This window comes from Bidens hawaiensis, unplaced genomic scaffold (genome assembly GCF_021521415.1).
Source record: "Bidens hawaiensis isolate Kalapana, Puna unplaced genomic scaffold, B.hawaiensis_p1.1 tig00021248_1, whole genome shotgun sequence".
NCBI lineage: Eukaryota > Viridiplantae > Streptophyta > Magnoliopsida > Asterales > Asteraceae > Bidens > Bidens hawaiensis.
Window position 1 is genome coordinate 49,420 of NW_027493291.1, and position 72,089 is coordinate 121,508.

Sequence of the window (72,089 nt, forward strand, 5' to 3'; positions counted from 1 at the left end):
GCAGATTGCGCAACAAAAACTAATGTAATGGTTCTATCAACTCATTAAACCAAATTATGTAAGACCAACTGGGTTATCTTTTAAACTCATAATACTAAGTTCCAGAAGTGGAACACCAACCCGTTTGGGTTTGTCATTAGGGAGTTATGGTGTCCGAAAAATGGACCAGAATATAACTCCCCGAATCAGCTTTGACATATGTTTTTGTAAAATCATAAAAGGTATACAACACTCATAGAAAAATTATAAAATTTACATTTCTGGAAACTAGACTCAGAATAATATATCCTAAAATCAACAATCAATCAATAATCATTGTTTAACAGCGAGTTACTGACCAATCAATAAATGAGAACGAATTTGTCAGCCAACTGTTCTCAACAAAACTCAAACCCTAACATGTTTATGACATCACTAGGGTTCTAATTAATCATGCTAAAAACCCCCGTTAGAAAATATAAATCCAACAATGATAAAAAGTAAAGATTCAAAAACGTCACTTGCAACTTGTATCAAGATTGTTTAAATTAAAACGAATACTAATCAATTGAATCCAAGACCTAATTGCTTACATTCAAACCCTCGAACACCCAAATTTCTCAAAATTAAAGTATAAATCACCTACCTAACCAAGATGAACTTCAATCGATGTTAATGAGTGATGAAAGTATTAGCAGCAGTTGATGGATTAAGGTTCAGATTGGTTACTGAACGGTGGATGTCTGGTTGGTCATACAAAAGAATTAGAATGTGGCTATTAATTATCAATAGTCACACTTTTGTTTTAATGTAGCTGTTAGCTTTTAGCCATACATAAAAATTTATAAGTGGCTATAAAATACTGCTTTATGGTCACATAAACCCGTAAGTGTGACCATATGTATAAGCTTTTAGCCACATATGAAACAATTAAAGTGTGGCCATTAACTACTAACGGTCACACGTTTTGTTTGCTGTCACCGTTAACTTTTAGCCACACATAAAACTTATAAGTGGCTAACAAACAATACTCTATGGTTACATATACCCGTAAGTGTGGCCATATGTATTAGTTTTTAACCACACGTTATCAAACTACTGTGATCGTAGATCATATTTGGCCATAATTTACTAAGTGTGGCTAGTAAAAGTCACATTTTTTTATGAAAGTATGGCTAACGGTTTCGAACAACTGTGTTTTTTGTCACACGAATTGAAAAAGTGTGGCTAAAGGTTCCAGCAGGTGTGATTTTTTGTCACAAAAATCTAATTTATGTGGCTAAAGGTTCTAACATGTGTGTTTTTAGTTTTAACAGGTGCGTCTTTAGTCACACGAATAACAAATGTGTGAGGAAAGCGACCTTTAGCCACACATTTAGACCGATGTGTGGCAAACCGCCCAGAGCATGTGTGTGGCCAAAAGCCAATATTCACGTAGTGTATATATATTACGTTCCGTTTCTTAAACTTTTTAATTCGCTAACACTTTTGTTTACAAAATAAAATGTACCAATAGCACCAATATTTCCGTGATCTTTATAATATCCAAACATAACATTAATCTCGTAATGTTTTAAGTTAATAATTTAATAATAAAATCGTTAAAATTCGTTAATGTATAAAAATATATTATAATATCCAACTCCATAATAAAATATACATTGAACACTTCTAATCCCCGACAACCCGATCTATTTACTTTGTAAGTCGTTAGTAATAATTAATTTTGTACTTTTAATTCTAGTCCGTGACGTTCAATTGCTTCGGTTTCATTTACGAAGTTTCGGTTTTATTTCAACTTTGTCATCAACTTCAAGTTGAGTTTCTCACACCCCCTTTTACCTTTTTAACTATTTTGGGGGTAGCATATATATCCTATCAACAATTCAATTTCTTTTTTTGTTATTTACAAACTACAATTCGTTACATGGACTTGTGTGTTTACTTGTTAATTGCTCAAATATTACGTGCATGGATTTCTTCGATAAGTATAATCATACGCCCCCTTTGCACTCAGGATCGTGTTTCGAGTGGAAAAGGACTCCGATCTAAGTACGTTGGTGCACAATCTCAACTGGAAAAGACCTTCATTTATTCTTTACACTCAGGACATTTGATTCGAGTGTAAAGATTATTTACTTGCTTTTCACAAGTTTTCATGGAATTGTATGGTTTTTATGTAGTATTTAAACTGCGTGAACTCACAACTACTAAGTTAGTTGACATTATTTTATATATATGTTACAGGTACAATATTAGTGGATGACACAGATGAAGACACTAGACCTAGGATATTTTAAATAAGAGTTGCACGTTTATTTCATTGTAATTTCCTTATTTGAAACAACTTGTGTACTTGATGCCTTTGAAATAAATTAATGATAACAAAAATTGCCACTTAATAGTGTCACATGTGTTTTGAACAATTTGTACGTCACACCCGGCGTATTCTGCTTTAGCCGGGGTGTTACAGACCACCACCACCACCACCATTCTCCGGCCACCATCGACGGTTATGTTGTTAATGGTTTGAAGCCGGTTATTTATAATAAACGAGATGTTATGGATGCTGACGGTGAAGAAGTCGTCGAGCTAGCTTCCGTTGGTTCAGATTGCCGAAAGTTACTGAGAATCGGTAGTTCCCATGCCAGTTATGATGACGAATGCGTTGAAACCACAGATTTGAATCCTAACGGTTATGATTATGATTTGAATCTCTGGTCGATTTCCGGTCAGGGGTGTCGACGGTCCGGTAGTTACTTTTTGATGTAGTTACACTCGTTTTAGGTATTGATACTTTTGGATACTGTAGATTTTGGATACTGTAGATAACATATAAACATAAAACCCTAATAATATGCTAATACACAATTTTCAAATTGGTTTATTTATATCAAAAGAAAAAAAGAAAAAAAATTTGGAGATAAGCTATGTGGTTATTACAAGCAAGTACTAAAAAATGATTAAATTAGATGTAAATTAACCTTCATCGATGACTGATGAATCCATGTTTGGAGAGAAAAGGTGCTAAAGGAAGTGATTCGTTAATGGTAAAGTGTGGATGAAATCTTTGTGTGTGTGTGCGCCGGGAATGAAGCACATGGAGGCAAAGCATAATTTTTCCCTAATCAAATTCATTTATTCCTGGTTGTAACTTAAAATCCTATTTGAGGCCCCAAAATAGATTCAACACCATCCTCTAGAAGAATATTAAGATTATATCTAAGAGAAGTAAAAAACCATTTTTTTTCACTCTATGTTTGCAAGTAAAGTAGATCAAAACACTCTCAACTTACACAAACACTGATATTCAAAAAAAAATTTGCCAAGTGTTTAATGGTTCATAAGTCTTCTTTATATGTTTACGGTTTTGAGTCTTGAGAAAGCTAAGGAAAACAAGAGATGGTTAAAGATCAAACCAAACATTATAGAGATCCAAGCATGCACGCCAATGACTTCCATGTTAAGTACAAACGATTATCGAAAATGAATGAACAACCAACCTTTGGCTTGGACAAGAGGAGAGATGGGACAAGATTCGTACGTGATTGATCAAAAGAATGTGTAAAACCTTCTAAAAGACATATTAATGTAAAAACATCATTTATTACAGGGGATTATTCTATAGAATAGTAACCAAGTTTTATAATTGTTTCAATCAATTCACTCATAAATATATTTTGTTTCAATCAGGTCAATAAAGTTTTCATTATGTTTCAATCTTAGATATTTTACCTGTATAATAGGTTATCAAGGTTTTTTTTTAAAAAAATAGTTTGAAATTGCAAAATATTTTTTAAAAATTTTAAAAAAATTAGTAAAAATTTGAAGAAAAAAGAAAGTAGTAAGAAATCACCCTTTTTTAAGTTACAACTTTTATTAGAAACCACCATTTTTTGAAAAAAAAATCAAAAAGATACTTAGGTGATATTAAAATATTTAATAGTAGAATTATTAATTGCTTCCATAAAAAAATAGGAACATATTAATTCTATTGTAATTTTTTTGCAATTTTTCAGATATATTTTTAAAATTTTTCAGATTTTTTTTACAATTTAAATATTATTTTACTCAATATTTACTAATTTTTTCAATTTTTTTTAAAATATTATGTAATGTCAACTATCTAAGAATAAAAGAAAACCTAGATAACCTACTATCCAAGTAAAATACCTAGAATTATAACACAAAGTATAATTTAGTGACCTGATTGAAATAAAATATTTTCTGAATGACCTGATTAGAATAATTTCAAAAATTTGTTACTATTTTATAGATGGTTGTAACTTGCTTAATTGTACCTGGCTTCTCCATCATAATGTCAAACACTAAACCAGCATAGTACAAATCTATCACTCACTTCTTTTGTGTACTAAGTCAAAAATATCCCCAACTCTAACAGTCTTTAATAGTAAAATTAACGACAGGGGGGAGTCTGAGCCCACCGAGAAACTACGAAGGTTCAATACGCGCAATTTCGGAATAGGACCTGCAAGGATCTCCCGACAATAAAGCACATTGGAGGGAAAGCATAAAATTTTCCTTTGATTAGATATTAATACAGAAAAAGACATGGCCCATATCTACGAAATGGCTTCACAGAGGTGGAGTTTGATTTAACAAGGGTATTAGTGTCTTTTCACATAAGCACCAACGTTGTGATTTGATAGTGGACCCAAAATGAAATAAAAGTGCCATCACAGGGCCCGTATCTACGAAATGGCTTCACAGAGTTACAACCTGCGTTTTATGTTCCACAACTGAGACCATATTTACTATTATTTCTAACTTAAAAGATATAAAAGTTTAACATGTTTTAAGCTTCCTTATTTCAAAATGACGTTAAAAGCCATTGTATGTTTATAAAAGATATATAAAAACACATATATCTCTTATATGCCTGATTTTTCCTTTTATCCATTTTAAATTTAAATTATAGTATTCTTTTTATAGCTTAATAGCGTTTATAAACGTTCGGTAATGTGTTTTTTACATTTGCCTAATTACGTCTGTATACGTTCGGTTAAGTGCGTCCTGTTAGGTTCGTTTATGTCCGCTCAATAAGGTCCATGTATTAAGACATTATTTTGATATAGTTATGGTTTGATTTGTTTTTTATTTTTATTTTTTTGTGTATTTCATGTGGTGTAATTCCGGAGTTGTGGGTGAACTTGTCTGAATTTATGATTATTATTCTTGAATTAATAAGTAATTATTATGTCCGTTTATCCTTTAGTGTCGTTTCTGTTTGTTTGTCCATTATGGCCGTTTATGTTCGTGTTCTCATTAATGTTCACTAGTGTCCGTCATTGTTCGTTTGTTCATTATTGTGTGTGTATTCGTTTGTTCATTAGTATTTGTTGTTCGTTTCTTCATTAGCGTCGGTTTACAATATTAGCGAACGGTCATGAACGAACATAAATAAACTCAATTTTTTAATGAAGAAACAAGGACACAAATTATCGTATAGTGTCTCGATTCGGTTCGTTTGTTGTCTTGCAATTACTTTTATACAAATATTTTATCTATCTATGATGACAAATTAAAACCCTCAAACGTACAAAATGCCAAAATACAAACAAACAAGACCGACCCCATGAGTGAAAACAGTCCCACTTGATCTCTCCATTTCATATGATAAGCTTTCTTTCAATCTAACCACTGTACGTCACCTGATCTACCTATCTAGGGTCTTCACTTTAAAACTCCAATTCACCTTCCGAATCCCCAAATTCCATGGGCAACTGCTGCAGATCTCCGGCCGCCGTTGCCAGAGAAGACGTCAAGTCATCCAACGGCCACGATCACACCAACCGCAACACAAAGAAAGCACCTGTTACTGTTCTAGTTGACAAATCAAAGGAAAACATTGAAGACAAGTACGCATTAGATAGAGAGCTTGGCCGTGGAGAGTTCGGTGTAACGTATTTGTGTATAGATCGGACTTCTCGGGAGCTGCTGGCGTGTAAATCCATATCCAAACGGAAGCTTCGGACCGCCGTGGATGTCGATGATGTGAGGAGGGAGGTTGAGATTATGAAACATTTGCCGGATAATGCCAGTATTGTCACGTTGAGGGAGGCCTGTGAGGACGAGAATGCTGTGCATTTGGTGATGGAGTTGTGTGAGGGTGGGGAGCTTTTTGATCGGATTGTGGCACGCGGGCATTATACGGAGCGGGCGGCTGCGGCCGTCACGAGGACGATTGTTGAGGTCGTGCAGCTGTGTCATAAGCATGGTGTCATCCATCGGGATTTGAAACCTGAGAATTTTTTGTTTGCGAATAAGAAGGAGAATTCGCCGCTTAAGGCTATTGATTTTGGCTTGTCTATCTTCTTTAAGCCAGGTGAGGTTTTGTATTAGGTTTATAATCTGTGGATTCAGGGTTTGGAGTAACTATAGTTAATGTAAAATTGTACCTAGTTGCATTATGGTAACAAATTTTAGTTTTAGGAAATTAAGTATTGCAGCTTACAAAAAAGGGATTCTTGAGTGCTGTTAAATATGCTAACTTAGATTTGATCCATCCATAAATAACCGGTTGTTGGGTGTTTTGCTAACTTGTGATTAAATGTTTCTCTTTAGGTTGACCTATGTTCAGCTTTAAGTCACCTGTAAGTTTTAGGATTATGAATGCATAAAAGCGGTAAACTAATTATATATTATTCTCTGTCATGTAAGTATTTTCGTTCATTACACATTTTGGATAGCAAACAATCTGTGTGTAAGAATTTAAGCTGAAAGCACAACCTACTCCATAGTTACAGATTTATAGTTTAGACAAAGATACCCGTGCCTAATAGACGCATCAAATGAAATCATTGTTAAAACATTATTTTGATTTACAAAGTTATGCATTTACCACGTAATAGTAATATAGTATTGGCTAATGATTACATGAATACAGATCTATTGCTTGTATGGATTTTTTAATAATGAACTTGTTCAATATAGGTGAGAAGTTTTCAGAAATCGTTGGAAGCCCATATTACATGGCTCCAGAGGTGCTTAAGCGTAATTATGGACCTGAGATTGATATATGGAGTGCAGGAGTAATTCTTTATATTCTGTTATGTGGTGTTCCTCCATTTTGGGCAGGTTATTTATGTTTATTAACTGTTAGCGTTTTATGTATACGGAGTTATTGAAGTACAGGATAAAATTCTATATGCTTATTTTGGATTTTGCTATTCAGAATCAGAGCAAGGGGTCGCACAAGCCATTCTTCGTGGGATAATAGATTTCAAGCGTGAACCGTGGCCTGGTGTTTCTGAAGGTGCCAAGAGTCTTGTTCGTCAAATGTTGGAGCCTGATCCAAAGCTTCGGCTCACGGCTAAACAAGTGCTTGGTATGTTTATGGTTAAACTGTAATCAAGAGCTTGTTTCATGAAATGGAAACTTTAATGCATGTTGATGGAATAATAAGAACTTTATTCTTCAATTTGAAGACTTGATTCTACATTAACATTTGTATAACTTATGATTCTTTGTGCCTACAGAACATCCGTGGATCCTAAATGCTAAAAAGGCTCCAAATGTTCCCCTTGGTGATGTTGTCAAATCGAGGCTAAAACAGTTCTCGTTGATGAACCGATTCAAGAGAAAAGCTCTTAGGGTTTGTTACTTTATTTTCTTTATTTATTTACATAACAAAATGCAGTTTATTAACCTTTGTGATTATTTTTCTTTGTCAAGGTTATTGCTGATTTCTTATCCAATGAGGAAGTTGAAGACATCAAAGAAATGTTCAAAAAGATTGACACCGATGATGATGGCACAGTTACAGTTGAAGAGTTGAAAACCGGATTACAAAAGTTAAATGCACAGCTTGCAGAATCTGAAATACAGTCTTTTATTGAAGCTGTAAGTTTAACCGACCTGTTTCATATGTAAGATTGTCAATGCAGTATTTGAATATTATTTGTTGGTTACAGGTGGATACAAATGGAAAAGGCACTCTAGATTATGGTGAATTTGTTGCTATTTCACTTCACCTGAGGAAAATAGCGAATGATGAGCATCTACACAAGGCTTTTTCATACTTTGATAAAGATGGTGACGGTTACATCGAGTCTGATGAGCTTCGTGATACGCTAATGGAAGATTGTGATGATATTTCTGCAGATATTGCAAATGACATCTTCCAAGAAGTCGATACAGATAAGGTGAAGATGCGTAACTTATGATCAGATTCAATACTTAACTTATCATCTATGTTTATAGAAAAAGGGTAGATAATCAGTTAATGGGTCAGCCTGGGCCAGTCTGACCCGTTTTATTTTGGGGCTCATTTGGAACAAAATGGGCCCAAATTCAATACCGATAAGGTGATGCCTAATGTCTTAGGTTAGAATCATATTGAATAACTAAGTTATTTTCATAATACGTAGAAAAAGGGTAAATCCGTGTTAGCAGGTCCGCGTGACCCAACATGACCCAACTTGACCCTGTTTATTTTAGCTCATTTCGTCCCATTTGGATATTAAAAAAGGTCCAAATCCGATACAGATAAGGTGATGCCTAACTTAAGTTGTAAGTATACAATACTTGATCTTTTTCAAAGCTCAAAGAAAAAGCACAGTTAGTGGGCCAGTCTGACCAAATATATATTAGCCCATCTTGGCCCATTTGGGCAGCCAAAAAGGTTCAAATTCAATGCAGATAAAGTCTTGTTTAAAAAAGCGTTAGGCGAGGCAAGGCATTTTGGTTCAAAAAGCCGAAGCATGAAGCGCTAGGCGTGAAGCGAGAGCTTCACGTATGTGAGGCGCTCAATTAAAAAAATACTAAAAATTAATTATACATGACATATTTTACTTGCTAATCAATCATAAAAATAAAATATATTTGTAAAACCGAATATGAATACTTAATGCATAGTTTAAACATTATAAAACATACTTAAAAGTTGCAAAACACTTACATTCTTAGAAGACAAGCCAATTAAAAATAAAAATTCCATTCCTTATAAAACATTATAAAACATACTTATTTTTTTTTGAAAGTTTATAGAAATAGTGAAAAAAGTGTTAACAGATCAGCTGAACCTAATCTGACACGGGTAATTTTAGCACATTTTGACTTGTTTTGATAACAAAAACGGTCCACACACACACAGTTTTGTCCAAGCGGACCAAATTATAACCATATCCAAAATAATACAGGATGGGAAAATCAGCTACGAGGAGTTTGCTGCCATGATGAAAACAGGAACCGATTGGAGAAAAGCTTCGCGGCATTATTCAAGAGGAAGATTCAACAGTCTCAGTGTGAAGCTGATGAAAGACGGTTCTCTAAACCTTGGAAGCACTGTGACAGAGTCAATTAGTTGACATTACAAGGATTTATAAGAGGTGAGTTCTTCTTTTTCTATGTTACCTCTCCCAATATGTTGTAAATGTGACAGAACCCTTATGTGTCGTATGGTTCTTGCGCCTTTTTGTTTTTACCATTTTAATTGTTTTAGAGAACTTGTATTGGTTTATTGTATGAAATATGGTAGTGTTTTTACCTTTTAGTGCATTTTTCAGAAAAATACAACTTTATCTTGTAGTGTAGTTGACTTGTCATTCAAATATGTTTTGTAAAAAAGTTACAAACTTGTGATATGTTCAGTTTGTGGGAAAGTATGTTAAAGTTTTATGTTAAATTGAAGGCCTTTAACAAGCAACTAGGAAATTGTTTGTGGTAGGGTAATGGGTAAAAAAAGGTAACCTTTTAGTTTGCTCAAAACCGGCCGTGTATTTTGAATCCTAACACACCGTCTTACCATAATGTCGCCACCCTTTTAGAAAATTAAGGTGGATTTTGTTTGCAGAATTCAACATTTCAACAGAATTGGAATTTGAATTTTGTTTCTCAATGTGTTAGGTTTGAAGAAATGTGAATTACATTTTAACTGCGTGTGCTTGACAAATGAACTGAATTTGAAATTAATTCACTTGAAGATTCAACATCCTTTCTAAATTGTGAAGGAATTCGGTTAAAGGAATTGGTATCTCCGACCACCCGCGCGTTGCCATATTTGCCACACCTGTCGCCTCTCCATCCCACTTACTCCCCTCCACCTCCACCTCCACCACCACCACCACCGTCATCACCCTGCCCTTGCCCGCTCCCCGACCGCCATCGCCAAAGCCCTTTGCCGTACACGACTACCATTGCCCACACACCACCACTGCCAACCTCTGTAAGTAGTTGTGATAATAAATTCCATTCCCTTTATAATTGTTTCACTCAAATGCATTAGATGCTCAAAGTATCTTAATAAATACCAATTTTTAAATTTTGAATTTTTTTTGGCAAAGTTTTAATTCAAAATTATTTTCAGTTCATTTAAAAACTTTACACGAACTAAAAGCACCCTAAGATTTATGGCATGTTATAAGTGTTTGATTTATGGAAACAAGCGTACGAACCCTGTATTATATGGTTGTATGAATTTTGATGTTTAAGATAAAACGATGGTGGAGCGGTGGAAAAGTGTTCACGCTACCTATTAAAGTGGCATCTCTTATCTCCACTTTCTTTTAACTTTACGAAGTTCCATGAATCTTAGGGGGTGTTTGGGATTGCTTCTTTAAAATGTTTTTTGCTTTTTAGAGATGCATCCCTCTAAAACATTTAAAAGCCCCAATTTGATGCTTAAACAGCAAAGCCTCGATTAAAGATTTGGATTTGTAATATTCAAAATGTTGTGAATAAATTACTTATTGATACTTAGTTTGGGGAATAGATTTGGTAATGCTACTTACATATTGAGTTTACTACTTTGTGGACTGTATTATGTTGAAAAAGTTGATCACGTGATGGAAAATATATACTAATTATACAAAATTCATATGATAGTAATTAATATTTACTAAAATGAATAATATTATACGAGCTACTTATATTCAATATGTGTAATGTTATCGGTAATAAATGATGTTTTTACATTAATATGTATTTTAGAAGGTTTAACAAATTCTTTTTATCAGTCACATACGAATCTTGTCTCCTCTCTCCTCTTGTTCAAGCCAAAGGTTGATTGTTCATTCATTTTCGAGCTTTTAATCGTCTCTTGGTTTCCTTAGCTCTCTCAATACTCAAAAGTCAAAAACCGTAAACATATAAAGAAGAATTATGGACCATTAAGCATTTAGCAAAAATGTTCTTGAATAGAAGTTTTTGTTTAAGTTGAAAGTCTTTTGATCTACTTTACTTGCAAACATTGAGTGATGAAAAAAAAAGTTTTTTTTTTGTTTACTTCACTTAAATAATCTAGGAATTCTTGTAGAGTATGGTGTTGAATCTATTTTGGGGTCTCAAATAGGATTTCAATGTTGACCCCTGAATGGTGATAAACATGTTTTAATAAAACTTTGTGTTATAATTTCAGGTAAGAAATCTGACGAAACACGAAAACCTCCTAGGCCTAATGACTTAGTCCTTGGTGAAGATTAAGTATCTCCTACGAGAGGTTTAGGTATTATCCGGTGCGAGCAAGCAGAACCACCTGTAAAACAGACACGGTGAGCTCGTTACGATAAGGAGATTTGGGGGGGGGGGGGGGGGGCTTCTCGTAACCACCATCCGACGTGAGAATCAATATGTGTGTACGAATATAAGTGAACAATACACTCCGCGGGATGCTAGAGAGTATTCTTGTATTCGAGTTGTAATCCTTTACCGTTTGGAGGTAGTGAGGTATTTATAGCCGAACGAGGGGAGATAGAAGGTATGAGCACCTGCCATGTCGGGAATTCCACCAATAAGGATGCTTGTACGTGCGTTAGGGGAGTTGGTGAGCGGTATGGCCCACCAACATTGACGTTTTGTACCATACTTGTGGATATCTTTGGCACACTCTTTCCCTTGGTGCCATGGAATGTTTAGCACTTGACGACGTATTATCCAACGCCATGATGTGTATCTGGCGCTTGGATGTTCAGCCGGCCGCATGCATGTAATTGACCAATCAGGTGGGTTTGGGACCCTATCTGTAAATTTATATCCTACATTAATAAGGAAAACATGTAAATTCAAACAATTTAAAATAAAAGTATTTTATACCAGTTGATGAGACAAAGGGTGGTGCTAAAGAAGATCTCTCTAACCACAACCTGAGTGTCACACCCCAACCTACGACGGAAATGCCGGGACGTGAACTGATTGTTACAGTTCTCAAGGCACTATCATGCAATATTAAAGGTGGCAATATCTATTAGATTTAATTAAATTATCATTTACATCAAAATTAACCAAAGTACATAAATTAAATTTAATCAAATATTCTAATTCTTGTATCTTCTTCTCTAGCATGCAACCTAAGTTTTCTTCAAATACAAGCTTGAGAATCACATCACACGATAACTTGCATTTGAGTTAAAAATACAATAGGTTTTGTCAACACAATGTTGAGTGAGTATAACACCGGATTTGAGACACTATATAATAATAAGTAAAAGTGTAAACTGTTCCTGTGAGATATACAGATAAGCCATAGCACATAACAATCAAACAACTATTAAGAAAGCAAACCATAAAGAAAGGGTTCAACCAATCCATATAAATGGACATTGGCTACCAAGCAAGGACTAAACCGCACCATAAAAATGGACATCGGTTGCCGAAGTAAGCAATGCACAAATAAGCTAGTAAGCAAATAGCAAGTTAGGCAAACTGATAAACATATAAGGATAAACAGTTGCGGTTGAGTAATATATAATATAAAAATATCTATGAACGCATATGTCCCAAAAACGGTTAAAATAAGTAAAAGTGGGGAGTGAAATACTTGTCACACCCCAACCTACGGCGGAAATGCCGGGACGCACTGATTGCTCACAGTTTTTCAAAGGTAACTATCATTCAACATTATTTAATGACAAAATCTATTTAATTCGATTTAATAATTCAAATAATCCAATTACAAAGTACAACTTATTAAACAAACAACAATTACAAATTAAATTCATGATTGTATCGTTCCTAACTTAAATTCTTCACTAAGTCTTCACCAACATGCATTAAATTTCTACGATAACCTGCATATGCGTTTAAAATAGAATTTTGTCAACAACACATGTTGAGTGACCAACACACCAGTTTAGTTGTACATATAATATATATAACAAGATACGTAGCTGCAACAAGTCATATGAGAATAACAAATTAACCAAATGAGCAAGTATAACTGAGATGTCGAGAAGCACAAGGCTATAACGACTGACGTATGATCATACTAGACTGAGATTATGTTGGACCTCTCCGAATGCGGAAGCATACAAAGCAAATAAGCACATAAACAAGTAAAGTATAAATTGTTAACACATAAGACAATAGTTGCAGTTTTGAGTATAAGTATATATGAGAAATATAAGTTTTACGCATATGTCCCCAAAACGTGAGAAAACGAGTAAAAAGAGGGGAATGTGGTACTCACCTGATCGGATAAACTGTTTATAAATGAGGATGATGAGAAAAGTAAACCCTTCGGAATATACCGTCAAGGATTCCTAGTTAACTAATATTAATAAGAATTAATTATAAATGATATAACATACTTTATTGAATTAAGATTCCGATGTGATTTGAGTTATGTTGCGATTAGAATGGTTATTGATTGATCGATTGAGCTCTACGGTTATTGTTATCATCATTATTATTAGTTTAAATAAATAAATATGAGTTGAAATGATTATATTATTATTTAAATAATATTTAGTTAACTATAACGCAATTATAGATGTGTACGTACATAAATATAACTCGTAATATATTAAATAATTTAAGACAAACGTTAAAGTATATATAGTTATTGTACAATATATATCTTGGACTATTTAACGAAACTCTAGTTTTATAAATAAAATTAATACGTTTAAAATACAATTGTTACAATCTTTAAAGGATGGTTTATATATATACACATAAAAGTAAAATTTTAAAGATGTTCGACGACAAGGAAACTCCAAAAATGGTGTCGGATTTAAATAAAATAACGATGGTTTATTACTATTAAAATATAATGGTAATACATACATAGATATATATATATATAAATATATATATATATATATATATATAAATATATATATGTATATGTATATATATAGATAACGAAAATTTATAATGAGGTTTATGTAGAATAAAACATGACTTAGTGATGTCGGTTTGATAAAAACATCAGTTATTTTATATTTAATATTAGTTATAAATAATTATATAAACCTTTATCTCAAAAAAAAAAAAAAAAACCAAGCTACAACGTCCAGGGGGCTCGAACCCGCGCCCCTGGACGGCTCAGTGAGTTAAACACACATAAACCAGCCGTTGGGACTGGTGTGTCCAGATGGTTAAAGTTTGAGAACAAATTAACATATCCAGAAACCCCAAAAAGCCCCAACTCAAATTAAGAACCCTAGATCTTCAATTGGTTAATCTCGTAATCGATAAACTAATTTATGTTAGGGTTAAGATTATATGGATCAAGACGATTACAAACACATATTCAATTACCTATTTAACTGACGATCTGATGAGTTATTGTTTACGACGGCTGACGGCTGGATACGAGCTCGAACACCAACTGGTATGCTAACATAGTCAAATTAAATATGGGGATCGGTTGGCGACGGGAATATGCTGCTGAAGATGAGTTTAATTGTAATATTATGTTTATTAACATGTGTAATGATGATCTCGCGATGTCGGCCAAACCAAATAAGAATTTCGTATCATAATTGATTGATTTAACTTAATTACTAATGTCGGTAGGCCGAGTATGGCATGGTTTAACGAATCCAATGATTAATTTCCAAATTAGACGCAAAGATTGAGGTCCAAGCTAACATATTGGGTAAACGGGTTCATTATACAGGTCATGGGTTTGGATCGCGTAGTGGGTAAACGGGTTATAGGTTAGGATATATCAAATTTGCACTCTAGTCCCTAAAGTATGAAGAGGGAAACATATTTCGGTAAAAGTTTAGTTTAGGGTTAAAGTTGTACATATTCTGAAGTAATTTTACTATAAAATAAATAAACAATTATAATAAATTATTATTAACTCGGTAAACGCGATGTATTGTTGAATAAATCCCCGAATATGAAAACGGATCGGGTAATGGTTAATAAATAGTAATTTGAAAACCCGAGTTGTTACAGTCTCCCCTACTTTAGGGAATTTCGTCCCGGAATTAAAGAATACTATAACACCATTACATTTTTAGAAATGTTTTAAATACAACTTTTAAAATTTATCATAACACAGAACTTTGAATACTTGAAACAACGCTTCAAATGAAAATCCGATAAGGCACTTATATATAGGATGTATCAGCGGCGTATCCACCATGTCCTTATCATCTCTACATTTGTACCATTAGTTCCACTACTTACGATTCTATATAATGACACACAATTATCCGGATAATGATTTCCATTCGAGGACTTTGGTAATTACGTGTCGACCCGTAATTACTTAGATCGTCGGATGGTCCACATAACTCGTCTCATCGTGTGGGTTACAAAGGATTTGAAAAAAACATGATTTTAGAGAAAACAAGGATCTTAATACGTTTTGATTAAAAATTGAAGATAGTCGTTGGGTAAGATATCGGTAAAAATGAATAATTTTTTTTGATTTGTTTTAATATTAATATTAAAATTAAACATCATTTTTTTTAAATGATAGTATTGAGAACAATTGTCTTTGAAAAGATAGATTTTATTGTATGAGCATCATTACTCACGATAAATGAATTATTATAGTTGTTTAAATTCAAAATCAAATAAAGAGTTGTTATTATGCACGATCGAGAAGAGTAATATATATATATATATATATATATATATATATATATATATATACAAACACACACATATATTTTAGATAAAAACGACAAAAACATTTTCTTTGATAGATTTAGTTATGATTGATTTGATTTATCTGATTTAAGATAACTTGATTAATTAACTCTATAAAAAAATTGAATAATTTAAGTTGCTTAATTGAAATATTTTGATTATGTTGCAAGGTAGGGTTTAAAAGAAGTTTGGAAATTTTGAGCTTGATGAACATGATTGAATCGAGATCACACACGGCGTAGGTGATTGGGATTTCCAAAAATATAGCAATTACAGGTAGCATGGTATAAAATTTGAGAAAACGTTGTAGCATGAGTTTTAGAATTAGATGGCATAGACCGTTGTGGAACGTCTTGTAGTATGTGGCAAGTGATTACATTGGGTACAAATCAATATGAGTATTAAATGGAATAGTGATAGTGTAAAGTGAAGCATAAATAGTGAATTTTGACGTAAAGTTTCTTGTTTGAGACGCTATGATTTTGTTGAGTTTGATTGTTAATTGGATTAACAGTATGTAGTGGATGTTTAGACTTTCGTTTGTTATTGTCGTGGTTATGAGAATTAGTAGGGGTAAATGAACTAAGATTATTAGCGAAGAAGTTAATGAACAAAATTGAATTGATTGTATTTATGTTTTGGAAATTGAGTTGATATTTTAAATATCGTAGGAGCTATCTCCTTGACTAAACATGTGGTCATGAGATGGTTATAGAAAATAAATGATTGGTGTTATTTGATGTTGAGAAAACATTATATGATTAGTAAAGATGTGATTTAATGAGAAGATTGGATAGTTAAGTAGATTTCATATGAGTTATTGTGTAAAACGAAACTTAAATATGTTATGCTGATGTTTATTCATAACTTAAGGATAAGTCAGAATTTAAATTGAAAATCAATGAGTTAATTTAATGAGTGAATGAGTTTTATCAAAGTTTGATATGTTTTAACAAATTAAAATTTGAGGTTGAATACTTGAAATATGCTTAATAAGTTGTATATATGATACCATGAGTATAAGAAAGCCATTTGATTCTTTAATTGTGCGATAATATTATTTAAATTACTGGATATTTTGATAATAACGTGATAAGATGAATAGGTGAAAACAAGTAGAATGTAAATTGTTTTGATTGACTCGTGATAACCGAATCTAGATAAGCGAAGAATTTGTATGCGATCAGGAGAATAAAAATGTTTTGAGTGTATAAAGAGATCGAATCAATAGATCTTGATTCAAAAGTGATTTGGTAAGTAATTGAATAATTTAATAATAGAATAATATAATAATAAAATCAAATCATAAATCGTTTCGTATAAAATCAAACAAATAATGAATGTTATTCGATGTGTTGGATTTCCCACGAGCTTTCCATGGCATTTTGTTTCCCCAACTTATTAGCATACCAAAACCAAAACAAATGTGTTAGTCGGCCTCCCATGAGAATTACATGGCAATTTGAATGGTCCAACTTAATTAACGAATCAACGAACCAATTGAGTTTGTCGGCCCATGAGCATTACATGGTGATTTGACCGACCAAACTAAATAATGAATAAACGAATTCAAGCTAAGTAGTTGAAACATCTCGTGTATCACCACGGATGATAATGTTCCAACAAAATATCACAAATATAACAAATTGTGCAAATGTACAGTTGGCGTGTCCATGGCGTCCCATGGGTTTTACACCCGACTAGACATTTTAAAAACAATAAAACACAATAAAGGGTGTAACTGTTTGGCCGATTACGTTAAACGATTAAAGTGTCGGTCGCATGACAATTTCCAATATGGCGGGAAATCTTGTCACACTCCCCAGTTTTAAGTGAGAACGAGCAAAAAAAAAAACAAAGCTAGGAAATTCGCAAGGAATTTCCGACAATAAAAGGCAATCTAATAAAATTTAATATAAATATTTTAAGATTGAGGCATAGCCTCGAAGTTATAAAAATATTTTGAGAATGAGACATAGTCTCGGACTAATAAAATATTTTGAGAGTGAAGAATAGCTTCGGAGTTGTGTGTGTGTGCATGACAAATAAAATAAACAATTAATTAAACAGTGAAATAAGTACCTAATCTAGCAAGGCAAATACGTAAGCTATAAACAATCAAATAGAACACATCAGGTAAACAAATAAGCACGTATGGGGCTCCTAAGCATGTTACTAAGGCAACACTAACGACCTATCTTAAACCTTCGGCTCTGATACCAATCTGTCACACCCCAACCTACGGCGGAAATGCCGGGGCGGACTGATTGCTCACAGCTTTTCAAAGGTTACTATCATGCAACATTATTTAAATGACAAAATCTATTTAATTCGATTTAATAATTCAAATAATCCAATTACAAAGTACAACTTATTAAACAAACAACAATTACAAATTAAATTCTTGATTGTATCACTTCTAACTTAAATTCTTCACTAAGTTTTCACCAACCTGCATTAAATTTCTACATTAACCTGCATATGCGTTTAAAATATAATTTTGTAACCAACACATTTTGAGTGAGCAACATACCAGTTTAGTTGTAAATATAATATATTTGCTCACTCACATTTTGAGTGAGCAACATACCAGTTTAGTTGTTAACACATAAGACAATAGTTGCAGTTTCGAGTATAAGTATATATGGGAAATATAAGTTTTACGCATATGTCCCAAAAACGTGAGAAAACGAGTAAAAAGAGGGGAATGTGGTACTCACCTGATCGGATGAACTGTTTATAAATGATGATGATGAGAAAAGTAAACCATTCGGGATATACCATCAATGATTCCTAGTTAAATAATATTAATAAGAATTAATTATAAATGATATAATATACTTTATTGAATTAAGATTCCGATGTGCTTTGAGTTATGTTGCGATTAGAATGGTTATTGATTGATCGATTAAGCTCTACGGTTATTGTTATCATCATTATTATTAGTTTAAATAAATAAATATGAGTTGAAATGATTATATTATTATTTAAATAATATTTAGTTAACTATAACGCAATTATAGATGTGTACATACATAAATATAACTCGTAATATATTAAATAATTTAAGACAAACGATAAAGTATATATAGTTATTGTACAATATATATCTTGGACTATTTAACGAAACTCTAGTTTTATAAATAAAATTAATACGTTTAAAAATACAATTGTTACAATCTTTAAAGGATGGTTTATATATATATATATATATATATACATACATATATAAAAGCAAAATTTTAAAGATGTTCGACGACAAGGAAACTCCAAAAACGGTGTCGTATTTAAATAAAATAACGTTGGTTTATTACTATTAAAATATAATGATAATACATACATACATATATACATACATATATATATGCATATGTATATATATATATATATATTTATTTATATAAACGAAAACTTATAATGAGGTTTATGTAGAATAAAACGTGACTTAGTGATGTCGGTTTGATAAAAACATCAGTTATTTTATATTTAATATTAGTTATAAATAATTATATAAACCTTAATCTCAAAAAAAAAAAAAAAACCAAGCTACAACGTCCTGGGGAGCTCGAACCCGCGCCCCTGGACGACTCAATGAGTTAAACACACACAAACCAGCCGCTGGGACTGGTGTGTCCAGATGGTTACAGGAACAAATTAACATATCTTGAAACCCCACAAAGCCCCAACTCAAATTAAGAACCCTAGATCTTCAATTGGTTAATCTCGTAATCGATAAACTAATTACTGTTAGGGTTGAGATTATATGGATCAAGACGATTACAAAAACATATTCAATTACCTATTAAACTGACGATCTGATGACTTATTGTTTACGACGGCTGACGGCTGGATACGAGCTCGAACACCAACTGGTATGCTAACATAATCAAATTAAATATGGGGGATCGGTTGGCGACGGGAATATGTTGCTGAAGATGAGTTTAATTGTAATATTATGTTTTTTATCATGTGTAATGATGATCTCGCGATGTCGGCCAAACCACATAAGAATTTCGTATCATAATTGATTAATTTAACTTAATTACTAATGTCGGTAGGCCGAGTATGGCATGTTTTAACGAATCCAATGATTAATTTCCAAATTAGACGCGAAGATTGAGGTCCAAGCTAACATATTGGGTAAACGGGTTCATTATACCGGTCATGGGTTTGGATCGGGTAGTGGGTAAACGGGTTACTGGTTAGGATATATCAAATTTTCACTCTAGTCCCTAAACTATGAAGAGGGAAACAGATTTCGGTAAAAGTTTAGTTTAGGTTTAAAGTTGTACAAATTCTAAAGTTATTTTTCTATAAAATAAATAAACCATTATAATAAATTATTATTAACTCGGTAAACGCGATGTATTGTTGATTGAATCCTCGAATATGAAAACGGGTCGGGTAACGGTCAATAAATAGTAATTTGAAAACCCGAGTTGTTACAATACTCACCTTAGATGAAAGGCAAACGAGTATAATTAAAGATAAACGAGTAAACGGATAAGCGAGTCGTCCAATATGCGTCAAACGATATAACTTATCAGAACCTGAAACTTTATGATATGAAACTATAAATAAAAACGAACTTAATGCCACTGGAATCAATCCAAACGGATGAGTAGAACTCTAGTTATGTCGAATTAAACGTTTAAGCGAGCTAGTACTGACCAGAATCCGAACAGCGAGTCGGAAGTCGGGTTTAGGTTAGTAGCTTTAAAATTTCGGTATGAGAATAAAAGTCTTCTGGACCGAACATTGAATCCGATCAGAAGTATGAGAAAACGTTAAGTCAAACTAGTTAACTATTTTGTTATTTAACGAGTTTTAAACGATTTGACCAGTCAACACCCTTCAACCACCAAAATTGATTGAATGTTATTGACAAGGGAATATATATGAATTCTTTCAAAGTTTAAAACTTACCTGGAAAGTGAAAGAATCAACAGAAACGATGAGTCAAAGGTCCATACGTATGCAAAGTCAACCGGTTATTAACGTATCTTCAACCAATAAGCAAAAACCGAAGAGTTTGAGGAGGGTCAGAGGAGGGTGACGGCTGAGAGTAGTGTTTTAGGGTTTAGGGATGATTTGTGGTAGATAAATAATGATATGTTTATATATGATACACTAAATCGATCTAAATATGGCAACTTACTTGTTTAAGAACCGAATGGGTCTTTAATGATTAAATCAATGTTATAAGCTGTAAATTTCGTTCTTGATCAAGGGTTTATGTACATGGACATGTATTTTAGTTGTATTAGTTTTCTTGGAACTTAATTCACCCGATTTATGCCTAAAATAAATGATTTGCATGCTAAAAACGAATTAGGAAACAAAATGATTAATTAATAACAAAATCGAACCAATTAATAATAAAAATTCATTTTTAATATTTAAGGTAAGAAAATGGACATGTTATAATATTATATAACTTATCTTGGGGCATAAGTTTCGAGATTTGGGTAAAAAATAGTCCTTGTACTTTTATAAATGCGATTTTTAGCCGTTTTAACTGATTTTAAGGGTTTTTAAGAACTATTTGGCATAAATGAAAATTAAGGTAAGAAAATGGACATGTTATAATATTATATAAATTATCTTGGGGCATAAGTTTCGAGATTTGGGTCAAAAATGGTCCCTGTACTTTTATAAATACGATTTTTATCCGTTTTAACTGATTTTAAGGGTTTTTTAAGAACTATTTAGCATAAATGAAAATTATGAAATTATAAAATAATTTAAACCAAGTTAAATACCAATAAATACAAGTTTTAAATAGTTCGAAAGATCCGAATTCTGTTCCCGAATCGGTTTAAACTTAAACGAATACAAATACGAAAAATCCGAGATGTTACACCGATCTTCACGACACGATTTAACATTTTAAACATTTTTCGCATTTAAGGGATATTTAAGATTTAGTGGGCCTAAAAACCTATTCTTTTTCTAAGGCATAAGGTCACAGTTAATCGGCATATGCAACTAATTAAATAACGATTGGTTTATTACAAACAATCCATAAATTTATTTATTTCATTTCGTAAGACTCGTTGGTTCAAACAACAAAGGCTTTTTTGTACGAGAAGAGATCTGAAATATTAGATGATCAACGATCCAAATTAACAATGTTATACTTATAACTAGTAATTTACCCGCGCAACTTCTGGGCGTTGAGGCGGTAAATCCGCGAGAATTCGGTCAGTTTCGGTTACGCTCATTACACTACCAGAACAAAATTCTTGAAGAGGGAAACAGATTTCGGTAAAAGTTTAGTTTAGGGTTAAAGTTGTACATATTCTGAAGTTAGTTTTCTATAAAATAAATAAACAATTATAATAAATTATTATTAACTTGTTAAACGCGATGTATTTTTGAATAAATCCCCGAATATGAAAACGGGTCGGGTAACGGTTAATAAATAGGAATTTGAAAACCCGAGTTGTTACATTCTCCCATTCTTTAGGGAATTTCGTCCCGAAATTAAAGAATACTATAACACCATTACATTTTTGGGAATGTTTTAAATACAACTTTTAAAATTTATCATAACACAGAACTTTGAATAGTTAGAACAATGCTTCAAATGATAATATGATAAGGCACTTATATATAGATGTACCAGCGGCGTATCCACCATGTCCTTATCATCTCTACATTTGTACCATTAGTTCCACTACTTAAGATCTATATTATGACACACAATTATCCGGATTATGATTTCCATGCGAGGACTTTGGTAATTACGTGTCGACCCGTAATTACTTAGATCGTCGGATGGTCCACATAACTCGTCTCATCGTGTGGTTACAAAGGATTTGAAAATACATGATTTTTAGAGAAAACAAGGATCTTAATTCGTTTTGATTAAAAATTGAAGATAGTCGTTGGGTAAGGTATCGGTAAAAGTGAATAAATTATTTTTTATTTGTTTTAATATTAATATTAAAATTAAACATCATTTTTTTTGAAATGATAGTATTGCGAACAGTTGTCTTTGAAAAGATAGATTTTATTGTATGAGCATCATCACTCACGATAAATGAATTATTATAGTTGTTTAAATTCAAAATCAATTAAAGAGTTGTTATTATGCACGATCGAGAAAAGTAATATATATATATATATATATATATAAATACACACACTAAATAATAAATAAACGAACTCAAGCTAAGTAGTTGAAACATCTCGTGTATCACCACGGATGATAATGTTCCAACAAAATATCACAAATATAACAAATTGTGCAAATGTACAGTTGGCGTGTCCATGGCGTCCCATGGGTTTTACACCCGACTAGACATTTTAAAAACAATAAAACACAATAAAGGGTGTAACTGTTTGGCCGATTACGTTAAACGATTAAAGTGTCGGTCGCATGACAATTTCCAATATGGCGGGAAATCTTGTCACACTCCCCAGTTTTAAGTGAGAACGAGCAAAAAAAAAAAACAAAGCTAGGAAATTCGCAAGGAATTTCCGACAATAAAAGGCAATCTAATAAAATTTAATATAAATATTTTAAGATTGAGGCATAGCCTCGAAGTTATAAAAATATTTTGAGAATGAGACATAGTCTCGGACTAATAAAATATTTTGAGAGTGAAGAATAGCTTCGGAGTTGTGTGTGTGTGCATGACAAATAAAATAAACAATTAATTAAACAGTGAAATAAGTACCTAATCTAGCAAGGCAAATACGTAAGCTATAAACAATCAAATAGAACACATCAGGTAAACAAATAAGCACGTATGGGGCTCCTAAGCATGTTACTAAGGCAACACTAACGACCTATCTTAAACCTTCGGCTCTGATACCAATCTGTCACACCCCAACCTACGGCGGAAATGCCGGGGCGGACTGATTGCTCACAGCTTTTCAAAGGTTACTATCATGCAACATTATTTAAATGACAAAATCTATTTAATTCGATTTAATAATTCAAATAATCCAATTACAAAGTACAACTTATTAAACAAACAATAATTACAAATTAAATTCTTGATTGTATTATTTCTAACTTAAATTCTTCACTAAGTCTTCACCAACATGCATTAAATTTCTACGATAACCTGCATATGCGTTTAAAATAGAATTTTGTCAACAACACATGTTGAGTGACCAACACACCAGTTTAGTTGTACATATAATATATATAACAAGATACGTAGCTGCAACAAGTCATATGAGAATAACAAATTAACCAAATGAGCAAGTATAACTGAGATGTCGAGAAGCACAAGGCTATAACGACTGACGTATGATCATACTAGACTGAGATTATGTTGGACCTCTCCGAATGCGGAAGCATACAAAGCAAATAAGCACATAATCAAGTAAGGTATAAGTTGTTAACACATAAGACAATAGTTGCAGTTTTGAGTATAAGTATATATGGGAAATATAAGTTTTACGCATATGTCCCCAAAACGTGAGAAAACGAGTAAAAGAGGGGAATGTGGTACTCACATGATCGGATGAACTGTTTATAAATGAGGATGATGAGAAAAGTAAACCCTTCGGAATATACCGTCAAGGATTCCTAGTTAAATAATATTAATAAGAATTAATTACAAATGATATAACATACTTTATTGAATTAAGATTCCGATGTGATTTGAGTTATGTTGCGATTAGAATGGTTACCGATTGATCGATTGAGCTCTACGGTTGTTGTTATCATCATTATTATTAGTTTAAATAAATAAATATAAGTTGAAATGATTATATTATTATTTAAATAATATTTAGTTAACTATAACGCAATTATAGATGTGTACATACATAAATATAACTTGTAATATATTAAATAATTTAAGACAAACGTTAAAGTATATATAGTTATTGTACAATATATATCTTGGACTATTTAACGAAACTCTAGTTTTATAAATAAAATTAATACGTTTAAAATACAATTGTTACAAATTTTAAAGGATGGTTTATATATATATATATATATATATACATACATAAAAGCAAAATTTTAAAGATGTTCGATGATAAGGAAACTCCAAAAATTGCATCGGATTTAAATAAAATAATGTTGGTTTGTTACTATTAAAATATAATGATAATACATACATACATATATACATACACATATATATGTATATGTATATGTATATGTATATATATATATATTTATTTATATAAACGAAAACTTATAATGAGGTTTATGTAGAATAAAACGTGACTTAGTGATGTCGATTTGATAAAAACATCAGTTATTTTATGTTTAATATTAGTTATAAATAATTATATAAACCTTTATTTCAAAAAAAAATAATAAATAAAACCAAGCTACGTCCAGGGGGCTCGGGGGCTCGAACGCGCACCCCTGGACGGCTCAATGAGTTAAACAGACACAAACCAGCCGATGGGACTGCAGATGGTTAAAGTTTGAGAACAAATTAACATATCCAGAAACCCCAAAAAGCCCCAAGTCAAATTAAGAACCCTAGATCTTCAATTGGTTAATCTCGTAATCGATAAACTAATTACCGTTAGGGTTGAGATTATATGGATCAAGACGATTACAAACACATTCAATTACCGATTAAACTGATGATCTGATGACTTATTGTTTACGACGGCTGACGGCTGGATATGAGCTCGAACACCAACTGGTATGCTAACATAATCAAATTAAATATGGGGGATCGGTTGGCGACGGGAATATGCTGCTGAAGATGAGTTTAATTGTAATATTATGTTTGTTATCATGTGTAATGATGATCTCGCGATGTCGGCCAAACCAAATAAGAATTTCGTATCATAGATTTAACTTAATTACTAATGTCATGTCACACCCTCAATATCCACTAACAGAGTTTTACCGTCAGAGGGTGTGAACTAACAGGATCGGAATCGTTAGTTATAATCAAACCATAAAACAAAGTTTCAAAACCATGAAAACGTTTACGAGTAATTAAATGCGGAAGCGTAAAACCATAGCAAACAATGTTACGTCACGCAGGACGACTTAAAACCCAATGATAATAGTTTAAAAATGAATTTTTCATAATTAGAATGTTTCAAGCAATGCATGTTCCTAAACCGCGCGCTCGCCTCGGTTACCTAAGAATAACATACTAAAAGTGTCAACACAAGGTTGGTGAGTTCACAAGTTTATATAAAAGACAGCGTTTAGCGTTTGCGTTCAGTGTTTTGCGTTAAGCGTTTTGCGTTAAGCGTTACCAGATAGTGTTATGTCAATTATATATCTATAGGTAGCTAGCCTATAAAACAAGTATCACTAAGTGTTCGACACCGAAGCTGACTGTTTATCATTTGCCTTGCCACCAGGTCATCCAGACCATGGTATGTGTTTAGCCAAGATTACACCCGCTCGACTTCCAGTCGAGTTTAGCGTTGGGTGAGGTTTGTCAAACCCAGTAGTACTACTCAACAGTGACTCGCTATTATCCAAATATTAACCGGTTCGATGTTATGAAGGACTTTAGTTAACGCGTTTGCCACTTAGTCTTTACAAGTGATATATAATCTATATTAACAAAATCTTAAATGCATTTCGGAGTATGTTATCTCCCCCAAGAGAAAAGCGTTTAAAACAGTTTAAAAGGGGAAAGTGAAACTCACTGTTTGCGAAGAAATTCCCAAATTAAATCACCAAGATGCGCGTCACAGAAAAACTCTCTTTAGCGTTCTAAAACAACAAAGAGATTTTTCTAAGTGTCGGAATATTATCGAGTCTCTAGACCCGGCACATAATACCTATGCACATAACATGTTTTGTGTTTCGTTTGTGAATCGTGTGTGACTTTAACAAATGTATTTGTGATACGTTACATTTGTAAGCAAATCATATACGTGTCATGTATTCATAAAGTACATCACTAGCAATTACTCCCTGTAAGGGCATTTTGGTCAACAAATAACAATTGACTAGCCATTATTCCCCATGAGGGCAATTTGGTCAAATCATGACAATCAATTAGCAATTATTCCCCGCAAGGGCATTTTGGTCAAAACATAACAATTATATAGCAAGTATCATGTTTCATGCATTTTCACACAATTCAGCAGCTAGTTTCACCGAGACAGAAATTCTACTTGAAAGATTGTACTATTCCACCGATCATAGCATCTCAATTAATTTACCAAAAATCATCACAGACGCATATATGTCTTAGGTTTCCAGAACATATTTTATTATATTTTTATTCCACATAGTTTTCTCACAATCATCAAATCATTACAGCAAACTCATAACAATCAAATTCATGCGCAACAGAATGTTATTTGAAATTCCCGTTAAACGAAAAATCCAATAAATGAAAGACCACTTGGGTTAGGTTCCTAACTCAGTGAGTCAACTTCCAGAAGTGGAACCAACCCAATTGGTCTCGTAGTTCATGAGATATAACATTTACAAAACAACCTAACAGCAGGTCTAACAGCTCAGCTTTGCACAACGTTTTTGTAAAATCATAAAAGTTAACCTTTACCTGTCCAAAAATTACGAGTTTATATTCCTTAGAAACTAGACTCAACCTAGTTTACTGTAGTATCCATAATCTCAACCAATTCTCACATTTACACCTCGTTACAGTCAATTAAACATCAATAACACAATCTGTCCAGAAACTGTTTGCATCCAAACTCAACATATTAACTATCAATGAACCATAACTCATTCATATAACACTCTAGACTCCATAATCACTATCCATGCACATCAATTACACATTACATACATGATTAGGGTTTTTGTTTGAACTCAAACCAAAGACACAACAATTAACACGTAACAATATCAATTCTAGTTATCAAATCATCATCAATACATCATCAATACATCATATGAAACACATACACACATAATCGGCTTCTAGGGTTTTCAATTAACCCATTAAACATCAAAATTAAGTATAAAGGATGCATAGGATAGTCGTTTATACCTTCCTAGCACCTTAATCTTCGATCAAAACTTGAAATTGATGGTGTATATGTGTGTATAAGTCGACGGCAGCCAAGGGAGCAAGGGGAGGGGTTTCCGATCGGGGTTAGAGGGAAAGAAAAAGAAAAGTGTTTTAGGGTTAAGGTTTAGTATTATTTATAAACATAATATGTTACACTCAAGTCCCTCAACTTCTAAGTATTACTTATCTAGCCTAAATTAAATAGTTTGCATCTTGAGTTAGCGTTTTATACTATGTTATCACATAACACATAAGTCTAACACATAATTATCACAAAATTACTGTTTTGACGTTTTTCGTTTATTCATCAATCGTTTGCGTCAACTCGTTTGCGTTTCGGTGCAACTCCCGAAAGACTACACATGTAGTAAGTGTTAAGCGTCATTTAAACCCTAGTTTAAATGTAATGAAGTGTGCGTTATAGATTCAATGATCTTAAGTTTGAATTGACGGAGTTGAGTTAACGGAGTTAACCTGAAATTGACGATTGTCACATGTCAGTAGGCCGAGTATGGCATGTTTTAACGAATCCAATGATTAATTTCCAAATTATACGCGAAGATTGAGGTCCAAGCTAACATATTGGGTAAACGGGTTCATTATACCGGTCATGGGTTTGGATCGGGTAGTGGGTAAACGGGTTATAGGTTAGGATATATCAAATTTGCACTCTAGACCCCAAAGTATGAAGAGGGAAACAGATTTCGGTAAAATTTTAGTTTAGGATTACAGTTGTACATATTCTAAAGTTATTTTTCAATAAAATAAATAAACAATTAAAATAAATTATTATTAACTCGGTAAACGCGATGTATTGTTGATTAAATCCCCGAATATGAAAACGGGTCGGGTAACGGTTAATAAATAGTAATTTGAAAACCCAAGTTGTTACAATACTCACCTTAGATGAAAGACAAACGAGTATAATTAAGAATAAACGAGTAAACGGATAAGCGAGTCGTCCAATACGCATCAAACGAGATAACTTATCAGAACCTGAAACTTTGTGATATGAAACTATAAATAAAAACGAACTTAATGCCACTGGAATCAATCCAAACGGATGAGTAGAACTCTAGTTATGTCGAATTAAACGTTTAAGCGAGCTAGTACTTACCAGAATCCGAACAACGAGTCGAAAGTCGGGTTTGGGTCAGTAGCCTTAGAATTTCGTTATGAGAATAAAAGTCTTCTGGACCGAACGTTGAATCTGACCAGAAGTATGAGAAAACGTTAAGTCAAACTAGTTGACTATTTTGTTCTTTAACGAGTTTTAAACGATTTGACCAGTCAACACCCTTCAACCACAAAAATTGATTGAATGTTATTAACTAGGGAATATATATGAATTCTTTCTATGTTTACAACTTACCTGGAAAGTGAAAGAATCAACAGAAACGATGAGTCAAAAGTCCATACGTATGCAAAGTCAACCGGTTATTAACGTATCTTCAACCAATAAGCAAAAACCGAAGAGTTTGAGGAGGGTTAGAGGAGGGTGACGGCTGAGAGTAGTGTTTTAGGGTTTAGGGATGATTTGTGGTAGAGAAATAATGATATGTTTATATAGGATACACTAAATCGATCTAAATATGGTAACTTACTCGTTTAAGAACCGAATGGGTCTTTAATGATTAAATCAATGTTATAAGCTGTAAATTTCGTTCTTGATCAAGGGTTTATATGCATGGACACTTATTTTAGTTGTATTAGTTTTCTTGGAGCTTAACTCACCCGATTTATGCTTAAAATAAGTGATTTGCATGCTAAAAACGAATTAAGAAACAAAATGATTAATTAATAACAAAATCGAACCAATTAATAATAAAAATTCATTTTTAAAATTTAAGGTAAGAAAATGGAAATGTTATAATATTTTATAACTTATCTTGGGGCATAAGTTTCGAGATTTGGGTCAAAAATAGTCATTGTACTTTTATAAATGCGATTTTTAGTCGTTTTAACTGATTTTAAGGGTTCTTAAAAACTATTTGGCATAAATGAAAATTAAGGTAAGAAAAAGGACATGTTATAATATTATATAACTTATCTTGGGGCATAAGTTTCAAGATTTGGGTCAAAAATAGTCCCTGTACTTTTATAAATGCGATTTTAGCCGTTTTAACTAATTTTATGGGTTTTTAAGAACTATTTGGCATAAATGAAAATTATGAAATTATAAAATAATTTAAACAAAGTTAAATACTAATAAATACAAGTTTTAAATAGTTCGAAAGATCCGAATTGTGTTCCCGAATCGGTTTAAATTTAAACGAATACAAATACGAAAAATCCGATATGTTACACTAAGCTTCACGACACGACTTAACATTTTAAACATTTTTCGCATTTAAGGGATAAGATTTAGTGGGCCTAAAACCCTATTCTTTTTCTAAGGCATAAGGTCACATTTAATCGGCATATGAAACTAATTAAATAACGATTGGTTTATTACATACAATCCATAAATTTATGTATTTCATTTGGTAAGAAACGTTGGTTCAAACAACAAAGCTTTTTTGTACAAGAAGAAGAGATCTGAAATATTAGATGATCAACGATCCAAATTAACAATGTTATACTTATAACTAGTAATTTACCCGCATAACTTCTGGGCGTTGAGGCGGTAACTCCACGAGAATTTGGTCAGTTTCGGTTACGCTCATTACACTACCAGAACAAAAACAAAATATAAAAATTGAGGTGGACCAATGGGGTGATGTCGGTCGGTATAGATCGAGCTTTGGTAAACCTATACGTTGTTGGTCCCATGCGTTGAGGCAATGAGTCTATGCAAATTTGTTCAGTTTCCGTCATGGTCATTTTGCTATTGGTTACATTCGTTACTTTGCCTAGGGATGGCAAAAAAACCCAAACCCGATGGGGAAAACCGAAACCCGCCCCGAACGGGGCGGGTTCGGGGACACTTAATCGGGGACGGGTCCGGGTTCGGGTTTTCCCCGTTTAAGTTAATCGGGTTCGGGGCGGGTATGGTATAGCCTGTACCCGCCCCGTATACCCGCCCCGTATACCCGTTTAAAACCCGTTTAATTAAATATAATTTTTATATTTATATATAATATATTATTTATTATTTATTTTCCCAATAAGGCTGCCTAACCCATTTTCCCGTATACCCGTTTAAAACCAGTTTCCTACTTTCCCATTTGGCCATTTACCCTAACCCTAGAACAACCTCCGAGGCATATTGCCAAACTATTGAATATGATTGTGACGATGGTATTGAGGTAATACATATATATATGGTTTATCGTTTACATTTTAATATGGTTTAACATTGATTCTTATATAGTTTCCAATTAATATGTTAATGTTTGATTATCATAGCAATCCGGCGTGACAAGTGTTTGAATGGTTGAATGGGTGCGGTATGGACGTGTAAGAAGGATCAATCATGAAGTTAATTTCCGTTGTGATGGGAGAAATAAACATTTTTATGTATTAATAATGTCTTTTGTATGTGTAATGTGTTTGGATATTGAACTTTTTGTGTATTAATATTGTATTGTAATTTTGTATCATTTTCTTACAATCGGGTTTTAAACGGTGAACCCGACGGTTAAATGGGGATCCCCACGGGGAATTTAGCCCGTTTAAAAACCATTTATGCTAGACGGGTTCCCCGAATACCCGCGGTTTTCCCCGAATCCCCGATGGGGATTCCCCGTTTAGTCCCCGCGGGTTTTTAGACGGTTTTGGTAATGGGTTTTGTAAACCGGGGCGGGTATGGGATTGGCATTCCCCGCCCCGAAACCGCCCCGTTGCCATCCCTAACTTTGCCAGAACAAAAACAAACACAAAATTGCAAACAATATAAATATTGAGGCGGACCAATAAGGTGGTGTCAGTCGGTAAAATCAGGTATTGGTAAAACCCGAGCAATGTCGGTCTCGGGCGTTGAGGCGGGCGAGTCAACGTGAATTTGGCCAATTTCCATGATCTTTGTTACGGTACCAGAACTAAACAAAAAAATTGTTCAGTTACGCTCGCTACAGTATCAAAAATAAAACAAAAAAACGAAAAAAATATATAAAAATTGAGGCAGACCAATGGGGTGGCTTCGGTCGGTAAAACCCAGACGTTTGTCAAACTCGAGCCTTAAAGCGGTGAGTTTACGCAAATTCGGTTGGTTTCGTCACATTATTTATGATAACTAAAACAAAAGAATAAATTTGTCGTTCGTCCGTTAGTTTCGTCAGTCGGTTTCATCAGACAAGTTACGATACCGAAACTAAAAAAAAAAAGAATAAAACTATTGTTCGGTTGGTTAGTGTTACGTTTGTTATGTTGCTGAAACAAAAAGAGAAAAAAAAAGACTGGCGAATGAGGTGACGCCAGATGGCCCAATAATGGCCTTGCGGCACCAACACTCTATTTTACTATTATATATATATATATATATATATATATATATATATATATAATTAGCAACTTAAGTATGTATCATAGTTTGTATATGTTGGGCTTTAATGGGTAGTACCCCTTTTGGGTTTTTCTTTTTCATTTTATTTATCTTTAATACTTTATTACTTTTAACCAATACTTTAACAACTTTAACAATTTAATCAAATACCTTTCACTTTCAACGTTGGTCAACTATACTTTTAATTTTTACAAATGTTACGTTTTATGTTTCGGTTTAAATTTTACGAGTTAACACGTTTCAACATGCGAGTGTGATTCAACGTTTTTACGCCTATTTTTTTCTTTTCATGGACCCTTCGTAACACGCAGGTCCTAGATCGACTTAGTTATTGTTTTTATGTTTTACGTTTCGCGTGCGTGGTTTAGCGTTTTATGTCTATTGTTTGTTCGGTTTATTTTTTTTAACTTATTTCTTTGTAGAGTTTTTTTTTGGGTTGATGTGCCATGAATGTTACTTGGCACGGTTTTACGCCCCCACCGCAACGTGAGGGCATGATCTAGTATACAGATAATTAGATATAAAATTTAAGATAGCATTGTTAATGTTTCTTTCTGTTTTTAGTGTATTGTTTTTCCAAACGGTTTATTATTATTTTATTTAATTTTTATTTTTATTATATAGTGTTTAATTGCTTATGAATTGACGTGCCGAAGTACAAACATAACATCACATCAGTTATTATATTTATTCATATTAACTGTCAGTCAGTGAAGTCATAATTAACTCAGCATGTAGCTCATTTTTTATGCATATGAGATTATGAGGTTAGCAGGTTTGCGGTTGAGGTATAAAGGATTTTTGTGCACAGAAGGGTTATCCAAGCGGTTATGGAATCCATAGTTAGTAAGTTACAGTCATGTAATGTCTTTGAACAAGTTTTAATATGGTCAGTCTGTAAGATTTTCACCGTTTGATTTTAATTTCAATGTTTAAGAACTATTAACGCATGTGTAAACCCACATACGAACCCCTAAGTTCAGAGCGTTTCAATAAATGAAATGAAGATGATGACTAACTAATAAGAAGGGTTTTATGAATAACTTTTACTAAATAACATTAAACTCAGGATGTTACAGTTATATATATACTTGTGGATGTTGAAATACATGTGTATGATATGTGTTTATTATACAAAGGACAAGTTTTAGTTATATATTTTATGTAGGTTATATCATTATACATACAAGAGTAGAAAATATGTTTTTTAATACATAAACACGAGTAGTGGATAAATTGGTTCAAAAGTTCAAAGTGTTTCGGTTGGTAATAAAACTAGTTAACTTAGCGCACTCTATAATACTATGTTATTGATGGCGTCTATTTATCATTTAGTTGTTTGGAATTGCATTTTTCTTTGTTTTCGTTTATTATTATTATTATTTCAAAATAGTGATTAAAAAGTCAACATAAGTTAACGTGTGGGTTCAAATTTGACCATAGGCTGTGCTTAAAGTCTTAGTAAATTACAGCGCGCTGCGCGGAGAAATTGGTTGGTAAACTAAAAGTGGTAGCAGAGAGTCAACATGAATTCGGTGAATATTGGTTACGTTTGTTACGGCATCAAAACTAAATTTAAAAAAAGTTTGCTAAATTAACATGTTTAAAATTAAAAACCGAAAACGTAACGGCAAAAGTTGGTTGTTAGTTCCCGACGCCGGTAAACCCAAGCGTAAAGACAGTGAGTCGACGTGAATTTGGTCAGTATCAGTTATGTTCGTTATGGTGTAAGGAACATTGGTAAAACACGGGCGTTGTCGGTCTCAGACTTTGAGGCGGTGAGTTTACGCGAATTCGGTTAGTTTATGCCATATATGTTACGGTTTCGTTTGCATTTGTTACGATACCAAAAGTAGGGCGTTGTCGGTCTCAGACTTTGAGGCGGTGAGTTTACGCGAATTCGGTTAGTATATGCCATATATGTTACGGTTTCGTTTGCGTTTGTTACAATACCAAAAGTAGGGCGTTGTCGGTCTCAGACTTTGAGGCGGTGAGTTTACGCGAATTTGGTTAGTTTATGCCATATCTGTTACGGTTTCGTTTGTGTTTGTTGCAATACCAAAAGTAAATAAATAAAATAAAATAGAAATTGAGTTGGACCAACGGGGTGACGTCAGTCGTTAAAATCGGGCGTTGTAAAACCAGAGTGTTGTCGGTCCTTGTTGTTGAGATGATAAGTTTACAGGAATTTGGTTGGTTTACGTCATGCTCGTTATGGTACCATAACTAAAAGAAACATTCGTTCAGTTAAATGTGTCATGATACCAGAACTAAAGCAGAAAATATATAACAATTAGATTGGACCAACAACTGGTTGCGCGGGGGCAGATTGGTAAACCAAAACCATGGTAAAACACAAGTGTTGGCGGTCCCAAACATTGAGACGGTAAGTCAACACAAATTCGACAGGTTTCGATGACGTGCGTTATTGTATCGAAACTAAAACGAAAATAAAACCGAAAAGAAAATATAAAAACTGAGGTGGACCAATGGGGTAACCTCAAAACATTAAATATTTGCAGTAACAACTAATGTTTGGAAACCCGAACCGGGACCCGGTTGGAGATCTGGCCGGTCGGGTTTGGCGGTTTGCGGTCCGATCGGAACCAGTGAACCGATAAAACCACTTTTTCATCAAACAAAAAATATAGTCGGTCGGTAAAACGCGAGCGTTGGTAAATGTGACATTCGTCATTTTCAGGTTAACTCCGTTAGTCCGAACTCCGTTAATTCAAACTCAAGATCACACGAACTATGTCATTCCAGTTAACGCATATCTCATTACATTTAATTAGGGTCTAAATGACGCATAACAATCGTTACACAAGTAGTCTTTCGGAATTTCACCGAAACACACACGATTCGACTCAAACCGTTGGTGAACAAACAATAAATATCATAAACAAGTATTTGATAGTTATGTGATACGTTTATGTGTTACTTGGTGCTTACATGTATAACATTAATTCATGAAAATAAACTAGTTGTGCTAGAATTAAATTAATTTAAAGTGGAGGGTGCAAAGTGTAACATGTATAATAGGAAATAATATATATACATATTATTATCATAAACCCTAACTTCCTCTCCCTATCTCCCTCCTCTTGATCGATGGCAGCCCCCCCCCCCCTCTCTTGACCGATTTTGCACACACACACACATACAAGATTAATTACAAGTTGCTTGAAGGTTCAAAGTACTAACTAGGTATTCAAACACACTCTCTAACCTATTCTATTAACTTGTTTACATGATTAAACATGATAATCATAAAACCTAATTGTTAAACATGTTGATTATTGATATGCTAGGGTTGTATGCATGATTGTTAGTTCATAGATTAATAGTTTGTTGAGTTTTGATGAAAACTGATGCTGGACAGATTCATAATTGCATGTTAAAACGACTGTAACTTGATTTTAATGATCTTTTTTGAAGTGATTATTGATTCTATGATGTAGTAGGTCGAGTCTAGTTTCTAAAGAGTCTGAGTTTGTAATTTTTGGACGTGTGAAAGTTAGTTTTTATTAATTTACAAATATGTTGTGCAAGTCTGATTCGGGTAGCCTGCTTGTAGGCTGTTTTGTAATTAATGTATCTCACAGAAGACAAGACCAATTGAGTTTATTTCACTTCTCAAAGTTAGTAATTTGAGTTAGGAATATAACCCAACTTGCCTTGAATTAATTGGATTAGCCATGTAACGGGAATAGCAAATAAAGTTCTGTTGTGCATGATAATGACTGCTGTGTTCTTACTGTGTTGTTTTTATCATTGTGAAAAAACCGTATGTAGAAAAAATATAATAAAAATATTTTTAGAATCCTAACTCACGTGTGCTTCTATGATGATTTTTGGTGATTTTATTTACATGTTATGATTTAAGAAATAGAGGAGTCTTGACATGTTAAAATCTGTCTCGGTAACTTAGCTGTTGTATTCCTTGAGTTAACATGAAAAGTGATTAATTGATCGATGCTTGCTATGTGTTTGACATATTTGCCCTTGTGGGAGATAATTTATTGGTAATGTACTATGGTAACATTAAACACTATACTTGTTCACACATGTAACTTATCACCAATGTGTTTGTCGAGTCGCACTTGCTTCACAATGTAACACGAACACATCTCATGCATAAGTTTTATGTGTCGAGTCTAGGGACTCACTCGTAGTTCATATACTTAGAAATCTCAATTTTGTTTTTAGAGCACTAGTGGGGATTTCTGTGACACGCGCTTTTTTTGGATCTTTTTGTTAACTTCGCAAACAGTGAGTTTCACGGCCCCTTTTACTCTTTTTAACGCTTTTATTAGGGGGAGATAACATACTCCAACGATTTAGATTTTGTTACTTTTATATATCACTTGTATGGCTAAGTGGAAACAAACCAACTAAAGTCCTTCTGAACATCAAACCGGTTAATATTTGGATAATAGCGAGTCACCTTTGAGTAGTACTACTGGGTTTGACAAACCCCACCCAACTCTAAACTCGACTGTAGGTCGAGTGGGTGTGATTTTGGCTAACACATTACCATGGTCGTGGTTGACATGGTGGCAAGGAAATCATTAAACAGTCAGCTTCGGTGTCGAACACTTAGTAATACATGCTTGATAGGTTAGCTACCTATTAATATTTAATTGACTTAACACTATCTGGTGAAGCTAAAACGCAACGCTTAATTTATGTAAACCTGTTAACTCACCAACCCTGTGTTGACACTTTTAGTATGTTTATCTCAGGTAGCCGAGGCGGGCGAGCGGTATAGGACATGCATCCACTAAACATTTATGCTTTAAACTTCTTTTGAGTTTTATCATGAAAACTGTGCTTTAAGTCGCCCTGTGTGGCGCAACTATTTGCTTTACAATTTACGCTTCTGCATTTATACTTAAGACTTGATGTCTTGGTTATTTTTAAAACTTTAATTGTGGTGTTTGATATAACTAATGATTCCGATCTTGTAAGTTCGCACCCTCTGACGGTAAAACTCTGTTAGTGGATTTTGAGGGTGTGACATATTGGTATCACTCGTACGGATTTTTCTTTATCTCTTTACCTCATTCACTCGTACGCGCGTAACCCATGCACGACTTATCCTGTAGGGATGTCAACGCCATCATCATCATAATTATCATCCGACCAGTGTTCCACGCCCAGGAAAGGAACCACAACTACCCAACTCATCACCACCTCGAGTTATCTCAACACTAGCAGCCCCTGCACTGAAAAGGCACTGCCCATCTGGAGACGTGCACGAGGAAGAATGTAACTGGAGTTGGTACCCGAGTTTGATCGAGCGTTTGGTTTACCGTGAGCAAGTTCCACCACTACCTCTCACGGGCTGTCCTATGTCCTCCAACACGTTACCACCCCTAACCCAACCAATGGAGCGTGCTTTCGCAGCTCTCGCTTCCTGTTTAGAGCGTGAAGTTGGCAATATGCACTACACGAGAGCGAAGGTTACTGAATTAAAAGAAGATGGAGCTGATGCTTGGAGGAGACTTACCTACCTGACTGAAGCCATGAAGGAAGTTCAGGATGCTCATGTTCAGCAAGTGAAGATAGTGAACAAAATTCAATCATAAATGATAGACTTACAGGAAGAAGTTTGGAAAGCAAGAAGCCTTGCAGCAGTAGCTCTAGCTCGTTACAAGATACAGAGGCGTGAATTGACCCGGACGCATCAGGGCAGGAAGAGGATCCTGAAGAAGATCCAGAGGAAGAACCCGAAGAAGATCCCGAGGAGGAACCCGAAGAGGAACCAGAGGAAGAGCCTGCTGAGAAGGAGGCACACTTAAACGTGTCTTCAAACGAGGATATCTAAGGATAATAACACCTAGATGGAGGGGTTGTCTCCATCCAAACTTATGTTTTCTATAATTTTAAGGATTGATTTAAATACTTTGTAGCGGATACAATGGTTTTAATCATGAATTATTATTTGGATTATTATATGGTTGTTATGCGATGTTTTATTTCTTTTTCTTTCCTTTCTTTTCTACCTTTTATTACATGTATGGTGTGTTGCATATGAAACTGAGAGTTCATGTCTAACATTTTATGCTGTGATTCTAGGAGATGTCTGGAAGAAACGTTGGTCGTGGTCGCGGTAACATCAACATGACTGCAGCAGAATTCCATGCCTTACTGAACGACCATGCGGCGGCAGCTCTTGCTGCGCATGTTCAGAATCAAGCAGGAGGTCAAGCCGGAGTCTGTACCTTCAAGAATTACTTAGACTGTAAACCCAATTCATTCGAAGGCACTGAGGGAGCCATAGGTTTCCTGCGTTGGGTCGAGAAGGCAGACTCAGCCTTTGAGATGTGCAACTGTCCACCAGCCAGTAGGGTCAAGTTTGCTGCTGGAACACTGCAAGATTCAACACTCACTTGGTGGAATTCAAATGTGCAGATACTCGGATTGGAGTTAGCAAATGCTATGAATTGGGAGGAATTCAAGAATATGATGCGGGAAGAGTATTGTCCTAGAGAGGAAATCTCGAAGTTGGAGTCAGAATTTTGGGCGTTAAAGATGGTGGGTTCTGAGATTGAAGCCTACACCACCCGTTCCCACGAACTTGCGGTGATGTCCCGCGGATGGTAGATCCGCCAAGTAAGTGAATCGAGATGTATATCGATGATTTGGTAACCCAGATTCAGGGTATGGTGACGTATTTTAAACCAACCACTATTCAGCAAGCGATCCGAATAGCCCACAAGCTGACAGATCAAGCAGTCGCACACGGTGCGTTACCACCTAGAGGTTCCACCTCTAAAACCCGTGAAAACTCGAGCAATGACAACAACAATTACAACTCTGGGAATGGAAAGAGGAAGTTTGACAACACCAGGTCCTTATCATCGAACCCTCCACAACAACAACACCACTCTAAACCCGAACTCTCTCCGAACTCTCTCGGAACTTCAATAATCAGGGTTCCAACAACAACCACGGTGGCAGACAGGGTTCGAGTGGCTATGATGGAAATTACCCAAAGTGAAACAATTGCAACTATTACCATGCTGGTCCATGCGATCGTATCAAGTGACTGCGATGCGGTAAATTGGGTCATCATGCCGAGGAATGTAGAGGAGAACTCGCGGGTAAAGGTGCTCCTAAACAACCTGCAACAACGAAAGGGTGCTTTGAGTGTGGTCAGGAGGGTCTTTCAGGAAGGATTGTCCTAAACTGAAGCAAAATGAAAGCAACGGAGGCAATAACAGTAACGAAGGCGGTACTAAGGGTAGAGCCTCTGTCATCGGATCGGGCCAGGCCCGCAACGATCCAAACTTGGTTACCGGTAAGTTTCCTGTGAACGACTGTTTTGCTTCTATTTTGTTTGACACTGGAGCTGATAGGAGTTTTGTGTCAAAAGCCTTTAGTAAACTCTTAGACTTAACTCCAACTCCGTTAGATGCTAAGTTTCCTGTTGAATTAGCTGACGGTAAGTCTATAGAAACAACTCATGTACTAGCGGGATGTAAATTGAAACTGTCGGGTCATACTTTCGATATCGACCTCATACCCTTTACACTTGGTAGTTTCGACGTTGTTTTGGCACGGACTGGCTATCCGAGAATAGAGCTGAGATTATATGCCACGACAAGATAGTTCATATCACTACCCCTTCCAGCGAAATAATCTGAATACAGGGCGAGAAGAGCGGCATGACTACTAGCGTCATCACCCTCATGAAGGCGTAGAAATATTTACGAAAGGGTCATCCGGCGATTTTAGCTCATGTAATCAAGAAACCAGCGGAGGATAAGCGGATCGAAGACATACCGATTGTGCGAGATTTCCGGAAGTCTTCCCGGAAGATTTGCCAGGACTCCCACCCATTCGACAAGTCGAGTTCCAAATCGACTTAGCCCCCGGTGCTGCACCTATAACACGGGCCCCGTATCGGATCACACCGGCGGAGCTTCAGGAGTTGTCCACTCAACTACAAGACTTGTTGGATAAAGGTTTCATCCGACCCAGCTAATCACCATGGGGAGCCCCTGTCCTATTTGTTTGAAAGAAAGACGGGAATTTCTGCATGTGCATCGACTACCAAGATTTGAACAAAGTGACTGTCAAGAACCTTTATCCCCTACCCCTGATTGATGATCTTTTCGACCAGCTTCAAGGATCGAGTTACTACTCCGAGATCCATCTGAGATTTGGTTACCATTAATTAAGAGTGCGCGAAGAAGACATTTCAAAGAAGGCATTCAGAACTCGGTAGATCACTATGAGTTTTCGGTTATGCCTTTTGGCTTAACCAATGCACCAGCCGTATTTATGGACCTCACGAACAGAGTATGCAAGGCGCATCTCGACAAGTTTGTTATTGTTTTTATTGACAACATCCTCGACTACAACAAGAACAAGACCGACCATGAATAAGACCTGAGGTTAATCCTGGAATTGCTAAAGAAGGAACAATTGTACGCTAAGCTCTCTAAATGCGAATTTTGGCTTCGCGAAGTTCACTTCTTAGGACATGTGATCAATGAGAATGATATCCATGTCGATCCAGGCAAGGTAGAGGCCATCAAAAACTTGGAAGCACCTAAGACTCCGACTGAGGTGCGACAATTCCTAGGACTGGCTAGCTACTACTGATGTTTCATCAAGGGATTTTTAAAGATTGCTCAACTGTCACACCCCGTTAAGCGAATTGCGGAAGCGTAAAACGGAAATGCAACAGATACAACTGGTATCAAATACATTGTTCATAAAGAAACGTTACTAACTAATTTACAATATATTACATCGTTCTAACATCTTTTACAAACTAGGTGATACAATTAAACCTGTTCTTCAATCACTTTACTTCTAACTCAAATGCCCACGATATCAATCACCAATCAGACACGTAACGCACAGGAAATTACTTCTCATATCTAATTAACTATAAAGAATGTTAAAACAGGTCAACTACGAATAGGTGGTGAGTTTCATAAGTTTTAACGAAATCAGTTCTGCGCACCATACAGTCATAGTTTATATGTACGCGCGTATGTAAAAATATGTATTTACGGTTGTATAAATATGTACAGCCATATCCTTGTGTATGCATATGCACACATGTAAGTTTATAATATAAATTCGAAATTTCGGTAAAATCGTGATTGTTTGTTCGTACTACCTGTTTCCAATTTCCGTGTTTAACCAACCACTGTGGACCCCCTTTCTCCCACGACGGTTCCACATAAACTCAACCACTGTGGCCCCCCTTCCGCCCACAACGGTTTCGCGTTAACATCAACCACTGTGGTCCCCCTTTTACCCACAATGATTCCATGTAAACTCAAACATTATATAGTGTACACGCAAATAATTAGTATATTCTACACATAGTATTTCCTACGGCTAATCACATAGCATGTATATAGACACATATACACATATAGTATTTATCACGTATCACCAAATACTGTGGCTCCCCATCCGCCCACAATACGCACAATCACATTATTTTCTTAACATTCATGTCATAATCAAGTTAGTTCGTTTAATAAGTTGCAGCAGAACTTGGCTCATAGGCCATACTCAACTTTAGTTTATAAGTTGCAGCAGAACTTGGCTCATAGGCCATACTCAACTTTAGTTTAGTAAGTTGCAGCAGAACTTGGCTCATAGGCCATACTCAACTTTAGTTTGTTACTATTGTGGCACCCCTTCTGCCACAACAGCCCCATAATCATAACAGACCACGTTATCCCCATGGCCATTACAGACCACGTTGTGTCCCAAATTAGTTATGTTTAACATTACATAACGTGTTTGTATAAACATGCTGTCACGTGTAATTTTATTATGTTTTGCAATTCGTATTATCTACACTCAATATATCAATCAACGATAATAATCATCTTTCATCAGCACGTAGTCAATCATTATGTTTGTAGGGACTTTTCATATATAAATGTTCAGATATTTTATATCATGATCCGTGTTTAGATAAATAACATGTATAAACATGCTTTCCACCCCAAAAGTTCGTAAAATAGTTTAAAGAGTGGGGTCATGAAACTCACGGTTTTGTAGGCACTCAGTGCGAGATCAGCACGGGGTTCGTTTCCCTTGCTATCACTTAGTCCCTATAGTCCATATTATAATAATATTAATATTTTAATATTATTATAATCTCAGTATTAAACTGGGCTGTATAATTAATCTGGGTATTGCTGGTACGCCCAGAAAGTGGTAATAGGCTTAGGCTGTGATGTTGTTTAATGTCTAATACTTAAAACTGAACTTGGCTCAGATTCCTGTTTTCCCAGCTGGGCCAAGTTGTTCTTTTACGCGTTCAGAAAACAGTTATGGGAAAATAAGCTTGGGTAAATGTATTGGTTAATAAAATGATTAAGTTATAAAGAAGGATCACATACTGAGGTACCGGATTAGCCTCGGGGTCCGTTTCCGTTTATTCAGTTTGAATTAAGAAGAAACGCGCACAATCTATCCGGATTGTCCAGGTTTTTCATAGAAAAGATCGTTTTTACTTAATTAGTCCAAAAATATGATTTTTGATCACTCTTGGTGTTTTGATATTCCCGCAGGTTCGTTAGTCGCGAACTTGCCGGTTTTTATAAAAACTGAATTTGTTTAATCTTTAAATTAGCATAATGAATTAACCGTTAATCATTAAATTATGAAAATTTAGCCACTTATCAATTAAAATATGTAGATTTTTATAAAAATATTTGTGAAATTATTTACTGATTTAATAATTTATAAAAATTCATTTTATCAGCTATATTTCGCCTGAAAATCGTTTGTTTATCCCAAACAATTTCCAAAAATTCCACAAAATTTCTTGAATACTCAAATCATGTCTCAAAACAACCTTTATCAATTCCAGAATGTAAAAAGCCTGTTCAATATTCTTATCGGCCCAAATTCGGCTATAAAAATTCGCATGAACGCATATGTACAAAACAATCTTAGACTTCTCCAAATGATCTCAAAATTCATATGTGATCAAAATACATTAAATATGAGTTCCCAGAAAAATATCATAATTTTTGAAGTATTTTAGCTATTTTTCCCAAATAAACGTCCCAATTCGATAATAAATTCGCCAAATATTCTCGGATGGTCAAAAAATTACCAAATTTTAACAGGGACTCAATGACATGGTCCCTGATGTCCCTGAAAAATTTCAAGGTCTAATAATATGCACATCACAACCTTAACCTAAACAGCCCCTTAAACGAGTGTTACGGGTTTACCTTGTCGGTTTTCGATGAGTTTTGCTAGCTTAAACGACTTTCCGGGTCTCAGGTTGCAAACTCAGTATATCTACATATCATATAACATCAAACCAAGCATTAATCATCCATGTGACAGCCTTGATAATTAGGGTTTCAGTTTTGGGTTCAAACCGAACTTTCAAACCGTAAAAACGTTGTATTCATGTTCTAATCCGCGTTTTTGACCAAAAAAGTATATGTTCCTGGTTTGTAAACATGTTTAACATCAAAACATGGTTTTACTTGATTTTTATGGTTTTTGGATGGTTAAACATGTTTAAAACTAATCAATAACTAATTTTTCATGTTTAAACTATGTTAATTAAGTATGAAATCAATGAAAATTAGATGGTTTACATCAAAACTTTGGCTGAAACTTGAAGAAAACAGCTGAGAGGTTTCTAGGTTGTATTTGGTAACACTTATATTTTTAAGTCCTAGCTTATTTAACAAGCTATACAAAGGGGGGTCCATCCCTCCTTGCGGCCGCAATTAATAAGGGCCCATTGGGCCTCTTTTTGGCCCAATGGTGCCTCGGTTTTCGTGCCACGCGTAAAATTAGGTCCAAAATTTAGTTCGGGTTCGATTTTTCGCAAGAAAACTAGTTCGAGTGCGAAAACCAACGCGGAAAACGAGTGTTTTTCAGCTTATTTTTGCAAAATAACAAAAACGTACTGACTCGATGTAAAAATCCAAAATATTTTCACTGATTGCTTAGAACATGTCATATAAGTGTTTTATAAATCTTTTTCGGCTTCACGGATGCTACAATGCTCGATTTGATATTAAAGATTGCGTTTAAGCTTATAGCGTATCGATAAACGAAACCTTTTTCGTTTAAAGAATTTTTAAACGTACTGGGGCCTAAATATCAATATGTTAGCCATTATAATCTAAAATTTCATACACAATTCACCAAGAGTAAGATTTTGTTAAGGCGAGTTTTTCAGTTGGATAGTTGTTACAAATCAGAAGAAGGTATTTGGAGTGGATTAGTCAGGGAACTATCATTCAGCTTGAATTGCTTTCTCGGGATGTTTAAGGAACACATATTAAGGGTTCCATTTTAGTTTGTTTCCCACTTCCAATGGGGTATCTCAAATTGTTGTAGCATCTCCGAGAATCTTTAGTATTCCCCCAGAACTTATAATAGTGCACACTTTACAACACATGAGCCTATGATTCCTTTATAGATTTCGCTTGCATCTTTATACTAGTACTCAGTTTATCCAAACATCTGGCTTGACTTTTCCTTGTTCATCACTCAGTTATTAAGGCTATAAAAGTTTAAAGTTCAAGTTTCGGTTACGGATAGTATAGTTTTCCTCATCCGTGTTTCATCATTGGGGTACTAGGTTTTGTTCCGTGTACGGGATCACTTCTTTATCTAGAAGAGGCAGTATAACAGTTCTATTTCTATATATAACCTTCATTTGAACTCAATTAACTAGTCCATACTGACTATTACACAATGACTCCTCACTTCCACCGGGAGTGCATCGATTGGGAATAGCTAGTTATTTAGGTTAAGAGGGTAGTTTTTCGAGTAATATGGTTAGTATTTATAGTCTTACTTTTGGTGGTTTCTATAGTATACAGAATTGTTATTTTACTAGACGGTATATTTTCCAAGGTAATAACTTGTAGGAACGAAACGTCTATCAGTGTCCGTAATAAATAAACTAAAGTATATTAGGCATTACTAGGAACGTACCTGTTACTACATTTGTTCTATCCGGTTTATTCACAATACTTGACCCCTAGTCGAGTTAGACGTCGATGTCGGTCCTTGCCTTTGCCTTCCCGTCGCAATTGGGTTCAATCTAGGGCAGTCTTTCTTGATGTGCTTCACACTACCACACTCATAACAGGCATTACGGTTTATTATGGTTTGGTTTTGGTAGACTGGTTGTTGGCGTGTTGGTTGCGGTTGGGGTAGCTGTGAGTCCTGGAGTTGGGTTGTTGGATTTATAGTATTCATAACGGTTCTACAATTTCGGGCATAGTGTCCCACTTTCCCACATTTGTGACAAACATTGGTCCGACATTCACCAACATGATGATTAACACATTTTCCACATCTAGGCAAAGGCCCGTTATACTTATCTTGCTTCACATCGGAACTGATCATAGTGTAATTTTGTATTGCAAGGCGTGCACATTTATTCTGTTGTCTTTCTTGTATTCCCGCTCCATAATTGGTTCGTTTTGTACCAGATGATTCCCCGGGCATTCTTAACGCACCACTTCTAATCAAATCAGAAGTTACAATGTCAGCTTGTAACACGGCATTTTCGAAAGTTACAGGGCCAGTTGAATTAACCAAACTCCTGACTTCGGGGGCTAAATCCCAAATGTAGCGTTCAGTACGTTTAGATTATGGAGTAACTAACCATGGGACTAGACGAGCCAGTTCGTTAAAGCGATGGGTATACTCCAAGTGATCTGCACCATTCATTTCTAGATTCCAAAGTTCTTGCTCTAATTTCTGAATTTCGTTTATCGGACAAAAGTGTTTTATCATAAGATTTTTAAGTTCTGTCCAAGACATACGATTGGTTGCCTCTTGTCCTCGAATTTGCACAACAGTATTCCACCACATTAGCGCGTGGTCTACAAATGTAGAAGTAGCAAATTTGACAATACAATCTGGTGGACAGTTAGTGATATTAATGATGGATTCAGTCTTTTCGATCCACTTTACCAGTCCATTTGGTCCTTCAGTACCGTTAAATTCCATAGGTTTACATAGCATGAAGTTCTTAAGTTGATATCCGTGTTGCGCGGGATTTTGATTGTTACAACTATTGTTCAAGTTCGGTGGGAGATTATCATTATTGAAAGTAATATTGGTATTCAACGGGGGAGTATTAGTTGTGATAGTATCAGTATTTATCGGGGGAGCATTTGTGGTTGTATTAGTATTTTTTGGAGGATTAGTATTTACGGCCGCGTTAGCGTTCGGCACTTGATTTGTATTCATAATTGTATGGATACCAACAACGAATTGTGCTGCTATTGTCGGAAGTACTGTTTGTAGTTGTCGAGCGATCATCTCGGCTATATCTGCCTCAGACAACATGTTTACTTTCTTCGGGGCCATTCTATAACAATAACAAGTTATCCAACAATTAACAAAATTCACATACACTAATGATCACAAAAGGAATTACAATAATAAGTAATCAGGTATTTCAATTAACACGTATATATCACACTGGTTTGTTCTCGAGTCTGAATACTAAGGATAGTATGTAAAATTAGCCTAGAAAACGCCAAAGTTTGCATATATATTAAAAGTTGTCATCTCATGACAAGAAATTTTAACCCTATGTTTGAATTAAAAATGCCCAAATCGTCCTCCATATTAGCATAGCGCACCACCATATGCTTGTATGGAGTATCAGAAGCTATATACGACAATACCATACTATCCTTATCTATCAAAGCACGCGTTATAACAATTATAAATAGTTCACAACATATACGACAATTGTTCCTATACGATCCCATTATTGGGAAGCTGTTTTTGTTCGGTCTCTCCTGTAGGTAGATATTTGCTTATTACGAGTTTAATCAGTATGTTATAATGGGAATGCACGTGTATATTCCACCTGACTTCTGAATGTTTGTTAACTATAATCGTAAAATATATTCTTTCGCCAGGTCATTCAGTTTTTGTAGGCATGTCGGACTTAATAAAAGTAGTAGTTTACTAGTTGGAGGTAAGTAGGTTCCATTCCAGTCGGGACACGTCATCATTTCGTGAGCATGAGATTTCTCTCCTATAATAACCAATTGGAATAGCAAAATATAGGAGAGGTTGGAGGTTGTCTTTCATAGATGGTTCGAAGAGTTTGCTAGTTAGGGAGGTTCATCAGAGTTAGTTGTACTGGTGATACGTAAAGGAAATTACTATTATTAATATTTCTTTTTGAAATATTATTAGTACATTATATGTACTGGTAGTAACGATTGCTCATATTATAATTGAAAACTCAGTTTTGGTAATTATCCTATTTATAATTTGATAAATCGGGCTCATCACTAGGTATTTCCCCTAGGGATGGTGTTTGTTTCTGAACAACAGAATTGGAAGGATGACCGGAAAATAGTTTAGATTAATGTCAAAGGAACCAGTTTATAAGATAGGATTGGATTCAAACTGTGGAGTATTATATATATATATATATATATATATATATATATATATATATATATATATGTCTTGAAATTATTATCTGTAAGTCACACCTCCAACGATTCGTTCCCAGGCCTTATATATTAAGCCCCTTTTGCGGTTCCGTCACATCACCAGATTTTGTTTAAACTTATTGAAGCATTCTTGTATTCTCACTCACGGGCAACACCGGTTCTTCATCAATTGTAAAACTACTCACATCTTTCGGTGCAATCGCTAATCAGAAGAGAATGTTTTTCGATAGTTTAGATCCGCACAAAAGATATTATTAATTAGGGCAGAAATAAAATATTTTATTTGTTATGAACAGATATAATATTAATTACAATAAAATATAATATTAATTTTGGTAAGAGATAATTTTGATTAGAATAGGAATTAATAGTGATTATAACCGAATATAATATTGGTTATGATAAGATTCAATGTCATCCATAGTACCGTACGTACACGTATCCCTATACCTCGTCTCAGATAAGCACGTATGCACATGTCATATATACTTCACATCACCTTTATGCACGTATGTTGCCATTTTTACCTATCAATATGTTCCGCGACTTCTCCCCGAATTCCCTCTTACAAGCAAGTCTGTTATTACGTTCCGGACCATAATAATTCACTTGCCCTTCGAGTTCATCCCGGCATCCATCAGTATCTATCGTTACTCATTATTAACTTTCCCAGTGATAATCGAGCCTACGGTTATATTATAGGTATCGTATGGGATAACGTAATTCTTTATAACCAATGGCTCTGATACCAACTTCTGTCACACCCCGTTAAGCGAATTGCGGAAGCGTAAAACGGATATGCAACAGATACAACTGGTATCAAATACATTGTTCATAAAGAAACGTTACTAACTAATTTACAATATATTACATCGTTCTAACATCTTTTACAAACTAGGTGATACAATTAAACCTGTTCTTCAATCACTTTACTTCTAACTCAAATGCCCACGATATCAATCACCAATCAGACACGTAACGCACAGGAAATTACTTCTCATATCTAATTAACTGAAAAGCATGTTAAAACAGGTCAACTACGAATAGGTGGTGAGTTTCATAAGTTTTAACGAAATCAGTTCTGCGCACCATACAGTCATAGTTTGTATGTACGCGCGTATGTAAAAATATGTTTTTACGGTTGTATAAATATGTACAGCCATATCCTTGTGTATGCATATGCACACATGTAAGTTTATAATATAAATTCGAAATTTCGGTTAAATCGTGATTGTTTGTTCGTACTACCTGTTTCCAATTTCCGTGTTTAACCAACCACTGTGGACCCCCTTTCTCCCACAACGGTTCCACATAAACTCAGCCACTGTGGCCCCCCTTCCGCCCACAACGGTTTCGCGTTAACATCAACCACTGTGGTCCCCCTTCCACCCACAATGATTCCATGTAAACTCAAACATTATATAGTGTACACGCAAATAATTAGTATATTCTACACATAGTATTTCCTACGACTAATCACATAGCATGTATATAGACACATATACACATATAGTATTTATCACGAATCACCAAATACTGTGGCTCCCCATCCGCCCACAATACGCACAATCACATTATTTTCTTAACATTCATGTCATAATCAAGTTAGTTCGTTTAATAAGTTGCAGCAGAACTTGGCTCATAGGCCATACTCAACATTAGTTTATAAGTTGCAGCAGAACTTGGCTCATAGGCCATACTCAACTTTAGTTTATAAGTTGTAGCAGAACTTGGCTCATAGGCCATACTCATCTTTATTTTAGTTAGTTGCAGCAGAACTTGGCTCATAGGCCATACTCAACTTTAGTTTGTTACTATTGTGGCACCCCTTCTGCCCACAACAGCCCCATAATCATAACAGACCACGTTATCCCCATGGCCATTACAGACCACGTTGTCTCCCAAATTAGTTATGTTTAACATTACATAACGTGTTTGTATAAACATGCTGTCACGTGTAATTTTATTATGTTTTGCAATTCGTATTATCTTCACTCAATATATCAATTAACGATAATAATCATCTTTCATCAGCACGTAGTCAATCATTATGTTTGTTGGGACTTTTCATATATAAATGTTCAGATATTTTATATCCTGATCCGTGTTTAGATAAATAACGTGTATAAACATGCTTTCCACCCCAAAAGTTCGTAAAATAGTTTAAAGAGTGGGGTCATGAAACTCACGGTTCTGTAGGCACTCAGTGCGAGATCAGCACCGGGTTCGTTTCCCTTGCTATCACTTAGTCCCTATATTCCATATTATAATAATATTAATATTTTAATATTATTATAATATCAGTATTAAACTGGGCTGTATAACTAATCTGGGTATTGCTGGTATGCCCAGAAAGTGGTAATAGGCTTAGGCTGTGATGTTGTTTAATGTCTAATACTTAAAACTGAATTTGGCTCAGATTCCCGTTTTCCCAGCTGGGCCAAGTTGTTTGTTTACGCGTTCAGAAAACAGTTATGGGAAAATAAGCTTGGGTAAATATATTGGTTAATAAAATGATTAAGTTATAAAGAAGGATCACATACTGAGGTACCGGATTAGCCTCGGTGTCCGTTTCCGTTTATTCAGTTTGAATTAAGAAGAAACGCGCACAATCTATCCGGATTGTCCAGGTTTTTCATAGAAAAGTTCTTTTTTACTTAATTAGTCCAAAAATATGATTTTTGATCACTCTTGGTGTTTTGATATCCTCGCAGGTTCGTTAGTCGCGAACTTGCCGGTTTTTATAAAAACTGAATTTGTTTAATCTTTAAATTAGCATAATGAATTAACCGTTAATCATTAAATTTTGAAAATTTAGCCACTTATCAATTAAAATATGTAGATTTTTATAAAAATATTTGTGAAATTATTTACTGATTTAATAATTTTTAAAAATTCATTTTATCAGCTATATTTCGCCTGAAAATCGTTTATTTATCCCAAACAACTTCCAAAAATTCCACAAAATTTCTTGAATACTCAAATCATGTCTCAAAACAACCTGTATCAATTCCAGAATGTAAAAAGCCTGTTCAATATTCTTTTCGGCCCAAATTCGGCTATAAAAATTCGCATGAACGCATATGTACAAAACAACCTTAGAATTCTCCAAATGATCTCAAAATTCATATGTGATCAAAATTCATTAAATATGAGTTCCCAGAAAAATATCATAATTTTTGAAGTATTTTAGCTATTTTTCCCAAATAAACGTCCCAATTCGATAATAAATTCGCCAAATATTCTCGGATGGTCAAAAAGTTACCAAATTTGAAAAGGGACTCAATGACATGGTCCCTGATGTCCCTGAAAAATTTCAAGGTCTAATAATATGCACATCACAACCTTAACCTAAACAGCCCTTAAACGAGTGTTACGGGTTTACCTTGTCGGTTTTCGAAGAGTTTTGCTAGTTTAAACGACTTTCCGGGTCTCGGGTTGCAAACTCAGTGTATCTACATATCATATAATATCAAAACAAGCATAAATCATCCATGTGACAGCCTTGATAATTAGGGTTTCGGTTTTGGGTTCAAACCGAACTTTCAAACCGTAAAAACGTTGTATTCATGTTCTAATCCGCGTTTTTGACCAAAAAAGTATATGTTCCTGGTTTGTAAACATGTTTAACATCAAAACATGGTTTTACTTGATTTTTATGGTTTTTGGATGGTTAAACATGTTTAAAACTAATCAAGAACTAATTTTTCATGTTTAAACTATGTTAATTAAGTATGAAATCAATGAAAATTAGATGGTTTACCTCAAAACTTTGGCTGAAACTTGAAGAAAACAGCTGAGAGGTTTCTAGGTTGTATTTGGTATCACTTATATTTTTAAGTCCTAGCTTATTTAACAAGCTATACAAAGGGGGGTCCATCCCTCCTTCTTGCGGCCGCAATTAACAAGGGCCCATTGGGCCTCTTTTTGGCCCAATGGTGCCTCGGTTTTCGTGCCATGCGTAAAAGTCGGTTACTCAATTAAGCATTACGAATTAACCGATTCATCGTTTACTTGTTACGTAGTGAATATAGTATACCTCGTTTTGTCACGAATGTCACACCAACCCCTCACCGCACTGACTCATAAGGGTACTAAGTACAATCGGGGTGACGCGCAGGAGTCTGCCTTCCAACTTTTGAAAACAAAACTCTGTAGCGCACCTATCCTAGCCCTCCCCGAGGAACAGAAAATTTTGAAGTACACTGTGATGCATCGATACAAGGTCTCGGCTGCGTGCTACTGTAACTCGAGAAGGTTATAGCCTATGCCTCTCGATAGCTACGGATACACGAGAAGAACTCTACGACCCATGACTTACAACTCGGAGCTGTGGTGTTTGCCCTTAAGATATGGAGACATTACTTGTACGGTACCAAGTTTACCATTTACACCGACCATAAGAGTCTCCAACATATCTACGATCAAAAGGAGTTGAACATGCGACAACGTCGTTGGGTCGAGCTACTTAAGGATTATGATTGTGCCATCAAATACCACCCTGGGAAGGCCAATGTAGTGGCCGATGCTCTCAGCAAAAAGGAAACCGATAAGCCTAGACGAGTGCGAGCATTACAACTCACGATTCATGCCAACTTACCTGATCAGATTCGTGATGCTCAACTCGAAGCTTTGAAAGACGATAATCTCCCATCAGAACTCATGCGAGGCATGGATTAACAGCTTGAAACCAAATCGGATGGGGTCCGATATTTCGAAAACCGGATTTGGCTCCCTCGTTACGGAGACTTGAGAAATCTAGTGATGGACGAGGCACATAAGTCCTGATATTGTATTCACCCTGGCTCAGACAAAATGTATCATGATTTAAAGGTACTCTACTGGTGGCCAAACATGAAAGCCGACATTGCCACCTACGTGAGCAAATGTTTGACTTGTGCAAGAGTCAATGTGGAATATCAGAAACCATCCGGACTATTACAGCAACCGGAAATTCCAAACTGGAAATGGGAACACATATCCATGGACTTCATCACAGGCTTACCCAAAACACCGACGAGATGCGATACCATCTGGGTGATCGTTGACCGGTTGACTAAGTCTGCTTATTTCCTAGCAATTAAGGAATCCGAAAAAATGGAAAGACTGACTCGCATCTACATGAAAGAAGTAGTGTCTAGGCACGGAGTGCCTGTTTCAATCATATCCGATCGAGATTCCCGTTTCACTTCGCACTTTTGGAAGTCACTACAGAATGCACTAGGCGCCCGCCTCGATATGAGCATAACATACCACCCTCAAACGGATGGGCAATGTGAACGCATCATTCAAAACTTAGATGACATGTTGTGTGCATGCGTATTGGATTACGGAAAGAGTTGGGAACCCAACTTACCCCTGGTAGATTTTTTGTATAATAACAGCTACCACACCAGCATTAAAGCAGCGCCGTTTGAAGCGTTGTACAGATGAAAGTGTCGATCACCTCTTTGCTGGGCCGAAGTGGGTGATAGCCTAATCACTGGTCCATAATTAGTGCTCGAAACCTCAGAGAAGATTGTCCAAATCCAGAATCGCATGGCAGCAGCACGGGATCGCCGAAACAGTTACGCCGACAAGCGCCGAAAACCTCTGGAATTCCAAGTGGATGACAAGGTTTTATTGAAAGTCTCACCTTGGAATGGTGTAGTTCGCTTTGTAAAGCGAAACAAACTCAATCCACGATACGTTGGCCCATACCGAATAACCGAACGCATCGGCCCGGTAGCGTACCGATTGGATTTACCAGCGGAACTCAGTGGCATACACAATGCTTTTCATGTATTCAACTTGAAGAAATGCCTTTTGACGAAACACAAGTAGTTCCTTTGGGCGAGTTGCAAGTTGATGAACGGTTACGCTTCATCGAAAAACTAGTCGAAGTTTTGGATTGGAAAAACACTCAAACACAGCAAGATTCCCATCGTTAAAGTTCGTTGGAACTCGAGACGTGGACCAGAGTTCACGTGGGAACACGAGGATCAAATGATGAAAAAGTATCCTCACTTTTTCGAAGGATTGACCAAGCACCGAAAACCGCGAAAGCCGACAAACCGTCAGAAAACACCAGAGGTATGAATTAATTTTTGGTACGAAATTTCTTTCTACAGGGGGATGATGTGACAAACTGAAAATTTTTGCCTTTTTCAGACAACCATCGCGACTTGCCGACACAAATTTTCGGGATGAATATTCTTTCAACATGGGAATGATGTGACACTCGTCATTTTCAGGTTAACTCCGTTAGTCCGAACTCCGTTAATTCAAACTCAAGATCACACGAACTATGTCATTCCAGTTAACACATATCTCATTACATTTAATTAGGGTTTAAATGACGCATGACAATCATTACACAAGTAGTCTTTCGGAATTTCATCGAATCACACACGAGTCGACTCAAACCGTTGGTGAACAAACAATAAATATCATAAACAAGTATTTGATAATTATGTGATACGTTTATGTGTTACTTGGTGCTTACATGTATAACATTAATTCATGAAAATAAACTAGTTGTGCTAGAATTAAATTAATTTAGAGTGGAGGGTGCAAAGTGTAACATGTATAATAGGAAATAATATATATCATACTATTATCATAAACCCTAACTTCCTCTCCCTCTCTCCCTCCTCTTGATCGACGGCAGCCCCCCCTTCTCTTGACCGATTTTGCACACACACACACATACAAGATTAATTACAAGTTGCTTGAAGGTTCAAAGTACTAACTAGGTAATCAAACACACTCTCTAACCTATTCTATTAACTTGTTTGCATGATTAAACATGATAATCATAATCCCTAATTGTTAAACATGTTGATTATTGATATGCTAAGGTTGTATGCATGATTGTTAGTTCATAGATTAATAGGTTGTTTAGTTTTGATGAATTCTGATGCTGGACAGTTTATAAATGCATGTTAAAACGACTGTAACTTGATTTTAATAATGTGTTTTGAAGTGAATATTGATTCTATGATGTAGTAGGTCGAGTCTAGTTTCTAAAGAGTCTGAGTTTGTAATTTTTGGACGTGTGAAATTTAGTTTTTATTAATTTACAAATATGTTTTGCAAGTCTGATTCTGGAGGCCTACTTGTAGTCTGTTTTGTAATTAATGTATCTCACAGACGACAAGACCAATTGAGTTTATTTCACTTCTGAAAGTTAGTAATTTGAGTTAGGAATCTAACCCAACTTGCCTTGAATTAATTGGATTAGCCATGTAACGGGAATATCAAATAAAGTTCTGTTGTGCATGATAATGACTGCTGTGTTCTTACTGTGTTGTTTTGATCATTGTGACAAGACCGTATGTAGTAAAAATATAATAAAAATATTTTTAAAATCCTAACTCACGTGTTCTTCTGTGATGATTTTTAGTTATTTTATTTACATGTTATGATTTATGAAATAGAGGAATCTTGACATGTTAAAATTTGTCTCGGTAACTTAGCTGCTGTATTCCTTGAGTTAGCATGAAAAGTGATTAATTGATCGATGCTTGCTATGTGTTTGACATATTTGCCCTTGTGGGAGATAATTTATTGGTAATGTACCATGGTAAAACTAAACACTATACTTGTTCACACCTGTAACTTATCACCAACGTGTTTGTCGAGTCGCACTTGCTTCACAATGTTACACGAACAAATCTCATCCATTAGTTTTATGTGTCGAGTCTAGGGACTCACTCGTAGTTCATATACATAGAAATCTCAATTTTGTTTTTAGAGCACTAGTGAGGATTTCTGTGACACACGCTTTTCTCAGATCTTTTTGTTAACTTCGCAAACAGTGAGTTTCACGGCCCCTTTTACTCTTTTTAACGCTTTTATTAGGGGGAGATAACATACTCCAACGATTTAGATTTTGTTACTTTTATATATCACTTGTAAGGCTAAGTGGCAACAAACCAACTAAAAGTCCTTCTGAACATCGAATCGGTTAATATTTGGATAATAGCGAGTCACATTTGAGAAGTACTACTGGGTTTGACAAACCCCACCCAACTCTAAACTCGACTGTAGGTCGAGTGGGTGTAATTTTGGCTAACACATTACCATGGTCGTGGTTGACATGGTGGCAAGGCAATCGTTAAACAGTCAGCTTTGGTGTCGAACACTTAGTAATACATGCTTGATAGGTTAGCTACTTATTGATATATAATTGATTTAACACCATCTGGTAACGCTAAAACGCAACGCTTAATTTATGTAAACCTGTTAACTCACCAACCCTGTGTTGACACTTTTAGTATATTTATCTCAGGTAGCCGAGGCGGGCGAGCGGTATAAGACATGCATCCACTAAACATTTATGCTTTAAACTTCTTTTGAGTTTTATCATGAAAACTGTGTTTTAAGTCGCCCTATGTGGCGCAACTATTTGCTTTACAATTTACGCTTCCGCATTTATACTTAAGACTTGATGTCTTGGTTGTTTTTAAAAATTTAATTGTGGTGTTTGATATAACTAATGATTCCGATCCTGTAAGTTTACACCCTCTGACAGTAAAACTTCGTTAGTGGATTTTGAGGGTGTGACAGTAAACCCGACCGTTGTTGTTGAAGCGGTGAATCTACGCAAAGTTGGTCGGTTCCTGTCATGTTTGTTACGTGCCAGAACTGAAAAATAAAAAAACAAAAATCGACATTTGGTCGGTTCTCATTACGTCCGCTATGGTACTTAAACTAAAACAAAGCGCGATGAGTCTACGCGAATTCGATCGGTTTGCACCACTTTCGTTACGATGCCGTAATTAATATTCGGTCAGTTTTTGTTACGCTTGTTACTGTCTAGCAAAACTTCCAATTCCAATAAGGTGCCGTCAAATTGCCCAATAAATCCTTGCACTAATAATAATAATAATAGTAATAATAATAATAAAAACAACAGCGCAATATAATGAAGCTGTCAAAAAAGTAAAAATAAAAAGGACCATCATTTCTAGTTACAAGAGTCGAATCCCGGCAGAAACCAACATAAGACATAGTCAGAAACCCATTATAACCATCTAGCCAAAAGTTAATTTATGTTGGATGTGAAAACTGTCTTTTATTATACTAAATATACAAATTTATCAAAAAAACAAGTTTGTGACACCAACTTTCCACTTTACTATATATAGATAATTAGTGAAAGTAATGGAGAATTTCTAGAAGGGAACTGGGAATTGCTATTTGAACACCCTCTCTTTATTCACACATCCTTAATACATCCTCCATAGGTTTATGCACGACATATGAAATTCACAAATCTCTGTGTTTTGACAGTCTGTGGTGATTTTGGGGTTTGTGAAAGGAGTATGCCATGTATAAACCTATACACACCGTATAGACCCCGAGAATATAATTTGGGTTTTTCGCTCTTTGTTTGAAGTAATGGGGTTGATACGCAGCGTATAGTCCTATACGCGACATTTCATGTTGAGAGCATAGGCAACGTTTAGTTCTATGCGCGCCATATATTTCTTTAAAAATGTTTGTATATTACATGTGTTTTATAAAATAAACTATATGTTTTCATGGAAGTACTTACAGAAAGTAAAGAGTTCGAGATGTTAAAAAATATCTTTAACATAATCACTGTGTTTTCCTCCATTGTACTCATTTTGTTAATAACTAAGTTGGAGATATTAAAAATTCTCTTAACAATAATCATATTCTTCGCTGCAAACAATATCTCTTTCTCTATGTTTGTGTCCTCCATTATCTTTTGGTACCTAATTTAATATTTTGACGTTTGGATTTAACAAGTTGTCATTATGGTCACAATAAGGGCGTTGAGACTTCACGTGTGTGACTGTCATTGAATAACATAATAACGAGTGAATTTCAAATTGGGATTATGAGTGCAGGAGTTCACTATGTAGATATAGGTTCAGAGCGACAAAAGTCAATGACTTTGGAAATGTTGACCCAACAACTTATTCAAACTACTTGTTACAATTTTCTTCAATGGCAGTAGCATAATTTCTCAAATCCTTATTGAAGTGTGATGAGAGGACACGTATTCTCTCAAATTAACCATTACTTGAACTCTATTTTTTAAACAAATGAGTATGATGGAGGAAGGCATATTCATCATGAACACTTAGAACTTACCTGTGGCCACTTTATATGTTAGTATCTAAAAAAATGACCGATATGGTCAATGGAAACTATTGATGGTGATGATCGGAATGGCGAAAATGGAGCCGAGTGTAGGGTTCTTCGACTCTGGTTAACATAAAACCTGGTTTAGGTGTTCATGTTCACCACCCGTTCTATAATTTTAAAAAAGGAAAACATTTAAAAAGGTTAATATACTCATTTCCTTTTAATGTAATTAATTTAAATAAAAGGCTGTCATGGTCAACGGAAATTGTTAGGATACTAGACGACCCGACCCGACCCGACCCGATCATTGAGAAAGAGAATCTTTTTAACTGAAGAGTTAGAGATATTAAAATTTCTCTTTACTGTGATCACCGTGTCTTCCTCCATCCTAAAACTCCACCGGGTCGTATGTTGGTAATCGTTGTTTACAAAAGAAGCATGATGGATGAACGTAGTTGAAGTATCTTTAATCCATAGTTGTTCTACAAACATATTCTCTTTGTCTATGGTGTTGATATTTCATGAAATATAGTTCAGTACTCAACAAAACACCTTTCAGGTTAACATACACTTAAAAAGTTTCAACACTTTATATGTGGTGGACCTGCACACCTAAACCTCACCATGTTTTATCATATTACATGATAACAATGGAGTTTGATAAACTCCAATTTTCATGGCCTTCCAGAAAGTTTCTGATAAACTACACTTTTTTCAGAGTGAGAGAGCCTGATTATGCTTAATACGAATCAATTCATATTAATATACGATATAGGATCTAGTTCTTGATATGTAGTAGGTGAATAACTGATTGATTGAATGAAGTGTGTGTGTGTGAGTAGTGATTTGGGCAGCGTAACGACTCACAAAGAATAATTATCAACACTTGTTAATTTACAAAATATGAACAACCTATATATAGAAGATGAAGTCCATTCGTTACACAGCTCGTAACGAATGGACTCATTCGTCTTCATTCTCTACATAACTTAACTAGTATAGCGAATGACTCATTCGATATACCTCATTCGTCAACATTCCATAACGAATGGTAACATATTCATAACGATTAGGTCCATTATTTAAACATCCTTAACGAATGGACATTAACAATAACGTATAGGTTCATTCGTTAAACATTCTTAATGAATGAACACTTAAACATAACGAAAGGGACTGATGTAATTACCAAAATGCCCTTTACATTTGTATAAATGAATTACAATAATTACAAATAACGAGACGACCAAAATGATGTAATAACAAACTCCCCTCGTCTCATGATCTTTATCTTTAATTTAGATGAACCGCTTCGTCTTCCAATCCACACAACTATGAACTCCAAACGCGTGACAAACACGAACAACACGCTGGAATTGCATAGCACGACATAATCTTTAACGTAAGCAAAAAGAATTTTGTTCTTGAACAACAAATCATTATGCATATCTGACAAATTAACAAGCCACATCGGATCGATGACTCGTATGGACTCGGCCTTCAATCATGTGCCGATAACGATAACTGTTCGCCAATACGATTGTCATAATACTACATGTTTAATACCTTGTATAGACTTTGTGGAAACGTGTTTATAGGCACTCGCTTCATCATGTGTGATAGCTTGACCTTCAATACGAGCTTTCTTCAACCTGTCTTCGGGTCGATCTCGTCAATGTATTTTCTCGTTGGAATTGTGGCTTGAAAAACTTAAAACCGTGGTTAACTTCAAATAGAAAATGTTGATGAAAGCATCCAGCTAGATGATTACCACCACGATTCAAAAAGGCCGCTTAGCAAGCGTCCTCACATCCCATCTCGGCAACGTGAGAACATTGGTGATGCATTGATAATACTGAACACCGTGCTCCCACTTAATTATGCATACCTTGAGGTTCAAATCATACAGCCACGATACAATATCACCTTTTACAGTCTTTGATGCTTTGAAGGTAGTCTTTTGGTGAGCCATTGCACGTGATTTGACCTCCATCTCGTGTTCTTTGTTGACGTACCTGTATGCTTTAATAATTTTAGAAAGACATGATTTATTATGTACCCCGAACAAGCCCTCGAAAGCAGGATCCTTTAAACCAGATCCGCTTCCAGATGTTCGTCAGCAAAGAATGGAACACCCTGATCAACATTAGAACGCGTATATAGATAAGATATTCCTCTGCTTTCACATCTTCGACCTCGATGTGTTCATAAATAAATGGTGTATCCCTGATGAAATACTCGAGTAAAACCGAACCTCACTGTCATCAATGACCTCGACATCCTCCTCAACTTCTGACACATCTAGTTCTTCGTTATTCAAACCCAATTACAACGAGATTTGATCTCGAGACAAGGAAAAGTCCACAAACTCTCCTTCCTCGATCTCATCGGCATTTGCTATACTCATATCAATATCTTGTTTGTTGTCTATAAATAGGATGGTGTTGGCTTTGATCGACTCGATTGGCTTCACATTAGTAGTATCCTGGTACACTACGAACTGGCGATCATTGCCCTCGGTTTCACCATCAGCAGCAGGAGATGACGTACTTGCAGATTGTTTTTACTCACTTCCACCAAAACCTGATGTATCCGGATCTTAATCATCATATTTATTCATCAAGTTTTTCAGCTCATCATCCTTGCATGTTAGTTGAAGAATAACTTCCTCCTGAGCCTTAATATTCTCCCCCTGAGCATTAACAAGCTCACGAAGTTTTCGATTCTCCTTTTGACAATAGGAGATGTGGCTAACCATAGGCCTCTGATCCATTCTCATCTGGTATTGCAAGTGACGATCCAAAATTATTTGATTCTATTGAAGATGGAATAAACTCAATAACATATCCATTTGCTGTTGAATTGACAAAGTATGAAACGAAGGAGGTACTGGCTGAACCGGACCGTGAGGACGACTGAATCTCATAAAGGATAGAGCAGACGGTTGCATTTGCATCATTGATGGAGTAGGGGATGTAGAAATCATCATGATAGGAGAGGTCGACATAGAAAATAGAAACAATTGTCGGATCGAAGAAAATCTTGGATCAGTGGATGCCATCGTCATTAGTGTAATAACCGGTGTGCTAACATTAGGAGACACCACTGGTACTTGTTGAGCACCACCATCACCGCCAACATTGTTCTCAGCTGGTCCATCTTCATGTTCAGATTTAGAATCTTCGTGGATCCAACGATCATTAGATGGACATACATAATTTGGATTCACCAAATGACCAATCAAACGTTTAGCCCTTGGTCTATCCTCAGCTATTCATTTGCAATACGTCTTCATACGCTTCATCGTATCCTCCGTCATATGTTCCAAAACCAGTACATCATCCATCAATGCTGATCAATAACAAGATCATGAATTAAATCCTGAATGATAAGTTGTAGAAATCGAGGATACATCAGAAATTTGTTCTTCCGATGTTTAACCAGACAATTAACCTTCAAGTGATAAAATATCAGCTCCGAGAAATTAAACGGTTTGTTCAATATCAATGCAACGAACGCAGATTACAGAATGATCCGGCAATCGTAATATCCACACTTACGCCCCAAAGGCAATGTATAATAACGTGTAGCAGATACGTGTATTGTTCGCACAAGTATGCCTTGTTGTATTGGGAACGATCATGATCGCCTTTATAAAATAATCTCTGAAATAGGCCTCTGATAAGCATCTTGTCAAATTCACATGGGTCATCCATCATGTCAGCCAATCGAAGAACTCGACGTATCACGTCAGCATCAATCGTGATAGTCTTGTTTTGTGCAACAACAAAAATATACTTCTCAGCATCAACATAACGAGCCGAATCTCAGAATGAACGAATCACGTTGAAATGTACATGGATATCAGCGGATATGGCATAGTGAATGGGTGAGCGACGTAGAAAAGCAATTACATCCCCGAACATTTCACGACCCACAAAGTCATCTTGCAAGAATGTAGAGATGTTGTGTTTCTTGTCGTAGGCAAGTTCAGCGATGGCCGGTGCAGCTTGTCGTTGTGCTTATGGTACTGCAGCTTGTTCTTCTTGTATGACAGGGTTGTCTTGAACGTCATGGTTCTCTTGTGCCAGAGCGTCAGCTATAATTTCATTTGCCATCTCTGTAACATAAACTCGAAGATTAGTAAACCCAAACATTTTATAACTTAAACCAAAAATTTCATTTCAACTTAGTGAAAAATTTGATTATGTTTAAAATACATTAGCTTATTCGTTTTTCCATTCATTATGACGTATGGGTTCATTCATTATAACGAATGAAGTGATTCATTATCATTATGTCAACGAAAAGCATGATGACGAATGCCTTGGTAACGAATGAGTTCTTTTATTGACTATATAAGACGAATGAGGTTTCATTCGTTATACAATCAAACGAATGTGCCAATTCGTTATCTTGGCACAACGAATGGGTTCATTCGGCCACTGTGGATGCGAATGACCCTCCATTCGTTGTCCATAACGAAGATCAAATTTTGACTCTCAAATGTCAAAGTCAAAATTAATCAACCTTCAACAAGTCAAACATGCAATATCAGAAATCTCAATTAACTCGAAAACATGATGCATCGATACAAAACTTATAATACAAGACTCATAATGTCATCCTCTATCAACCCTAATTCACAAGTTTTTCAAATAAGCCTGTTAAACATGTTCATTTGATTTAACATTGAGTCAATTATATAAACTTAAAATTAATCCATCAGTTGTTCATCATTTTCATTGAAAATCATTATGTTAAACTCGTCTTTACCTTGTGAGTATTAATCGATCAACAAAACAAGGTTTAGTGATGGTTGAATTTTTTGGAAAAATTTTGCAAGGGTTTGTTTAGGAAGGTGATGATTGAGAAAGATGAATGAGTCTATTTGTCTCATGTTGTACAATTTATAATATCATATATGCCCACTTCCCTAGGTAAACGAATGGGCTCATTCGCCACTCCATCGTTAAGTCATTTGTTAACACCCGTTAATGAATCAACTTAAATTAACACATAACAAATAGCCCATTATTCGTTCATCATTCTTTATCATAAATAATAGAGAATGATGTCATTCGTTATTACGCAAACGGAAGCGAATCTGATGTAAAGAATGGTTACATTCCTTATGCTTTCTCAATGCGAATGACGTACATTCGTTATCATATATGACAACGAATGAGTTCCATTCTGAACAACAAAGTAACGAATGGGGTCCTAAATAATAAAGTAAAAATGAAAATTTTCATTTTCAACTTTTCCAAGGATTAAATATGCATCGAAACCCATGTTTCGACAAACTTTACCTTAAAACGTTTACCACTCGGGTAAAACCAATACCTTAACGTGTTTTTTTGAGAAAAAACACCTAACTTAAAAAGAATTAACCTAAAACAATTAACTTAAAATTGTGGGAAAAGCCTTTTGTATTTTCGTTTTCAAATTTTACCATTTAGCTCGGAAATCGAAAATAAAGCAGAAAACAAAATAAAACAAAATATTTTTTGGATTTCAAATATTTTCGAATTAACATAAATATAAAACTAAGACAAATATGAAAACTATTCTACAAAAGCTGTACATATTTTTGTGAGTTGAGCAGAGAATCATATTGACCAAATCGCCCTTCCATCTCAATTTTATATTTCAGCGTTATTATGACCAGTGTTAAGTCAGTCATTGTTACTGTTTTCCACTTAAACTTTAACAACAAATGTTTCTGAAATTTCAGTTATATGATTAGATTTGTTAAATTAAGCACGAATCATAAGTGGCCCTCCATCTTTTAGACATAATTTGTATATCTCATATCATGAAATTTATCATGCATGTCTTTTTCTTACTGAAAATGATTAGCTGTGACTCATGCAAAAATAAAAAATAGAAAATAAAGTAGAAAGTTAAAATTTTCCCTTAAGATCGGTATTACTACACGCAGATAAGGTTCCATTTTAAGAAAATAAAAAGGTAAAATAAGTTGAAAATGTACAGGCCTTAACCTCTAGTTCGATACATGACATTTTGAAATTAACATGAACCACCTTACATGGATTCACATTTTGAAATAGAATCTAGGTCTCGTCAACCTGACACAATGGTCTCTTAAGAATTTCCTTTACCACAGGAACTGGTTTGTGCTGTTCCTTGGTCACTGGATTAACATTCTTCACTTTCCTCGTTCCACAATTTCTGATAACATGTCCTCGTTCGCCACAAAAAAACATGTTCCATATCAATGAACACACGTTGTGGTTTGACAGAAGATTGTGCAACAGGTTGTTGACAAGAACCAATTGAAACTTTAGCAGTAACTTCACCATCTAACGTCAAAACCTTTTTCTTTTTGTAAAAATCCAATTTTAAACAGTTTGAAAAACTTCGTAAAGTGTCAGTTCCACTAACAAACTTTACTGGTTAAATAGTATAATATGTTGTTTCAAACTTGGTCTAAGGATAGGTTTGTTTAATGACTTGGATCTTGCAAAAGCTTGTTAAAGTTCATTCAGTTTTGATGTTTCATTTTGAAAGATGTTTTCAATCAACTCTGATTTGATTAAATTAAGCGGAATGTCTTTCTCATTGAAAACTTTTCTAAGACCCCTTTAATTTAAACACACGACCTGTGTGTACATTAACATTAGTAGGATTGATAAAACGCATCAAATCCTCATCAGAAATTTTTGGTTTTCTAATCTCTTGGGTTTAGCTTTTGAAGATTTTACCTTGTTCATCTTAGATATAGTTGAACCATACACATCTTCCTCAAACTCTTGAGGATCACATAGAATGTGATTAGAACGTGGAATGTTTTGTTCCTTGTGTATAATTTTAGGTTCAATTACATCCTCAATGATAACCTCCTCAACAAAAACTTTATTACTTTAACCCTGAGGTCCTCGAGTTGATGACAAAACAATCAGTTTTTCTTTTTTACTTTGTTTAGGTTTCTCCAATTGAATGACTGGTTCACTGTTCCTAGATGAAGAAACATTTGAAGATTTGTCAGAAATAACAAATTCTTCTTTTCCAAAAAACAGATTTGTGAATAGTCATAATGAAATGGTGGAGGAACTTCAACAAAGCCTAAACCATTTTTAGAACCCTTTTGTTACCAGATACTTCGATTATTTAATTAACAAAAATGATGAATTTCTAAATTTGTCTAGCTTACTCTTCAACTTTAGTACTTCATTTTCAAGCTCAGTTATCTTTGTTCTTTGCTTGAGGATTTATTGGAACTGTTTCTCATTGATAATCAGTTTTCCTGAAAGTTCGGCTTTCAAGTCATGATTACTATTTGACAATTCATCAATTTTAGTTTTAGATTTCTTTTGTAAATCAGATGATTGTCTATAGTTATCTTCATTAACGCAAGTTCTTTCAACAGTAATTCAATTTGAGCATGAATCAAGTCATATTTTGAATTGAATTCCTTACAACTATCACATATTGTAGTTTCAGACAAGTTAATTGATTTAGCTGAAACATTTTAAGATTATCTACTAGGAATAACCTCATCAATATTGGCCATACATGCAAAAGACGTTGGATGCATGTTGCATGAAATATCATAATCTAATTCAGTCTATGATTTGTTCTCGGTAGTCAATCCATCTCCTTGAGTGTCTTGAAAGTTCTCAGCTTGATCAAACAAGGCAAGATTAGCTTGATTGCCATTACCCAACAACCTTTGATTCCAATCAATCCCTTTGGCTGTAAGAAGATCTTGTGAACCAACAAAATTAAAAGAATCACCCCAGAAGCTTTTTTAGTTGAGTTAGTGTACTTCTTTCCCGAACTTCTCTCTTGATTACGAGCTCTATTGCATTCCTTTTTTGGCTTGTCACACTCTTTGGCAAAGTGTCCAAAATATTGACAATTATAACATCTTACTTTTGCCATATTACACTTTAGGTCCATCAACTCCAAATCATCTGAATCGATCTGGTCATAATCTTCATCAGTAATTTCACTCGTGGCAATTTTACCCCTCACCAAATTTTCATATGAACTCATGAAAGCATTAAGACAAGCAAAGTGTTGTTCAGCTTCTTTCATGTTCACATTTGGTGGTTGAGTAAAGACATTACTAGCACCAGTTGATCCACCAGAATTTGTGTTTGAACCAGATGCCATGAAGCAAACATTTGGAATTGGTTCATTAAATGATGGTGACACATCTTGAGAAGTTTGAGAGAGGAAATCATTGATTGGGGTTGTAGTGATGCTCAATGGCAAAGAACCTCCATATAATATTGGATCTTGGTTTTCTTTTGAATACCTTGACACCTCATATCATAGTCTCTTTCTTCAATTTTCTGCATAAACTCCATAGTAGTTAGATCTTCATTCTTGAAGAAACTAAAATCTTTCAACACAAGTAGAAAAGTTGAATAAGAACTAGGTAGTGCATTCTTGACAATGTCAATCTTATCTGATTCATTTGGCTCAATTTTCAGTTTATTCTTCTCAAAATTCTGATGGTTAAACCTACTTAGCATTTCCTCAACTGTCTCTCCTTTCGACAAATTAAAGTTTCTGAATTGGAACTTTGACATAACTTTCTTACTCTCTTATGTATTTCCCATGCTTCTCATCTTGATGTGTTGAAACAAAGATGCACATATCTTAATAATTCCCACCTGGTGGAAAGTATTATCTGGTAAAGCCGTTGTCAAAGTAGAATATGCTTTTGTTTCAACTTCTAATGCCTTTTTCTCTTCCTGAGTATAAGCATTGAAAGCTTTTGGTTCAAACCTAATAGTTGCATCACCAATAAAAGGAGAAATAATCACATCATTAAGACATCTCGAACAATCAGGATGTACGGATCCTAAATGTGCTCGGAATCTTGGCTCCCACTTAGCATAGTTGCTGAATTTTATCAATCGAGGACCTTTGGAATGTGACCCAATTTCAACATTTTGATGTGAAGAATCTTTGCATGAACATATTTTGAGATGCTAAAGCATAAAATCTAGCCATTTCAAAAATACAGCTTAAATGATCAACAAATTTAAATTTATGTTAACAATGCCCAAGTTTAAAGACTTAAGGGTGCAAATTGTAACTTTTGGTAACGAATGGGTAAGATTTGTAACGAATGGGTTGAAATGATAACGAATGGTGAAGAGTAACATGAATGAGGTTATATAAGGTTATGGTAACGAATGGTATCACAGATCAGGTAACGAATGACACCAAAGTTTTCACGAATGAATAGAACGAATGATAATTCAATAATAACAAATCAGCACACAAATGATCAAACGAATAGCACAATGGATAGCATGACGAATGGCATAACGATTAAGGTAACAAATAGCATAACGGATGAGGTAACTGGTAATGTTTTTGTAATGAAAAGGGTAACGAATCAGTGTGTCATGAACGTGTTTCCGTAATGAATGGTTGATCATGAATAAGCTTAAGTAGCGAATGAGCAGTTGTACAGTTATAACAATCTACCACGTGTCTAAATATGGTTAAATGTTGATAACCAGTAAGCAACTATAGCATAACGACTAGGTCGTTACAATGTAACGAATGAGACCTGCAAACCTTCAAAAAACAATTTCCAGATCTAAATGTTACAGATTCAAACATTAATCTAGACTAACACTAAACCATGGATTACTCGTCCGAAACTCAACCAAAAACAATCTATAGCTTAATAAAATCGTCTACAACTCGCGAACCAATCCCAACACATCCAAACCACCAATTCCGATTCAATAGTTGTCCGAAATCCAAATCTATACTATATAATAAATAAAACTTACTAAGTGACACATGTCATCACCAAATTAACTCTTACAAAAATTTCCCTCTTCTCTCTCACATTAAATACTCTTGACAATTATCTTTCTTATTAATAATTTTGTATTTCATTTTTTTTTTAATTTTTAATCTTTCACTTTCACTTTTTAATAATTCTTTCTTATTGATAATTTTGTATTTCATTTTTACCTTTTTAATCTTTAATTTTCTTTTTTTTAATATATATTTTCTTGATTCAAACAATTTAATACCAACATAAATATGTTATATTGTTTTATATAAATATATTATATTAGTTATTAATATTAGGTTTTTTTATATGTAACTAATTTTCACGTTGATATTGAATAATGATTTCAAATATTAAGGTTTTATAAGAAATGATATTATTGGATGAAGAGACAAGATTAATTTTAAAATTAAATTTCAAAAAACTTTAACTTATTAAATATATATGCTTATTTACTAAATTACAAATATTTTTCTTTCAAACCCTAAAAAGACAAATTCACTATTGATGTATTATTAGTGTTTAGGTTAACTTAAACAAGCTGGTTTCTTTAACCGGTTAAAATTTCAAACATTGTTTAAGTCAAAACAATTTATGATTAAAATGAGTTCGGTCCATGGGTTAGTTTAAAAAAGGGCCATTTACAACTTCTTTTTTAATTAACTATTTAATTAACCCATTATTTATGTTAAGTTAATCATCTTAAAAAATCCACAAAAATATAAACACCAGACTATATGTTTTGATTTTTCAGGTGGATAAAACAACTTATCTTTGGAATACACATGTTAGACATTAGCACACTATTATTCATATGATAAATTGACTTTGTGTATTCTTCTATTATTGAAGATTTTAAAAATACAGATTTCTTTAGCTAGTGAGTTATACTTGCACCGAAAAATGAGGTCGTTCAGGAAATTAGCAAGCGTTCGCTATCCATGTTCTATCAGTCATAAAATGATACGTTACAAGAAAGTGTTAGTTTCCTGTTGTTTTAAATTACCTCAAAATTTAAGGTTGTCAAGTTATAGATCAGTCCTGAAAGTCGACGTTGAAGTAATGTTTCTTAAAATAATAACTAGAAAATTGGTCTATGCAATGAAACTAAACTATATGCGAAAATACAATATGATACCGTGTTATAGAAGCCGAAATCATATCCGAAAGTAATATTGGAACTCACACTTTTATTCTTAAAAAAAATCATACACCTTTAGATAAAATGATTAATTTCAAAGTATGAAATTTTCACTTTATTTTTGTTTTACATTGAAGATTAATAAAATCTAAGGTTAATCATTATAGAGGGTTGGTTTGTTTTTTAGACAATTTATTTAATTCATGACAGTTATATGTTGCATTGTCTAGAGTTATAAACATAAACAATGTGAAATTACTAAGTTTTATATATAAAGTAAAGTTACATATAAAACTACAAATATTGTGTACAAAGATATATTTAGATATTTATAAATTTTCTAACAACTTTTATTTTTATATTGTGTAATGTGTAATTTATTCTATCATAAAATATATCTTTATATCTTTTGAACATACTTTTTGTATTCAAATTGTGTTATTATTTATAAAAATTTATTTATCATAACCCGTGTGTTACATGGGTAGCTAACCTAGTAACCAATAAACAGAAACCTCTGTTCCAATTACTCTCAATCCATCTCCAATACTGTAACAACTCGGATCTTCCCACATATTATTTGCTAATCGATATTCGACCCCTTTCCTTTTTCGGGTAATTTTAATCTATAATACGTCACGTTATTCGAGTTAATATTATTTTACTATTATTTCTTTAATTATTTATTTAATTTATATAAATATCTTTCGATATTATTCAATTTAAACCCTAGACTATAAATTTAACCCCTTTTGTTTCCATCTCCAAAGTATAGGGACCTAAAGTGAAAAATCTGTAAATAATATTTTATTATACCATTACCCATCTGTAACCCGAACCCATAATTCGAAACCCGTATACCCGTTTCTTTTATTGGCCCTTAATCCTCGGATTATAATGGAAATTGATTCACAAGATCACTAATATGTTCATATGCGACCTGCATCGTCTACGTATTTTAGGGAATATGATCAAATTGATCACGTTGATATTCAAATTACTAACCGTCATAGGGGGGTTCGTGCTATATGGGTTAGAGGTAATCAAAACTCAAGTACACGCTTCTACAGTAACCTCACAACGTTGCGACCAATAACCCTAACCCAATTGTATTAATACTTGCTGTTTACTACCCTTACAAGATCGGTTTCAGGCTATAAGGATGACGTCGCCATTCTCTGTTAATTCAGGTCCATAACGCTAATTTTATATGTGACTTTAATTCGTTTTTGTCTTGTAAACGTTAGCCCTAATTCAATTTATTCAAATCTTGAACAAATTAACGAAACCCGATTCAAGGGTTTCGTTTAGTTTTGGGGATGAAAACCTATATTGTTCATATTTACTCGTTCCTGCAATTTAATCATACAACGCGCTAGTCCAGTTGGTTGTTGATGTTGTTGTTTGTTCACCTAGGCTGACTGGTTCACGGGTTCGAGTCTCTTCCGTGCCCAATTTTATTTATTTTATTTTTTCAATTGATTTTGATAGTTTTTGATGTTTATAGCATATCAATTAATATTAAATATTTAAATAATGATTATTTTACCAAACTGAAACTAGTAGGTTACCATTTCTTGTAAATTAATCTCGCGTCCAAGTTTTTGTATATATATATATACTAGATGGATGCCCGTGCGATGCAGCGGGAAATACAAACCTTGATAATTAATCACATAATAGATTTATGGGTGTTCACTGTTCCGTTTGTAATCGTGAAACCGTTTATTGGTATAGGTAGATTAATTATTCTTGTTTTAAACTCAATTTAGTATCGAAGTACAAACGAAACCGGAACCTAAACATTGCTAATGGTTTGGTTTTGTTGAGTTAAATTTTCAACGGTCCGGTTTTAATTTCGGCGACAAAAGCGTTGCTAACAGATTGGCTCACGGTTAATTTAAAACCATCAAAACCGAACCACATACACATATACGTAAAATGTTATTTTTAACTCAAAAAAAAAAAAACTATGATAATATCATACTCAAATTAAAGAAAATTAAATGCTCGTTTTTATGGTGCAAATTTTTAAAAAAAATATTAACGTGCGAAAAGTTATGACCGTTTAAAAATCGCGAGGGTATTTGGGTTAAAAGATGAATGATCAAAGTTGTAACTATGCTTTAATTTTACAAAAGTTAAGTTAAGGGGTAAATGTTATAAATATTTTGGAAAAATATGAATGCACGTGAGTTTTTATCTTAAAAAGACTATTTTGTCATTGTTTAAACTTGTACCATATGGTTAAAACTTTGTAAATTACTTAAAATCACCGTCTTAATTTGCCCTTCATTGCCATATTATATATAGTATAGATATATTTACATATATGTATAAATATATATGTATATGTTAATAATAAAATGAACTTTATTTTATTAAAACCCAACACTCCATTATCAACGTTCTTGTCATTTAACAACTTTATAAACTTTATATATATATATATATATATGTATATATATATATATATGTATATATATATATATGTATATATATATATATATATATTTGTATTTTTTATTAAATAATAGGTGTAATTAATTACTATTAATAAAAGTGTTATATATTTACCACTTGTATTAATCTATTTTTGTTAGAAATTCGAAATACATATTTATTAAAAATATTACATATTACATTTATATGTTTATCCACATTATATTTATATAAACATTATTATTACTACACATTATACGTTATTGTTGTGATTATCTATTTATTTATACATTAGTATTTTATTTACTCGAGTAATTATTAGTATATTTTATATTAAAATTAGTTATTAAATTATGTATTTCTAAGTTTAACTGTATGGTTTTTATCAAGTATACGTGATGGTGATTCTACAAATAATAATTCTCTAACATGATATCAATAATAATGGTTTGCAATAGTATTAATAATAGAAATCAATCGTTCGATCAATAAACATTCTAATCACAAAGACTTAACTCAAATCAACATCAAAATCTTAATTCATCAAATTATGTTTAATATATATTATCCGATTTATCTAGGAATTCTTATAGGTGTATCCCGGATGGTTCATCATTCTCACATCATCATTTTTATTTCGCTCGTCCGATCAGGTGAGTACCACATTCCCCCATTTTACTTCTTTTTCAACGTTTTGGGGACATATGCGTAAATTGTATTTCTCTTATATACTTATATACAAAACTGCAACTTTGTCTTATGTGTTAACAACTTATACTTTACTTGTTTATGTGCTTATATGCTCCCGCATTCGGAGATGTCCAACATAATCTGAGTCTAGTATGATCATACGCCAGTCATTATAGCCTTTGTGCTTCTCGACATCTCAGTTATACTTGCTCATTTGGTTAGTTTGTTA

The 72,089-nt window shown here is 34.4% G+C and overlaps 1 protein-coding gene across 1 annotated transcript; it reads left to right on the top strand.

The window, feature by feature from the left end:
• The first annotated feature begins 5,681 nt into the window (after positions 1-5,681).
• LOC143563079 (calcium-dependent protein kinase 13-like) lies at positions 5,682-9,500 on the top strand. The gene is made up of 7 exons (XM_077050706.1): positions 5,682-6,325; positions 6,934-7,077; positions 7,175-7,327; positions 7,479-7,594; positions 7,675-7,842; positions 7,914-8,144; positions 9,141-9,500. The coding sequence occupies exons 1-7, from the start codon at positions 5,716-5,718 to the stop codon at positions 9,306-9,308; spliced, it is 1,590 nt and encodes a 529-aa protein (XP_076906821.1). The 5' UTR covers positions 5,682-5,715; the 3' UTR covers positions 9,309-9,500.
• The last annotated feature ends 62,589 nt before the right edge of the window (positions 9,501-72,089 follow it).

Excerpts from the sequence above, each read along its gene's own strand:
- LOC143563079 (XM_077050706.1), top strand. The coding sequence starts at position 5,716 with ATGGGCAACTGCTGCAGATCTCCGGCCGCCGTTGCCAGAGAAGACGTC. Across the intron at positions 7,595-7,674 it reads TCAAGAGAAAAGCTCTTAGG|GTTATTGCTGATTTCTTATC; the intron begins GTTTGTTACTTT and ends TTCTTTGTCAAG. Across the intron at positions 7,843-7,913 it reads TACAGTCTTTTATTGAAGCT|GTGGATACAAATGGAAAAGG; the intron begins GTAAGTTTAACC and ends TGTTGGTTACAG.